General features: G+C 38.4%; 1 protein-coding gene across 1 annotated transcript; it reads right to left on the reverse strand.

The window, feature by feature from the left end:
- Positions 1 to 32,412: 32,412 nt before the first annotated feature.
- On the reverse strand, positions 32,413 to 47,899 carry oprd1a (opioid receptor, delta 1a). The gene is made up of 3 exons (XM_042506626.1): positions 47,649 to 47,899; positions 34,492 to 34,847; positions 32,413 to 32,942 (listed from the first exon to the last, which is right to left on the reverse strand). Exons 1-3 carry the CDS (start codon positions 47,897 to 47,899, stop codon positions 32,413 to 32,415), a joined length of 1,137 nt encoding a protein of 378 aa, XP_042362560.1.
- Positions 47,900 to 72,089: the final 24,190 nt, after the last annotated feature.

The raw sequence follows: 72,089 nt of genomic DNA on the forward strand, positions 1-72,089 counted from the left end.
ACATCTATTGAGGTAGGCTTTTGGACAATGATAAATGAGTGCAATGCAAGCTTCTACCAGTAGATGCCAATGTAGAGCGAACAGGTTTTGAAACATTTCAAAACGTTTCAAAGCAATGGTTTAAAAGTACTGAAACGTGTGGAATTTGCCATCTCTACCTTTCAAAGCAACGGTTTAAAAAAAAAAAAAAAAAGAAACATTCCAATTATCTATATATCTATACAGATGTCTGTATATAGTTAGATATATATATATATATGTGTGTATATATATATACAAAACCAATTTACTTTGTCACTCACTTGTTAACGCCTCCGCAACCAAGAAAAGACTACCTTACCCAGGCCGAGATGGCCCCCTTTTAAACTCTTAGCCCCTCCCCCTGGGCGTGTCATACACGTTGTAAGCGCGCGAACGCTCTATTTAATTGCGGAAACATTTCGGCTCTGTTTTGCCAGTTGACCCCAGACATAGAGGAGGACAGGTGAGCTTACAGCATCTGTCAGGTGGCCACCTGTATGGGGATGCGTGTGTGTGTAAATGTTTGCCTACAGATGGAGCAGAACAACAGAGTGTGCACCCTCGGTCGTGCTACTTAAACAGGTAAGGGGAAAAGAGATTGTTGTGGGTTTGTTAATTGCTGGGTGAGCACGGAGGGGAACACAGAATGTGTGGCGTGTGTGTGCGCGCGCTGCAGGCAGCCACAGGCGCAGCGGCGATATGTGTGTGTGGGTGTATGATTGCACTTCCCGCTGTCAGTGAGGGAGCTGCTCCATCACACTTCCAAATGTTGAAAAAAGTCATCATGTTGAAGCAGTTTATAGTATAGCATGCTAAAAATAAACGGTCCCAAAAGTCAATATTGTCAGTGTTTTTAGCTATATGTAAAAAAAAAAAAGCCATATTATAGCATGTGTAAAAAAAATCTAAAATTTCAATGCTCTAAATGTTGAAAAAAGTCATTGCATAGCATGTTGAGGCAGTTTATAGTATGGCATGAGAAAAAAAAAAAACAGTCCCAAATGTCAATATTTTGAGCATATTAAGCAAAAATATGGTATGTTGTAAAACAGCATGTCTTTATGTACAGTCTGTGCTCTCTACAAGTTATAATATGTTGTTTACAGTTTTTTTTAGATGCTAAATAATCTTGTTTCGGGCCTTTTTGTCAACATTGTATACTATGACATGTCTCTACATGCTATGAAATGCCATTTTCAGCATGTCAAAATTTGACGTTTTTCAACATACTGTACAGTGTTGTTTTGGGCCATTATTTTGACATGCTAAATCATGACATTTTGGGCCTTTATTTCAACATTGCTTACTATCATGTGTCTCTACAAGCTATAATATGTAGTTTTCAGCCATGTTTTGAGTGATACACTACACTCTGACGTATTTGATGATTTTTGAACGATATACTATACTATGATGACTTGATGATTTTTGGACGGCATACTTTGATGTTTTTGATGATTTTTGAGCGAAAACTATCACTTATTTGGCAATTTTTGTTTTTTTCAAAGATATATTTTGGGGGATTTTTTAATGCTTTTATTTGATAGGACAGCCATAGTGAAAGGAGGAGAGAGAGAAGGAATGACATGCAGCAAAAGGTCGAAGCTGGGCTCAAACCCGCGGTTGCTGTGGCGAGGACACAGCCTCTGTACTTGGGGTGCCTGCTCTACCAACTGAGCCACCAGGCGCCCCATATTTGGTAATTTTTACATACTACACTATTACATTGTTGGTGATTCCTGAGCGACATACCATATTGTGAAGTTTTTGATGGTTTTTGGACTACACACTACTATTATGTTTTTGAGTATTTTTTTATCCAGTTTAATGGATGACATAATTAAACAATTATTTGATATTTTGGATAACATACTACTCAATGACTATTTTTATTTTATATATATTTTTGAACCATCCTATGCTATGACTATCTTTTGGTATTTTGGACGAGATAATATACCATGATGTTTTAATGCCATTTTGGATGACATACTAAACTTTGTCTATTCTTTGATATTTTGCACGACATGTTATATTATTATATTTTAAACCATTTTAATGACATACAGTACTGTAAGTTTTCCTTTGATATTTTAGCCATATTATCCTTAACTTTCTTACGATGACATACTATACTATGACTATTCTCTTAATTTTTTGGGGGCAAAACATACTGTATGCAGTATGACTTCTTTTTGAGTTTTTGCACAACTGCACAATATCCTATGATATGTAGATTAGCCTGTTTTTTTTTTTTTGTTTTTTTTTTAATGCTCTGGAGTCCGCTCCCTCACTTACCTGAAAAGCAAATCATGTCATGTCAAGACTGCAGCCTGCTATTGCCCCCAGTCTGACCACCTTCACCTGCCCAGTTTAATATACAAAACAAATTCATACAATGTATGGGATAAGATTTCTTTGATCTTCAAGAGGTTCCTGTCCTAAAAAAACATTAGAGACACCTGATTCAAGAGCTATTGCAAAGCATAAGGCAATGGTAATCACATCAGACACTGACTAGGGCTATGGTCACACATGAACAATTACAGGCTAGAAACCATCACTTGCTGAGGTGCTATTTGTGCTGAATGTGGACAGTCCCTGATTTAACTCACTCAAATGAGTCTCATTTGTCAATGTACAGCAAAATGTAATGTCATTAGTACATTTGAAATGTTCTTATTGTCCATACCTGTCTCTTGAATCACTGCCAGACAGGCAGCATCTCTCAAAGCTCACCTCAGATGAACTCCATGTGCTGCTAAGATCCTGCTTTCCTTTGCCACCAGAAATGAATTTTGCCTAAAAAAATGCATTCTGCGCCCTTGTCATGTGAGATCTTTACTAATGTCTTTTCCCAAGGCACAACCACACAGTAATCATGATCCTTAATCAGCATCGTGATATGTCGCACCTGTCAGAGGGATGGATTACTGTAGAGGTGGTGCTGATTTTAACAAATCTGTGGACACAATTTTAGAAAAACAAGCATTTTGTGTGCATAGAAAAAAGGTCTTTTATTTCAACTCGTGACAATAGGACAAGTGTCGTTTTTATTTTGTTAAGTGTTTGAGGCAACATATTTGTGTGATAGAGATAATCTTGATTCGACATGACACTGTCGTTAAACATAACATATTCAGTGTTTTATTAAAAGTCAAACTATAATATTTTTTTACATTACACTGAAATTAAATTTAACTCAGAGCAACTATATTCTTCATGTACCCTGAATGTGTGCTTTACTCCTTCTTTCCTATTAGTCTCCAGCTTAAATGTGAGCACAGAGTGTTTTATGTAAAACTGTGGCAAGTAAAAAAAAAGAAAAATTCAGACCATTTAAGAGCACTCAGGCATTAAGAGAAAGAGGCTTGCAGATTTACCAATTACCTTTTCGAAAATGAGTTTCCAAGAAAAATGTCCACGCCTTTCTACATAGTGATTAATGTAATTTTATTCAACTCCTAAATACGATAGTCCTAAATGCAGTGCATTTATAATATTTTTGTGTAACTCTGTGCAGAAGCTTAGAAGGTGCTTCTTTATCAATGGCTTCAGTTCTAGTATATCTTCTTTAATTTTAGTGACCAATTAGATAAATCCAGAGTCCCAGTTTCTAAGTATGTGTGCTCAGGTCTTACATTGTTTGTCATATCTACAGTTAACAGCACTGCTATTTGGATTTAAAGGGAAACACCCACTTTTTAAAATTCATACGTGTTATTTCTACGCTGTCCAACATATCTGCAACATATTCGTGAGCGAGAATAACTCTCACCCAAATCCAATAAGTAGGGTGCTAAAACTCAGTTTGTGATATCCCAGTCATAAAGCCTGAAGCTGCTCCATAGACCATGAATTTGGAAAAAGGTCACTGATGACAGTAGAAGCACCCAGGGGAATGTCATGAGTATATGGGTACATTTTTCACCACCCTCTGGACTGAAGAAGGGCTGACCATGATATATAGCCAAGGGAATCTGAGACAAATTTTATTCAGATTTCTGACCTGATATCATAAATAATATGAAGTGATGAGGTGTAAATGGGATCCCAGATGCAAAGCTCGGGACTAAGTTCATGTCATGTGGTATGGATGGTAGAGATGGGAAGAACACCAACCAAACTCTATACCCTTGACCCATATCTGCGGCAGCGATATCAATGGCCAGAGGCATTATGTTTTGCCCGTACGTCAATACAGTTGGCATGAATGCAATATCTTAAGAATGCCTTGAGGGATTTTTTTTTTTTTCAAACTTGGCACATAAGTGCACTGGGACTCAGTGATGTATTGATTAGAATTTGGTGGTCAAAGGTCACTGTGACCTTGTATCCATCTCATTCTCAAGAAGAGTATATAACAATTAAGAATTGAAATATAGCAGGGATTTCCTTTAGATTGGTCATGAACATTAACTTTGAGTAAAGGATGAAGTGGTTAGAATTTGGTGATCAAAGGTCAAGGTCACTGTGATCTCAGAAATCATGTTTTTGGCCATTAAGAATGAATAGGTTAATTAGGACAACATTTTACACAAATGTCTGATACACTGAAGTCATGATATTTTATAGCCCAGAGTTCACTGTGGCATCAACATTTTCTGCACAAACACTTTTCTCTGGCTGTAACTCCGTGTCATAACTTATTAAGAGAGTAGAAGACATTTGGTTGAATACTGACTTTGTGACACTAATCTTGGGTGTCCAACTTGAAGCTGTGCTACATGTAAAGATCTTCTGTGCTGCTGGGTTGAAGATGTGAGTGAAGCATCGACATTTTAGAATATACAGTGTCTTTGTGGCAACATTTGGAGCATTGTTGACTATCATGGCTAGAGTCTGGACAGACTTGGAAGTTCATTCAGTCTTCATGTTGATGGATCACTGAGAGCAGGCTCTCATTTACAATAATGTTGAGAAATACATCACAAAAAAATACAAGTAAAAATACAGCTTTGTCCCTCCTGGTTAATGTTTAATTAGCACAGGTAATATAATACAAGCACTACAATAAAGACTTGTTAAATGTAAGTTTTCTTTGAGGCTCTTCACCTGAAAATTCTTCATTTACTGAAATCATTTCAGCCTCAGTATCAGCTGCCCTGATTATTCTCTTCCATTCCCAAAAAATATGACTGAATGGATCCCTTCAAAGAGACACACATTTCACAAAAAGGCTCCATGAAATGCATACTGCAATTTGTATTACTATGTGTCTCTTTACAGTTGTTCTTTTTTTCTTATTTTCCAGCTACTTTTCGCCCTCAGCAATCAAAAACAGCGTATAACGACATCAAGGATTTCACTCCTTGCCAGCTCAATGGGAGCTTGCAGATGAGAAAGAAAGATATTTAATATTGCAGGCACGGAACATGTGAGCAAATCATTAATTTTAACTCTTTAATCTGTGTCACACACAAAAATACAGCTTCACTATCTATTATGTAACAACCAGAAAGCATGAAAAAGATCAAAATACAAGAAATATACGAGCAGCCTGTGCAAAGCTAGAAACAAAAGAACAAAGTCAGTGATAACTGCTCATATAAACACGGTATTGCTCACACTAAGGTTTTTTTGGAAGCTTAAACAGATAGCTTGGGTTTTTTAAAATGGGCTGTATGAGATAATTATTTCAGTGTGTTACATACAGTAGATAGAGGTTGTTGCACTCTCTGTTTGAAGAAAAAAAATGAGACTATCACCTGTTAAACCCATCATTACATTACTTTGGATTATGGCAAAAAGTGTTGTAGCCACTCAAAAAAACTCTTAAAGAAATCAGTTTAAGTAGATGTATATTTAGGCTTTTTTCAGAGGAACTCTATATTTCCGTCTGCTGTCTCTTTCCTTTGAGGCTCCTTTATTGTGAAACATGTCTTGTGTATTCTTTTTATTAAAAAAAACCTTCCTAACCATATTTTTGAATGTCCCTTTTTTTTTAATGTCCCTTGCAACTACTTATATACATTTAAAGCTGGTAAAAGAACATTTCAGAAACTAGAATAAACAATTTGGAGCTTGCAGTTTTATGTCTCTATGAACAAGTTGAGTTGCAGTTACAGTTTATATCGAAGTCTGTCCAGACTCATGTGTTGCCTTTGACAGATGATAATGCTTCAAATGTTGCTGCAAAGAAGCTACATATTCTAAAACATGGATGTCTGACACACATCTTCAGTCTGGCAGCACAGAAGACATATACAATCAGCAAAATTTCGAGGTGGACACCCGAGATTTGTGTCACAAATTCACTATCTAGCCAAATGTCTCCTCCACTGTCCCAGAGTTCTGATGTTAAGCAATAAAGAACAGTGTTTTGTGGAATATTTTGATGTCATAGCGAAGTTGACATTTGACCTTTTGAATTTGAAATGTCAGCACTTCAGTCTTTTATCCTGTTAGACATTTGTGTGAAATGCTGTCATAATTAGTGGATGAATTATTGAGCTGTGTCAAAAATAATGTTTTGTGAGGTCACAGTGACCTTTAGCCATCAAATTCTTATCAGTTCATTGTTGAGTCAGAGTGGATGTTTGTTCTAAATTTGATTTTAAATTCCTTCAGGGCCTCCTTTAACTATTGCTTTCACAAGAATGAGATGGATGCAAGGTTACTATGACCTGTGACCATTACAATATAATCAGTTCATCGTTGAGTCCAAGTGGATGTTTGTGTGAGATGTTGTGTTCATAAGAAATGACCAGATGCAAGATTAGAGTGACCTTGACCATTGACCACTAAAATCCAATCGGTGCATTTGTTATTGAGTCCAAGTGGATGTTTGTGCCAAAATTTTTAGAAATTACCTCAGTGCCCTCTCGTAAAATCAGATTCACAAGAATGGGACGAATAGACAAATCTGAAAAATATAATACCTGTGGCCACAGCTGTCGCAAGCACGAAGGCATCAAATCCAAAAGCTCACGTTAACTGTGGGTCTTGTGGGGTACTGAGCTAATATGTAATATGCATTCAAAGAAGTTAAAGCACATTTCAGAAAAAAATAAGGTTTTGCCCCTGGAGTTGTCTTGTTTGACAGATGCATAAAATAAGAACAATTACAGGCAAATGTGAATGTAAAAAGCTCTTGCACATAGTCTCTTGCTCATTGCTACAATAATACAAGTATGATGTGTACATGAGCAACATGGTACTATGCAGCTTTAAAGCTCAACTTTTGGCGGGACACTGATGACAACAGCATGCAAGCAGATAAAAGAGCACAGGGGGGACTTTAGACAGCTTTCTTAGAGTCTGAGGGGGGAGTGCATGGTAGTGGAGTGATTGATCATCAGCCAGGATGGCACTCGGCTGTGAGGAGACAAGTTGTAACACCAGTCTTGTCCCTGACTGCATCAGTCTGCCGCCTCTCAACTCCCACTAAAGTCACACTGCTTCAAAACAGTCCATCTCTCTCAATTCTCCAGTCACACACTTCAGACATAAGCAGATGAGGAGGGATTCCCTGTGGAAATTAATGCTCCATTTATGAGTAATTGAATAGGAGTTATGTGTTATTCAGAGTTGCTACTGGGATGTCATGTCTGGCATCTGTTTTCTCATATTTTATTTCTTCAAGAGCAAATAAAGGGAGACTGTGAGTAGATCTAAAATGTTGGGGGCAGAGCTGCCTAAGTCATAAGTCATAAACACAATTTAACACTTCAGACATAGTAATTCAAGTTGAAGTAGTTATCCATGTATTTCTTTGTGCTTTACTTTTTTCCGTACCTCTTGCTATAAGGTAACATTGCCAAACTTTTGAGGCCTAGTCCATGTTCAGCATGTGGACTGTGTCCTAGGATGGCATTTGGATTTATCTAACATAGGGCAGCACCCAGTTTCAACAAGTTATATTGTGAGTGAGCGCATTGTATTTCATTTTTTACAATTTATCGAACATGCCTGAATAAAAATGACTAATCAGATAAGATGTTGATCTGTGAGGGTGAAAATTAAAGCAAGCTTTTCATTGTCAGTCTTCTTCTGTTTAGTTGTCTTTGCTGTGTACACTGTTGTTGGCAGCGCACCGTGTGCACGAGCTTTGATTTACATGTGTTAGAGACTCTTGGCTCTGATTGGTTGTTTTCATTTAGGTGTGCTGGATTCTTGTGGATGCCATTGGGAGCACTAAGAGGAAGGTGCCAGAGATGCCTGTTTTTTTTTTTGTTTGTTTTTTTTTCATATACTAATTGTCTCATTGTACTGCTGTCAGGATAAAGTGAGAGACCAGCAAATATGACAAAAAGTATTTTAACTGAACCTTTAATGGCTTAATTACATCCATAAGAATAGCAACACATAAGATAGAAATATCATTAATAGCAGCAACACTCAACCAGGCTGGCACACATCAGTATGTGCATGTATAAATAAAGTATGGGACAATGAGTGTAGATGAATAAATCCATACATACTGATTGATGTACGGTGCTGCTAGGCAAATTAGCAGCTCTAATGAGACCCTCTGTCATACCTGAGTGACAATAACACAGTCAAGGGTAAAAGCTTAACCTCTCATTACTCAGTTACTCACCTTTGTTAATGAGATGGGAACGTGACATCCATCTGCATTTGTTGCTAGACGAGACACATGTTTTCATCAGAGACTATAGGCTGTTAGCAATGATCGGGGCTGCTGTCACTTGCATTATCTTTATGAGATCATTCAAGCTTGCTCTGCTTTTGAAGTCTGCCTTTAAGAACATTACTCCCCCTGCCTTGCCATTATTAATGTATCCTGAGCTGAAAATGGCTATAATTATCTTGGCTGCACTAGACCTTGCTACAAATTCAGAACACAGGTACAGACAGTTGACTGTGCCAAGAATCACAGTGTGTTTGGTGCTTTATTTCAATGAACCCCGGTGCAGCTACAAATTTGCCAATTATCTACGTGACCTGTTTATATTAGCAAAAACTAAATCATGTTTGAATCTTCTTTCTGTATTTTATCATCAACCAACCAAGCCTTATAATTTTTTTTACACCATTGTATGCACTATATGCTGCTCCCCACAATACTGTATTCACTCATATGCCACTACACCTGTCAGCAATAACCATGGCTGTATTATCCCGCTGGGATACCTTGGGGCCAAAATAGGCTGTTGGGCCCCTATTAAAAAGCTATAGTTTCCCCCCATGTCATGCAGTGTGCACAGTATTTCTATGCTGAAATATTGCATGACCCACAGGGTTTTCTACGTGGTAAGGTCTTGTAAGGTCTAGTAATATTCTGTATTATTATTGCCAACAAATTAAAGACCAAAACCAACAGCGAAGCCAACAAGCATTATCTATGTATCAAAGCCCGATATATCTTATTACTCTGTGCCATAGAGCTTAATTGTTCCCCAAAACCTGTTTAAAAAAACAATATTTTCCTTTGAAGAATCATCCATTCATTCACCGATGTGTTTTTAATAGGTTCTGGACAAAAATGGAGCTCCATGGCACAGAAGAAAAAGACATATCAGGCTTTGATATTTACACAATACTTGGTTCACTGTTAGTTTTGGTCTTTTCATTGGCAATGAGCCATGCTATTGCACTGGGTGACATTTTTTCAAAGGCAAGTACTGAGAGATAGACTAGCACATTGCTGGCTTTGTCTTTTCATTGGATTTATTGAAAATAAAAGAACATGGAACAATGGAGATCCTTATCCAGCCTAATCCATATTCACTAGCAAGGTTAAAATTAATTTGACTACCACATTTTAAGCACCACACAGTGAGGCTTTGGGGGACCCTTGGGGCAGTTGCCTGCCTGACTGGCAATCAAGCCAAAGTACAGTTGCAGAAATCCTAATTTTTTGCTCACTAAATAGCTAACAATCGAGTGTGTCTTATGTAGAGATTAGGGAATGAGTCATTGAGGGAAAATAAAATTGCCTCTACAAATTATGCCAAAAACATGATTTGTGAGGTCACAATGACTATGACCTTTGACCCTCAACCATCAAATTTGAATCAATTCATTTTTGAGTCCAAGAGAATGTTTCTGCCAAATTTGAAGTAACTCCTTCAAGGCCTTCTTGAGATATTGCGTTCACATGAATTAGACAAATGAAAGTTTACAGTGACCTTGACCCTTGACCACCAAATTCTAATCAATTTACCTCTGAGTCCAAATGTACATTTGTGCCCAATTTAAACAAACTCCCTTAAAGTGTTCTTTAAAAATTGCATTCACAAGAATGAGACAGATACAAGTTCACAAAGTCCTGTTGGACTATGACCACCTAAATCCATTCATGTTTTGGACTCCAAGTGAAGATTTGTGCCAAATTTGAAAAAAATTCCCTTAAAGTGTTCTTGAGATATTGCCGTCACAAGACAGAGGCAGTTTAATATAAGGACTCTCTTCAATACAGGGTCTCAGGATCAGGTAATAAGACAGGATCCGCTTAATGGCTTTCATCATGTTAGTTGATATTGTGCTTTAACAGTGCATATTCCCATACTCCCAAACAGAATTACAATTAATTAAACTACTGCAAACCAAGTATCGCACTGTGAGGCTTTGTGGGACCCATGGGGCAGCTGCCTGCTTGGTTTGCAGTCCAGCCAAGGTAATAACACAAAATGATGATGATTCATAAGTGTCAGAAATCCTAATTTATTGCTCACTAAATAGCCAACTATTGAGTGTTTATTATGGAGAGAAGAGGGAGCGAGTTATTGAGGGAGTAGAAATTGCCCCTACAACTCTGTATACTATCACAGACACAAACAAAACAATTAAAGTCATATTACATTGATTACTCCTGTGTGTGTTAAGTAAACAACCTAAACCAAACCATCACCTTGGCTGCAAAATTTAGTGTCATTGAATATTTAAAAAAATCAGCAGGGTATTCATTAACACTGATGCTATGAATATGCACAGCCACAGCTTGGTTAATTTAAATCCACTGCTGCTAATTAAGACCACTTTATCCCACATAAGGAAAAGCTGCTGTGTATATGAGAGGAATTAGAATCTTTGACTACTGATGGCATTGTATCAGCAATGTTTTGATGACTTGGCCTGTAAAAAGATTTTGTGTATTTTTCTTCTCATTAAAAACCGTCATTAAAATCTTAGTGTTACACAACTTGGATGTTAATTCTCTAAATGCTGCATTAATTATCATAAACTCAACAGATTTGAGATTTCAGAGGTGCTTTTAAAGTGAAATGTATCAGTGAGTATGAAAATTAATTCCCTGCATTGTCAGTCAGGGTAAAGGAGCTCAAACTGTGTTAAGTGGTTATTTGACTGGCAAGATCCTACTACTGCATTGTGGATCAGACTTAAGAGATTTTGCCTGGGGCATATGAAAAAAAGGTATTACAGTAATCCACACAAGATCATAAAAAATGAATTCATGACCATGGCCATATCCATGGAGGATAAAAATTCCTTTTGGTATTTTACATTTCAAACAGATATATTAATTTGATTGCACAATTATTGGCACAGGAAGAGATGAAAAGGTTGAATTAGCTAATTATATATAAATGAATTATTGTTACAATGAATTCATTTATCATCAAAGTGCATTATCCAAGCCCACTTGGAAGAAGAAGAGGTTGGCATTGCTTGTGTCTACAAACCACAACTATGTTACATTTACAGGTTTCATCTATATTGTATCAGTGTTTCCAAAGTGATGTGGTATATAAGCTGACTTTGTCATTTGGAAGTGGAGGGGAGGGTGGATTGTGTGATGCCTGCTCAGCTGCAAACAACCAAATTGGTTGTGTTTTAGTGCAGCATTGCTGTGTTTCAGCATTTAGTCACCTAATGTGGGTGTTTTGCAGTGGGTCTCCTTAGTTTCAGGATAAGAATCATGGTTGGGTGTCATCACATTATGTACTTAAAGTAAAAATATGACGTGACATGACGTACATTTACGATGCGGCTGTGGCTAAGGTGGTAAAGCAGATTGTTCTGTAATTGGAAAGTTGGCGGTTCGTTCCCAAGCTCCTCCAGTCAACATGTCAAACTATCCTTTGGCAAGATACTGTGTTCCACCTGTTCCATCTGTGTGTGTATGGATATTTGAAGAAAACAAAAAAAAACCTGAGTAGCAGTTGGCACCTTGTACTGTAGCCTTGGCCACTGATGTGTATATATGTGTATATGTATATGTGAATGGGTGAATGTGATTCATAGTGTGAGAGCCCTTTGAGTAGCCAAATGACCAGAAAAGCGCTATAGAAGTTCAGGCCCAGGTATGCAACATATCCTCATAGAATGGTTTATATGCTGTCCCTCAAAAATGTACACACAACAGTTTATATGTTATCCTACGAATTAGTACCACATGAATGTAGTTACATACTTAATGTAAACTTACATCAGTGAAGCAATTACAGTAGGGTTTGGGTTTTCACTTGGGTTTGGGCACCAAGTAAAGTTACTGTTGTTAGTGCGAATGGTTCTGATCACCTGCCACCTGGGGAATGTCCCTGGAGAAAGTCTGTATTTTTGTGACCCGTCCACCACCCCAACCTCCCTACTCACAGACCACTCAGGACAGCTTCCTTGTTTATTCCCAAAAGTGTATTGATTACATTATCGCAGCCTTCCAAAATACGTTGGTTATGCATGAAATACTAGGTTCATAATAATGTGGTATACGTATAAATTTTGGTGCATTACTTTTCGTAAAAAACATACAAACCACTTATGAGAACCGCCTGACAAATGTAACAGTGATGACTATTGCTTTCACACAGAACAGAAACAGCAGTCTCCTGGGTGAAAGTCTGGTGTTTGTTTCACCTATACATCATCCTCCCCTTCACCCATACATGTATTCTTTCTACTGTATCACCTGACTTACTTCTTTGCTCATGTCATATAAGCCAGGACAGCCTGCAGTGCATTAGTCATCAAAAGTGTCTGTCTCATAAATTAAAGTGCATTGCTTTTTGAAGGTATAATAAGTACAAAGAGTGAATGAGAACAAGCCTGAATTATAATACAGGATCAGATGCATAGACATGAGGAAACAAACAATAGCAACTAAGAAAAACTAATGGAACACGAGTGAAGTATCATCAGGTCTTTTTGGTTTAATGTAACAAAGACGTACAGGAGCCGTCTACCTGTAGGCTAGCAAAGAAAATGAAAAACAAGCATCATCCTGATTTAGTTGGAAAGTGTCTCCTGGCATGACATATTCTACCCTGTTATGCATCAGCAACTACAATGACATTTCCAGTGCTGCCTGTGGAGAACTTGTAGAGATGAAGTTTACTCTGCTGACTTTCCAACACCAAGCTGAAAATTGATTTAAAAAAATAGAGCCTTTACCTCGGCCTTTCCCTTGCTAAAGTTATTGGTGATTGAAAAACAAGCAATTGTCCATTATGGTCTACAGGAGCATAGAACAATGAGAAGAGCCACACCTGGCAGTTAGAGTTAGGAAGGTGGTGTCATATTTAAACCTCTCATTGCTAACATTGCTGGAAAATCGAGAATGTTTGGTCCAATCTCAATTAGTTATAAGGCAAGCAATTACGCCACCTTGACCTCCCTCCCAATGACAAAGTCAGCTCATATACCTTGTCTCCTTGAAAACGTTCATTATATGTATGAAACCTGATAATTTAATGTATCAGTGCTTTGCAGAAACATTCAGTGGTGACATGCTCTATATGTGACAGTGCTTTTACTGGAGGGGAAAAGCATTAAGCTTCTTTTCATGGTTGTACTTCATACACATGAAGTCAATGAGAAAATAAGTATAACCTGAAGACCATAACCATTAAGCAGAAGATAGTAAGTCAAGCCATCATGCAATGCAGAGCTTTTTCTGAATTTTATGTCTGTATTTTAAAAGGAGGAACTAATCTAACCTCAAGTTAGAGTTGATTAATTGAGATTCCTTTTTTTGGCCTTTTCAGCACAAATGTCACTGCATATGCAAGGTGCAAGCTGCTGGCTGCTGTCCATGTTTGCTCTGGTTCATAAGACACAGTTCTTGAAGGGTTGTCCTCAAATTGAACTCCAGTTTTAATGGACCACCATTTCAGTGTTGTCAAGTGTATTCAATCCATCAAATTTATATTCCTTCTGGATATCAAAAACTAGAAAAATATGTGCAAGTTGGTGAAAACAGTCTTTATGTGTCGAGTCTTTGCAGCTTTCAGCTCAAAAGGTCACATGGTTCCAAACACTGGTCTCCTCAAGAAAGTCCTGGTGGTGAGTCTCGTGTCTTGTGACCCATTCACCGCCTCAACCTGGCTGCTTACGGGGACCACTTACATCCTCACCGTCATTAGCGTTGGTTAAGTTTCAGCCTCCCTAATATGTGGGTTGTACATGAATAACTGGCTCGTGATTACATAAGATATGTTCGAATTTTGGGGCATTAATTTTAATAAACTTACAAAAATGGTCAATGAGAACATCCATTTAAGAGTGTCTTAGGTTCTTCAAACAGAAGAAAAGCGGTTTATTTTCCAATGAAGTATTTTGCACATATCATGAATCTGTCATCTGCGTCTGTCATCTCACACTTTATGACTGTCTTTTTAAAATGATGGAAAAAGAAGTTTATTTTTCATTATTTTTATCAAGAATTTCATAAGTTTAAGAAGTCATATTTTTTCAATTATTCCAGATGGGTCTTGTGCAGAAGAAGAGATGAAGTTTGACACTTTCTTCTTCTTAGTGAATGAAAAAAAAATGTCTTCTGAGGAGGCGTCACTAATTCCAACTGGGAGGCGGATTAACTAACAGCAGTAAAGGGTAAAGCCCTCTTGAAGAGGAATGTGAAATGGAAAAAGCAGTCTCCCAGTGCACCTGCACACATAATTGGCAATCGCAGGAGCAGGTAATGATTACTACTGTAATACAGATGCACCAATCAGGTTAGAGCGGACTCCCAGTACTTTTTCAATCAGTCAGGAAATCAATGACCTTCTTACAGAGTGGAATGATACATTCTACCCAGACTCTGTGCTAACAATACATCATGTAAATGTCCACAGGGAGCACACAGGGAGTAAACTTTAGTGTACTGCAGCAATAAATCATGGCTGCATATAAAAAATCTCCATGTGTAAATCGACACAGCGACTACATATCGTGTGTGTGTGTGTGTGTGTGTGTGTGTTTGACGACTGAGGAGCTTTACCACCCTCTGACAGTAGATTTGAAGGAAATGTCTTTCACTCTTACAGCAGCTGTCAGTGCCAGATGAAATGCCGCTGTGTAACATGTAACACTGACTGCTACAAATGGATTTATGCCTATTATGGTATGTGTGTGTGTGTGTGTGTTTGTGTGTGCAAAAGAGACACGCCTTACATAAACAGTTCAAAAGGGTTTATGTGCATTTACTTTGATCAAGCAGTTTAATGGATTTTCAGTCAGTCAATGGCAACTACTTAAAATTACAATCCCTGATTTTTTACTAGTAGTAGCTTAACCCTCCCACTTCTAACACATCTTAACAGAGTTCACAGTCTGGTTTAAAACATTTTCACTTTAAAGTCTAAGCAAAGTTTCCTCTCCCCATAAAACATTCATAAATTCAATTTTTATTAATGTTCTGTATGCTACATTCAGAGCATTAATACAGCAGCAAACCTGTATTTAAAGCTATATAAGGTATATAAAGATGTAGTGGAGTAATGACGTCCTGAGCAGAGAATAAAGTCACATTACCTCTGTGTGTTGTAATTCCAGCTTCTCTGTAGTTTGTTTTGGTAAATCATGATGTGTCTATCTAAATAGCTACCTAATCACTTCCACTTTGCACTGCACTCATATGTTGGATTAACGCTAATATTGGGACAGCATCGCGGGAGTGTGACACCCACCCACAGATTCCCCTTTAAGTGCTGTCAGCAATGCTGGTGTTGTTTGAAGTTATTTAGCTGCTAGCTGCCACCTCCATGTTGAGAACCATGCGCAGACAATGCTTTGAATTTTGCATAGAGTGCCTTTAAATGTTTGAATCGTGCATTCTTCACATCCATGTTTACTAGCTAGTAATCTTCATCACTGCCTTTGTTGATGGCTTGGTGTGTTTCTTGATATGTTACCTGTAGATCACTGGAATGCAGAAAAACCTTTACCTAAAATGTATATCACGTCACCTATGTGCATGCAACCTCTATCAAACCTAAAAAATAAATATACAGATGTGAGTACACAATATTTGTGACAACTGACATCCCTAAGTCGATACCTGAGTTCGCTTGATGAGGGGTGAAAATCTTGGGATGGCACACCAAAACCAAAAACCATAACTGAACTTTGGGAATTGGATGATGCTGTTGAAGTATATTGGCTAGACGTGGTCCATATTGTTTTCATATTTTATTGTTTATATTACCAATTATATATGTGCATAGATCATTGATAATGCCTATAAAGTTCACACCATTAACAACAACCGTGTTTTAATGTGTTTATATGTATTAGGCAATTCATTTCAAATAGGCTGGTTGTTCTTTTCCTTTAAAAGACAAGTATATAGGCTTATTCGATTGTAAGAAATAAAACATTCATGAGGAACAAGCCTTTACAAGCTTTCAGGGAGACATCTGGGCACCCAAAGTACCCATTTTCTTTCAGATAGTGTATCTGTAGATGGTAAATAAATAGACCCTTTTGAAAATTGCCATGCCAGTTGTTTCTTCACCAAAATCTTGCCTAACTTTGGAGCGTTATTTATATACTTGACAGTATATGCTGACACGTCGGTGCAAATGGATGCCTAACAAGACATCCCTACCTTCATGCTAGCTTGAAAACTGAGCATGCCACAGCCTCCCAAATACAATAATGGTGGCCTCTAATTATTTTCATCACACACAGGGGACCAGCAATTGTATGAGGTAGGCCTTGGCCCCCACAGGCCTCCCCTTGGGGTGATTATTCAATCTTTTCTTAACATTCTCCCATTGATGGAGCCACAGTCCTTGTTTGTGCAAAATGACATTCCAAGGTAACTGGAAGATATTTACTTCATTTGTCATGTATGATGAACTTCAAAGTTCAAAAATAAACTTTTTGCACCGAATGAAATCTAACAGATCATTAGGAAGGAATCTTTTAATAGTGCCATAATTTAATAAAGGTTAAGGTTAATGGAGGCTTTTTTAACAGAGCGTGTGGCTATAAAATCAAAGTTTTAAATGTGACTGATAAATACACCTTTTCCTCCTTTTCTTTAACCTTCTTCAGCATTTTTTCTTATGGACATGCAGCTGTGGTGACCTCCCCTCGCCGACTCCCACCCACTCATCTGCAGCATCACAAATGGACAATGGCATTTGAGACTTAATGCAGCTTGTCTCTTGACATTCCAATTTCATTTTGCGTCTAATGATTTAAATTGTGATATGAATGTTGAGTTGGCATCAGACACTCTGACTCATTAAGAAGAATGTTCTAATCATTATGGTGAATATTTGAACTGTTAGATGAGGCAAGTCAGGCCCCATGATGGATGAGTCAACCGGGTTCACAGAGGACTTCTTTCATACTCTCTGGTCTCTGAGATAAGCTGCCTGCAGACACACTAAATGGGTTTATTTCTAAACCATCCTTTAGCTGATTGTTGTCAGTTGTAAGTGTATGAATAAGAGCTCATGGTTTGTGATCGTGTGGCCCTATAGTCACTGTGGATGGCTGACCGGAGATTAAAGTCTCCCCAGGGGGTAGAACATACAATATAGTGTCGAGCATTACTTTATCTTACACAGACAAGAGGCGCTCTGTATTTTTTCATGTTCTCTATACGATAACTTCAGACAATATCCACAGAGAGCTGAGTATTATGCAAAGAGAATTTTTCCCCTCACTTTGTATCTCTCTGTGAAATGTGACTGAATAGAAATAGCGATAAAAAACAATTTAACCTGCTTAGGGGAGCCCCCAGGGTAAAAATGTGTTTTTGGCCTCATTCGATCACCATTTAAATGGTATCTTCATTATTTCCCCAGAAACCCATCATTCTGTTTTGGAATAATGGAGAAACTGTCTTAAAACTAGATTTGAAAAAGGGCTCCTGTACAAGAACCAGAGAATACAAATGTGGCATCCTTGTTGTGCAGTCTTCCTATATGCAACATCGGGGGCCACCCAAAGTGGGGGGCTCGAAACGTTTTTGTTTTTTTTTTTACTTAAAATTATCTTGAGGAAGTATATATGGAAAGCATTAGTGTAAGAGACAGTGAAAAGGCATCTGGGGCGCAGCACAAAAAAAGTACCAAAGAAGGCAAAATTTGCACATATACCGTATTCTTTTATTGCATGCTTTGTTTCAATTACATAAATTATGATTAAATAATTATGTGAGGCAAGTTGTATATTTATGTTGATTTCTCATTTGTGCTTGTTCTTGTTCATAATAAATACAATAAATCTAAAAGATATTAAGGCCCTCTACGCAGGTGAAGCCTTGGGTTCTGAATGCACCAGGTTTAGCACTAGGCATGTGTAACTAGGATGGGACTTTTCTTAACTACTCCATTATATAAGATGAAGTTTCTTGCCACAGTTTTTCTTAACTGTGTTCTTTTGCTGCAAGCCACCATAGTCCAGATGAAAGATCTGAGCCAATAAAAAACTGCTTTGGAGATTTTTTTCTTTAACCTTGGGTTGGCTTTTTAGACATACACTCCATAATTGTAACAGTTTATTGCAGTTGTAAACTGGACCCGAGAGCAAGACCACAAGACAAGGAGAGAGGGGTAAAAAGGAGTTTATTGGAGAGTATTGCAGGTGGATGAAGCTGGCAGACTTAAATGAGGCTGAGGCTAGTGGAGAGAGGCTGAAGGTGAAGTAGTTGATGAGTGGCTGAGGCTGGAAAACCATGTGGGCTACAGCACTGCAGGTTTGTAGAGTGAGCCAAGGAAGCAGTGTGGCTGACAGCACAGGTGGTGAGAGGCTGGGCAGCGTGATGCTAGGATTCTAAAGCTTGGAAGAATGACGCACTGAAAACGGAGAAGACAGCAAATTGTCATACATTTGTTTAGTGAAAATAACACTGGAGATGGGCCACCAGCGCCACTATGAAGAATGGAAACAATCTGGCAGCATGGAAGAGAGAGAGACCAGGGTTTTTAAGCTGCAGTTGATGAGTGTGGAATGAGCAACAGGTGTGCATGCAGAGCTCCAGCAACAGGAAGCCACACCCAGCCTCTGAAAGCACATAGAAACACAGAAAACACAGCAAAAAATCCAGGAAAATATGAAAAAAAAAACCCCAAACAAAATCCATACCACCACACATACCTGGCTTATTGGTGAAAGTGTTTGTGGCCATACTGAAAGGAACACTTGCAGAAAACCATCAGGGCTAAAAAAAAAAAGGTATTGGCAACAATGTGCAATATTTTTACCTATACTTAATTTACAGATACAATATTCTCCTAAAGGACACATTTAACCATCATTCAATTATATGGGAAGTTATGCAAGTTCCTTGCTGTAAAGATGTAAATAGAACATTATCTATCAACATATCAGTTGGGCCTGCATATAAAGTGAATCATTTACACAGTCATTTTAATGCATTTTATAATACAAAGGTTAACATAGAATTTCCATTTTCCTCTTCAATACTCTTATACTAAGATATGACCCATTATCCATGTATGACAGGCATACTTATTAAGCTTCTTCATCCATCCTTAATGTTTTAAAATCTTATGTCATATAAAAGTCATATGAACTTGAATTATGCCTGAATGTCATTAATATTTGTGACTAAATTACAAAGGATTTTTTGAGTCACAAGTACTATATTTTTCTGAATCTTATAACATTATTGTGCAGTCAACAGCTGCTTTAACGTCTTTCAGTCAGGTTTTAGACCACATCACAGCACTGAGACAGCTCTGGTCAAAGTATTTAATGACATTCGCTTAAACACAGATCATGGCAGATCTTCAGTTTTAGTGTTATTGGACCTCAGTGCTGCATTCAACACAGTCGACCATGATATATTACTTGATCGACTAGAAAATTGGGTGGGACTATCTGGCACAGTTCTTGATTGGTGTGCATCCTACTTAAAGGGCAGGGATTATTTTGTGTCAATAGGCAATTTTTGATCTAGGATTAAAGGTCTGATGTCGCAGCAGGACCTTGAAAAACTTGTCCATGCATTTATCTTTAGTCGAGTTGACTACTGTAACAGTATTTTCTCTGGTCTGTCTAAAAAGTCAATCAGACAATTGCAGCTGATCCAGAACGCTGCTGCTCGAGTCCTTACTAAGACCAAGAGAGCGGACCACATCACTCCAGTTCTGAGGTCTCTACACTGGCTCCCTGTCTCTCAGAGAATAGACTTTAAAATTCTCTTGCTAGCATATAAAGCACTGAATGGTTTAGGCCCAAAATACATGCTCTGTGTTCCAAAAGTCAGAACTAAACATGGAGAATCAGCATTCAGTTTCTATGCTCCGTATATCTGGAACAAACTACCAGAAAATATCAGGTCTGCTGAGAGTCTGAGTTCTTTTAAGTCAAGGTTAAAGATTCACCTGTTCACTGCTGCCTTTGACTAAAAGGCTTTTTACTTTTTGAATTTTATATTTTACTTTGAAACTCTGCACTGCAACTCTTATTTTAATATATGTGTTTTTATATTTTTGGGTTTTATCTGTTGTTTTCCTACTTGCTGTTTTTAATCACCTTTTACATGCTTCTTTTATAATGTTTTAAATGTGTTTCCTTTCCCCTGTTGTTGTATTTCAGTGTTCTGTGTGAAGCACCTTGAATTGCCTTGTTGCTGAAATGTGCTATACAAATAAACTTGCCTTGCCTTGCCTTGCCTTATTTCCCCATGTCACTGACTAACTATTTGATGAGATAATTAGGCCACCTCAGGTGTGGAGCTAAAATGCTGCAAAGTGCTGAGATTTTGTCTCTTTCATTGGAAAGGTGGACAGGCTACAGTTGGCTGACTGGCAGGCAGGCCGTTGGTGAGCTTCTCCTTTGTCTAAGTATTCACAGGTCCACTCATGCGGTCTGTGAAAGCCGCTTCTATCAGCATAGACAGCCACACGCAGGCCAGTGTAAAGCCCTGTATGAGTCTGATAAGGTGGCCAGCTGAATGTAAGCTGCAGAGTAAGCCGCGTCATTATATCCACATGCAGTCTACTGTAAACGATGAGACCTATCTGCTTTTGATTTCAATCCCTCACAGAGGGTGGCTCTGTGGATTAAAGCAATCTTCAGCCAGACAGTCATGTTCTGCTGGCCGAGGCTGGCGGCCGACGTGGACTGGCAGGACTTTCTGTAGTCATGACAACCTTGGTTAAGCCCAAGACAAGGACACAAGGACAATTATGTTTAGCAATTATAAAGTTTAGATAGATAGGTATTAGCACTAGACAACATTTTCTTGGAATCCAGTATAGACATGAGATGAAAATAGACATTTTTCTTAGAACATAGCTGATAAATCCCAAAATATGTTGCACTTTGCCAGTAAGGCAAATGAGAGAAATGATAAATGAGAGATTGCTTTGAGTTAGAGAAGCTAGTGGAACAGTAGTTTGCCTTAATGTGATATCAGGAATTTCTAGGCTAGTTTAAAGGCAGTATCCATCAACACAACAAATTGGTTACAGTGACAAACTGCTGTCAGGTCAAGACCCTGAAGGAGAGGATGAGCATGTGAATGAGCTTCCCTGAGATAGCTTCTGACGGTTTGTGCAGATATTCTTTGAGTGTGCGAACAGATTGTTAAATCAGCTGCCCAGGTGGCAGGACCTTGCAGGGGAAGATGTTTGGTCTTCAGCTCCTGAGATCGTGTGGCAACATGTGGTCTGAGGTCGTGAGGCTGGTTGGATTTACTGCCAAATTCAAGGAAATGACATCGGAGGTGGCTTATGGTAGTGAACTGAACATTCAGGTTATGAGCACCAGCTATGATGGACATTCCAGCAGTCAGCATGTCAATCACATACTCTATCAGAACTTTGCACATTTGTAGTATTGTGTTGTGTGATTAAACTGTACATTTTATAGCTGCCTTTTATCGCAACCAATGAAATGTGAAAAATGGGAGCAAAAACAAAAAAGTTGCTTTAACTTCTTGTTCAGTATGTAAAAATGTAAACGTCTAGCATTAGCATGCTAAAGGAACTCAACAAACATTAAATGGGGCTGAGAATGCTAACAGGCAGGCTGGATAGCTGACGAGCTAGTTAGCTTAAAACTCAGATTTGTGCAAAACATGCTTGTGAATGTGGAAATTAGTCAGTTTAAACAATAGGTGTTTTGGTTATTTTTCTATTCCACTGACAACAAAACACTGTATGTCCTTAACTTGTAATTAGTTAGCAGTTATAATGAAGTAGCAGGCCCAATGCTTAAGGTCCCTTTAAGGCTTGAGCTCTGAACACTCACAGATTTTATTGACCTTCCTTGGTAAGTGCTTGAGTATAAGAGGCTTCAAGGGCTCAAAATGGTATAAATGTCTTCCAGGCCTTTGCCTTACAAAAGCGAGACATCATTATCAAATATTTGCATGTTATTGTTGCAACAGCATCTTTAAGCAAAAATGTAAAATTATAGTTGTAAAAATAAACAAGGTGTCTAATGTAGCCTGCATTCTTCTGATTTCATGTGTTTTTACTGTTATGTACCATCTTAAATCCTTGTCATTGCAGTTTCTGTGTAAACTTAGGCATACTAGCGCATCCAATATGCCAGGCTGCACATATGTACTGATCCTTCATGTTTACCTGTGTTTTTGCACTTCTAGGCATCCCCTGTGTTTTAACGTCAAAATGCCATGAACTGTGGGTTTACCCTCCGGCAAAGTATGCAGAAATGAAGATTTATTTAAAGTTTGAATAAAGGGATCAAAATTGTAGGAGGACAGCCCTCATGTACTTGATGATTTTACAGTAGGTCAACCCTAATCCCTCACTAACGGGGCCCAAGTGTCCTGGTAACCCTTATTGCTTTGACTATTTTAAATTTAGTTAGAACTGGAAGCTTAAAATTTTTCAACGTCTTCATTCCCATCTCCTCCTTTGTGATTGGCTCACAGTTGTTAGCAATCAAATAAAATTTAATGCCTCATTGGACTCATCCCAGTACTGAAGAGTAAGTAACCTTCATATGCCAAGTATAATGAGTTTCTTATGAAAATAAATCATACAGATGGAACAGTGGAGCGACTGCACAGGGATTTAAGCCTTTTCTCTTCTTCTGGCACAAGTATGAAAACTCACGAAATCCGCCAGACTCCAACACATTTAACACCCAAGTTGGTACCCAAACTGGACGTCTACGTAACAAATGTTCCAAGTTTAATAAATATAGATTTGTTTTGTTTCAATTATATGGTGTTGACAAGTAGTGATTGGTGTGCTGCCTGATGTGGCTCTGTAGAGGGTTCAAGTGTTCAGTCAACTCTGTGGTCTGGAAAAAAAACCAAAAAGGCTTACACGGAATAAAAGTTTAAAGTAACAGTTTAAATATATGTCTGAAGCCTAACCCTGGAATTCATTGTTGGGGAGTTAGTTTAGATGCAGGATGAGGTCTGATAAGTGTGCCAGTAACCTTGGAAGTGAAGGTAAGATTAATGGGCTGTGTCAGTGGTTGTGGTAAACAGTACACTAAAGAGGACGATAACATTAACATCAACCTCTACCAACCTTGGTGTATGTCCACCAACTCTAGCAACTCTTCATACTTTTATCTCTGCAAATTTCCTTGATATCCTTACTTTTTGCTACTCTTTTTTGTGTTGTATATGTGACTCAACATCCAGTTATATCATATTTAAGGTACAGTTAAAGGCTGTATGTATTTAATGTGATGTAGTAGCTGAGAGGAGAGAACTGCCTCTGACACAGCCTGTATCCCTTTGTATGAATTCTACTGTGTTCTCATTCCCTACACATACATTGGGCATACATAATTCATTAACTTATCCCACTCTCTAATCCGAATACCCCTCTTTTTCCTAAGACTGCTATTTTTCGTCTCTATACTGCCATTCCTTGGAATTTTTTACACAGTGGAAAGAGCCTAATAACAACCACACTGCCTGTTACCAATCATTTGTTTATGAGTTCTGGTCTACAGTATTGTCACTGAAGATCAGAGAGGTGAATACCTGAAGCTAATGTCTCTGAAAGGCATTAAGACTCAAGGACCCTCTCTTCACCCACTTCCATTAGCTTGTTGTCTACCTTCTTTCAACAATAATGTCCGTGTGCTGTCTCACAGTTATTTGGCTCAGCTCGAGCTGCTTAAAGCTAGATTTATGCTTTCAGAGTCCACATGTTCGTGAGGGTCTGATTGATATAAATGTAGTCATTTGCGCCTATCCATCAGGGACCATGCAGACCATGGATATAGATGATCGCAGAGGAATGGCCCGCCTTACTATCCCTCTGATTGGCCTACCCTGACATTCTTACCCTAACTCTAAATCAATCCCACTGCTCTTATCAAAACCTATTCTTCAACCAATGAGGTCAATAAGTACAAGCCAATAATTGCAGTCATTTCTTTGCCATAACTTCAGATTTACAAATTTGCCTTTAAAAATTGGCTTCAAAGCCTGGAGCACTTCCTGGGGGCCTTGCCGGAACCCTGTGCAGATGTCCGTTGCAACCCAAAATTTGTGACCATGCAGACTGCGCATTGTGGGCATGGATGCTGTGTATGCTTCACTTACAAAATTAATCACTTGATCAGTTGTTCATTTGGTGACATATGCACCTCTAGCTGTTTTGCTAAAAAGAAGATAACAATTGTTGGATGATTGCTGTCATATAAGCAAGGTTATGCAAAGAGATCCACTGTTCCTTACATTTATATAGTTTGTCATTCAATGGGGAACACCTACATCAAGAATTCCAATATGATTTTTTCCATAGCCTAGGGAATTTCGATCAATATTTGTGAACATGAGCTACTCACTCTCAAAGCAGAAACCAGAGAAGTCTCAAAGTAGTGATGCCATCAAGAATAACGTCTTTCTCCATTGTCTATGTAGCAGGTCCAGACTTTCTACCCCATGACATTACAAATTTGAGTTTTATTGAGCTCTCTAGTTTTTGAATTTGGAAGACTGTTTATGTTGACAAATTGTTTTTGGCTGTCTTAAGCCATAGAAAAAAAAATATATAAAAATCTTGAAAATAGACGTAGGTCGCCTTTGAAGAAATACAATGACAGCTTAAATGAGGTGTAGATTGGGTTATGTGCATGACTGGAGCACCAGACAGGGCCATCTATTGTGAAAGGAACTCAATGCATGCTCAGGTGACCCTCACAATCCTGCAACTATCCACTAACATCATTGCAGATCCTTGTTGAAGGGCTGTATGGGAGAAAAACCGTTCAATACCCAATTATTTGGAGAATCTGTGCTTCTTATCAACATTGAACTGAACAGATGGAAAGAAAGATTTGTGTATTTTGCTCTTTAGTGGAGTCTGCCTAGATAGTAACAATTACACTGAGAGTGGTATAAAAAGCAAAGAAAATCAAGAAAGTACATGTTTAAAGCCACATGTTGTGCTTCAATTATCACCACAAACACCCTCTCTCAGGGAAATTTTATTAATATACTGCTTGTTTTGTCAAGTATGTGTTTTGGAGAAACTGCTGCTTGGTGGCAACATTTTTTTCAAGTTAAATAAATGCTTTGGTTTTGGCAAGGCGTAAGGAGGCAGTCAGGGTGGATGGAGGGCATTCAAAGCACTTTGGCACCAGAGTCCAGCATATGGTTAGGTTTAAATAATAATAATCTTAAATACTCTTGTATTTGCTTTTGCAAATGAGAAGTATGTAATTCTAAGGAAAGAGGATTGTTCATCAGGATCTTGGGAGTTATCATGACAGCAGCAGCACCACAATGTTCTGCACATTGTAATACATTGAACTCTCCCTCGGTTCTGAAAGTGGCTGGCCCTTGGTTAATCTTCAGGGAGGCTTCTCTGCTGTTGTGGATAAAGCAATCAGGATAATTGATAAGTGGACGCTAGGAAGGAAACCTCTATAATTAAACTGAAACTTGTCAGCTGTTTCACCGGAGCATTCTGTGGCCATGGTGCTACCAGTCTCCATGGCGACTGCAAGATGCCTTTCTATATTTTGCAGAGAAGATGCAGAGTTGGATTTTTAATTTTCTGATAGCGCTGGATAGCACACTCTGGGACTCTAAGCAGCCTTGGGCCATCTCTTGTGTGCTTATCGTAGCACCCATAAAATTGCACTTTGCAGTCCAATGTCATGAAGGACTATTTTAAGCACCCAGTGCTATTCATATTGAATCTTGGTAATGGAAGATGGATTGTTCCATTATGAGCCCAATATTTTTTAAACAAACATTATGCTATTGAATTTCCTTGAACACAAAAACATACGCTTTTTAAGAAAAAGAGCTAATGCAATTTTCTGTCAGCTTCATTTTGTTTTCTTTATTTTTGCCAACAATTTTAGCTTGGCTTGAAACACAGCTGCTGCATTAGAAAGATTATATACAACAGATTCACCAGAAGATAAAAAATATATGTTTACACTGCAAAGGAACCCTTTTGAGTGAAGAATGATTGGCACAATTGTCTTTCACACTGTAGTGCTGTGACAGGTTACACAACAAAGTGGCATCTTACATAAATGCAGTTATTTATATTCACACAGGCTTTTTAGTATTTGATTTACAGTGTTACAGTGTTTTATATCAAGTAGAAAAATGGTGAAGTAGTTAACAATTATGGTCAAGGCAAATTACAGGTACAAAAATAAGAGATGAACAATGGAAGAAATTAAGGGAGCAATCAATGATTTGAACTCATTAGCAACATTGATTAACAATCGATTGGAACTCGGTTCTGTATACATGACGGCAGCCTCTCTGCTGCCTCACCTCACTTATCAGGCTCCCCCACACTTCACAACCATCTCTTTATATCGCAGATACCATAGAAACTATTTCATATAGTGTTATTTCACCAAACAAGCTCCAGTTAATGAACACAACATGACAAATCTGCTAGACAGTAAAATACTGCTACTGCCAGAAATCACATCAGAAAATAACTGACAAAAATGTAATTTTCATGATCTGAACCTGTGAAAATCTTTGACATCTTGAAACACAACTTGTAAATAACTAAAATGTCCAGACCTAAAAGATACATTGCGGTATTTATTCTTTTTAGAGCCCCAAATAAGCCACCAGAAAGTTGCGCATTGGAATTTATCGATGCATAAAATATCTGGTTCTAGACTCTTGGTGACACTGTGACCACAGGGTTCTTACAGGAATATTGGGTGAACTGCTTTAGCAGGTGAGCAAACCACTATGCTAGCGCATTCAATCACATTAGCCCTGTAGCATCTCTACTTTCTCTCTACTGCTCTCTTTGCTTGTTCCATTGTTCACCATTTTGCATTTGATTCACTATTATTAAAGAAAAATAAAGTTCTCTGGCCTAGCAAGCTTACTATAGTGGTCTGGTAGCAAACTCTTTAGCTTGTTAGCTTAGCTTGGTGGCTAAAGGGAACATAATTTCACAGTTTATTTGAAAACGGTATGTGTACAGTTGACTCCAGTCTCATAACTGCCAGCAAAACCATTAATTTTGTGGAACAGTTTTTAATCAGACAAAGGATTAAATAAATCAAAGTGAATGGCACAACACAGCTAATAACCTATGATAGCTTCCTCCATTTTTGGATTCAATACTATTCAGTGGGCAACAAAAGCACTTCAGTCAAGGTTAGAGAAAGATTGTGGTCTCTCTTGAACCTAAACCAAGTAGTCAAGGCTACTGCAAACAGTACAACATACAACACATTCTCATACCAATTCATTAAATATTGTTACAGTGGGTCTACATCAAAATATGACAAGCCAGGTACCCTCGTGTGTCACTTTTGGACGGCATGTCAATACACGCTTTTTACATTGTGTCTTTTCAAAATACACTCCTATTTTGACAGGAAATGTTCAGTTTCTGACAATTACAAACACTTCATTTTACTAACTTTCTTCAAGGCAACAAATCATTGTGGTATAGCTTAAAATTAGTAAGGTCGTTACGGACATAATACCACATCTTGTGGCATGTATCATGAGATGTATGTCATGAGCGTAGTATGTAGTATGCATACTAGTACACTACACTGTTATTGAATTAACCCCACAGACTTTTGGTTTCACATAGGAAACAGACAGTGTGCTCCCGGATGAAAGCCTTAAGTTTGTTTGACCCATATACCTCTACTCCCACCCAACCCATATGGACTTTTGAGCACTATGGTAGTCATCAGCAGCAGCATTATAAACAGCTCAGTTCTTATTGTACTGCTATGAAGGGGGCCTCTGTGAGTCCCTGTCTGACGTTAACATCCACTAACAGAACAGCGGTATTTCACAAGTTTGAAGTGAGAACATTTGAAACATAATCAGTTTTGTTTTTCTTTTTTAAACCACGCCTTGGTTGTTGTAGGATGTATTATAATGCAGGAGTGGTTGTGGGAAAATAAATTAACCATGCTGTCAGTTTTGCAGATATGTTCAGCAAGAACTTTGTTGCTTGGCACATTTGTTACAAACTTTTTCTCATTATGGCTAACAAATAGGAATATAATTGGGATGGCACCATGTTTCTCTCACAATGTATTTGCTTTTGTAAATAATTACATTTTATTTACACACAGGGTTGACTGCTAAAAAGGGGTGCTGCTTCTGACTGTCTTTCTCACTGGGGGTTACTTTTCAGTTTTTCATCCCTTATGAAATGTTTTTTTAAATGTTGCATTCCGGTTAAAGGACCAATAATAACCTGCAAACACTTGATGTGTTGAGGACTCGGTCTCATACTGCATTCACATGGAATCAGAGAAATGGTAGACAGCAAACCCAAATCACCAAAATATCATTTTATAGAACCAGATCAAGTTGGTAAAATTAGCTGAGGCTGGCAGGGAATACTGGGAAAGGTAACAGGAGATGATATTGCCATTTAAAGTTAAAATATTCTAGCCTTTTGCCCTTTTCCGTGACAGAATTTCCAATCTGATATTACGTAGTTATCTCTCACAAAGTGAAAATGGGCGATCTAGACAATATCTAGAAGAATTACATGAAATAATGAACACAAAATCTACTAATCTTATTTAATATATTTTATTCCATTCTTAATAAACATACAGCATCACCATAACAACATATTAAGATGCATGTTTTTTTTGTTTTTCTCGTACAGTCCAGAAGCTGTGTTGCATCTGCGGTCTGCCTGAATCCATGTGAACGAAGCACTAATAGTATGCACTCTACCACTCTACCAGATGAGCTACCAGGTTGACCCCAAATGTACTTATTTAACCGAAAACATCTTTTTTCTAAACCTAAGTAAATTGTTTTTGTTAGGTTGCCTTAACCTAACTGTGACCGTTTCAAAACATTAACCCCATGTTACAATGCGTCGCGCTGCTGAGGGGCGTGACAATTCATCGGAAATTGATGAGTACAGGTTGGAGGGGCTGCTGGGAAAAACATGTTATAGGGGGTTATTTTGGAAATATTACAGCTTGTTACCGTTTGTTCTTCCATGTATATGATATGGAAGGTCAGAGGACAATGCTTCTTTGTAAAGCTTGTAGGCTTCATTACTCTCAGGGCCATATTGATTGACCAACATTGATCGCAAATGCTTGTATACCTCCACTACTTATTTATTGTCACTTTGTGAAGTGAGGTGTTAAAATATTACTGATAATTTCCTCTAGATTTAACCACACAGAGAAAATTACAGCATAGCAACATACTAAATGTCATTTACTGTATCCAACAAATGAAATCATTTGAATCTTAAAGGATGACAAACTATCATTAATGAGACCATCTTTGCTTATACAATGAGATGAAAAATGACACAAGGAATTATTTCTTAATTAACCATCCCCATGTGATAATCAGGTGGAAATCATGCACACACACCCCATCACTTTGATCACAGTCAGTTAATCTTTCAATTTGATAGAAGCAATTTCTTTTTTAATGTGTCAAAATATAATGACTTGTACACCCATTTCATTTTTTTTGGAAAACTAATTCTATACATTTCTGACATTGTGCTTTTAACTTGAATTAACAAAAGTAATGGTGGATGAGAGACATCCTGCACACCCAACAGATATAGCACTTGGTCAAAGCAAAGCAGGTATATACCGTATAGTTGAAATCACAACTGTTGTTGTAAGAGAATATGTAGGAATGCATGACACCGCACAAATGTCAATCTTCTTCTTTACCAAATAGTCAATATTTATTGTCTTTCTCCCAGGCTCTGTGGGTACCTTAACAGTCAACCCACAGTCAAATTGCTGAATCCGTAAACAGAGCAGAAAACCATTTCCGATATAATTTCCTCCCTTTTCATTTGAGCCCCATGAGTCGAGAGCATCGTGGTGAAATATTAAGATTCAAAAGTTGTAAAGAAAGCATACAGAATTACAGGCACACCTCGAAGTCAATTTAACTGTGGCTTTAAAATGCAAAAGCTGTATATTATCTACAAATTCACATTTATTGACTTTTTTCTTTTAATCTTTTCACTCAAGTTGTATTTCTTTTGCCCAATATCACATATGCCTCAAGGGGACTCTACCCTCATCTTCTTTGATATAAATATTCAGTTCGGATGTGTTTTATATGATCCATGTTTACCATATTAACATCAGAATTTCAACATTAATGAAAAACTATGGTATATTTGGACATGGTTGCATGTCAGCATGTATTTAGCCTTCAAAATAAATCCACATGGGAGCAAATTCTGATAAACTCTGCATTATTTCCTTTGGCATACCTTATTTGGTATACAAAGTTGAAATGATCATTAACCTCTAGGTATCCAATGACTGACGTCTCCAATTTGATCAGTGTAAAGATCTCTTGGGAGTAAATGAATTACACAGAATACATTGCCACTCAATACATTTTAAATGTGCAACATATATTCCATGTGGCGGATGACAGGCTTAATGTTCATTTAAAATGCAGATCAATAATCTCCTTGAAGCAGCTTGTTTGTTGACATCAGGGTGGGCGTCTTTATCTACACTGTGATGAAGTGGCTGTCAGTCCCAGTTTCGGGGTGTTCATTGACTTTACATTTGTTTTAAACATTGAACCAGAGGAGGGTCGCGGCTGTCAACATTGTTCTTCGATGGCAGGTTTGCCTTTCTTTCGTTATTCTGCTTAGAGGCTGTCTGCAGGGTTGACGCCACTCATGAAAGTCAAGTAGGTCAGCAGAAGACATCAATAGAATCCAAGCTTCAGTGGTCAGTGAGTGATGCCATTCTGGATTTTTCCATTTGAGCACAAAACCCTGCAAACTACTGCAGGCTTGATTATGATTTCATGTCTTTTATGATGTTTGTAAATGCATAGGACATTAAGATCCCAATTTTTTTTCTTCCAACACACTTGATGGTGGCAGAGCCGAAAGAGAAAAAACAAAGAACACAAATCTACTTTTCTGTATATATATATATATATATATATATATATATAAAAAACCACAATACCAAACAAAATTCCCCTACTCCTCCATGTAGAGAGCGATCGACCTTGTTGTGCAACAAACTATGCTATAATTCATCATTTAGCTGTCAGTGGGTATCAGTTGTGTAGTTCTGCTCTGTAAGGCTCATTTGTTTTGTGATGATGTTAAAGATACAAATGAAAAGCTTTTCTCCCTCAATATAGTCCTTTGTCGCCATACTCTCTTTTGTTTCTTTGAATGTATAGACAAGTGTTCCTTGGAGAAATTCAGTTTTAATCAAAAATCCCATTGTTTAAAACTCCTGTCTTTTGTTGCTCATTATTCACCCAGTCAGTCCTTCAATTTTGTTACAATGCATTCTTTTGGGTGGTGTCTGAATGTTGCGTTCTTTGCTTGAAGGATATAAACTTGAAGGTGTTTCTTTGTCCTTTTTGCGTCATCAAAAAGTCCTGTACTCCTAGCACTGTGATCCCTTTGGGGCAAACACATCATGAGCTAGGGATAATGATCTGTTTCATAATCTTGCTTAAACTTTTGGATATATTCTTTGGGCTATCATGCCATCCTCTGTCACTGCCTTTGTAGGTGTCAAATTTGAGAGAAGAAAAAAAAATCCACTTTGTTATTAGAACTTTAATAGAAAAGTAAGATCAGAGTGAAACTTTATTTTTCATCATCTTTAGATATTCCTTTCAATGTCCAGTCAATCAAATTTTAAAAGAATAAGTGGCAAGACACAGATTGTTGAGACTTTTCTAATTAAGATCTCTCAAAACTCTGTTGTGGAGATCTGGGTGACCTCAGACTGCAGATCTTGTTGGATCCTCCTGGAGCGAGAGCTGTGGGGGACCCAGTCCATGCCTAGTCATGCCGGCTTCTTCCCCGCTTCTGTTGGAGCACAGACAGACACTGGCTCCCTGGTGGTGTTGCGGCCTCTGGTCAGACTGTGCTGCTCCACACGGGTCCGACAGGGAAGGCAGAAATCCCTAAAGCACCTCTTGAAATTTTCATCTAAAAATGCGTAGAGGACAGGGTTGAGGCTGCTGTTGGTGTAGCCCAAGGCTATGCAAAGGTGCCAGCTGGCTATCACGAAGGGGTTCCTGGTGTCAATCTCCACCATGGTCTTCACAATGATGAAGATGTGGATAGGGGTCCAACAGATGATGAAGGCCGCAACAACCACCAGGACCATGCGGGTGATGCGGCGCATGTTGCGGTCTTTCTCCTTGGAGCCTGAGAGCAGACGAACGCTCCTCAAACGCAGGATCATCAGGCCGTAACATATAGTGATGACCATCACAGGAACCACGAAAGCAAAGATGAAGACACAGATCTTTGTCACAGTGTCCCAATACCAGTCAGGGTCAGGGAACTTCAGTGTGCACATGGTTTTACCTGGAGAAAATCAGAAAGGATTTATTAATAGGCTTGGGCAGTATCTATTTTTTCAGAATTTCATGCTTTCCAGACATTTCAGTCTGGTATAAGGTATATGATGGTAATTTGTATAAAGTACCTATGTGTGTGTGCATGTTTGACATGTTTTAGCCTACAATGCTGTTTTTTTCTAATATGTAATTAGCCTAATTAGAAAAGTCTTGCCGAGTTTAAATGGCCCATTGAATAATGAATAGAAAGAAAATATGTGCCCTTCTTTTATTGATTCTTGCTGAAAGAATGTAGCCTACACATACTGGTAGAGGTATAAGAAATCAGTGGGCTGAATGGAAATGATGTGCAACTGAGCACACTTAGCTGGGTAATCTTTGTCATCAGGAGTAAACCCAAAATACTCCATGTATTGCATTTTTCTTTTCACTAGTCCTGTAACGTTATCCCCACCACTCACGGTCGTCATCTTTCTCAGCTGCCTGTTCTACCGGTAGAGACCAGAGGTGGGAAAAATGTCATTGCTTGGTAAGTCACATGTCTCATGTCTTTGCACTTAACTCCCAAGTCAAGTTCCAAGCAAGGATAGGCCAGTCCCATGTCAAGTTCCAAATCAAGACTGACATGAGCTTCAAGTCCCAGTTGGAAATTAATCCGTGTGCAATTTTAGACCCAAACGTTTTGGAAACATTTTTTTCTGTTTTTTCTTGACCACCATATAAATTTTTTGCAAAGGTTTCTTTGGTACCTTATTTTCACAAATGTTGCTCAGTAACATGACGTTAGGTCTTGATGGTTCTTTCCTATAAATTGATTGGATGCAGTCAGATTGGTCCAAAAAAATTTATTCAGTGTCAACTTGCTATGAATTAATAGTCTTAATGTTAGCTGATTCAGGAATTGAACTGATCCAGTGGACATTGGCACTAAATGTTGGAATTGAACGTAAATCACATGTTGTAGATTTGCATAATATGAAATTTTATTCACGCCATTGATTCTTCTTCAAAGACTGTTTGCTTCTTCAAAGTCTATTTTGAGATGAGCTGAGAGTTGATCCAAAGGACATTGATAAATTTAACATATCTAGGTTCATCAAACTTCATGTAGATACACAAAAGGGATTTGGGGACTGGGCAAGTAGGAAAGACAGTAGATTTCTGCCAAAAAGAAACCATCATTGAAAATTAATGAAAATCAAATATAATCCTTGGTTGTGAGGGTAAAAGTTTCAAAGGCTTTTCTACTCACTGTTGGAATCCACAGTGGATCATAGGAGGGACAGAATTTATAATCACTATTATCTGTGCTTTTCCTTCATGTGTCATGAAAGCGCTGATGAGGGTCTAAAGGACCAGAGTCTTGGCCTAATAAATGCTAATTATGCTGATCAAAGCTTGTTGAAGGTCTTTTCTACTGTGAATTGGGTCTGTCTTCCAGCATTTTGGCAAAGATTCTGTTGGGTAAGCTGTACATCAAACTTTTTATGGCTAGCCTAATTCTGAAAAACCAGTTAACTCTGATGACTTAAAACAGAGATAAAACTCTATCTCACCATTATCTGTAACTTTGGTCACAGCCATGATCATAATGGGCACCCCAATCGCAGACGACAGGACCCAGATGAGCACGTTGATCATCTTAGCCTTGACTGGCGTCCGAAACCCCAGGGCCCTGACTGGGTGGCACACGGCGATGTAACGGTCCACGCTCATCATGGTAAGGGTGAAGATGCTTGTGAACATGTTGTAGTAGTCGATGGCAATAATGAGCTTGCACAGGACTTCCCCAAACGGCCAGGTGTTCATGAGGTACTTGGCGCTCTGAAAGGGCAGCGTGCTGGTAGCCAAGGCGTCGGCAAGAGCCAAGTTGAAGATGTAGATGTTTGTGGCCGTCTTCATCTTGGTATATCTGGTTGTGATCACAGAACAGAAAAAAAGTGTTTTCAATGAGCAGCAGCTGTAATAAAGCAAGTCGGGAGTGGAAGGCTCTGTTGTGGGATCTGGGGATTTGAGAGTGATATTCACTGTGTAGCGTGTTTTTATGGCTTACATGAGCTAAGTCCCTCATGCTATAGAAGTGCTGTGTAGAGCTGTGAACATCTAATGCTAATTCTCTACAGTTTAGATTTTCTTTCTAAATGAGTGATTTGAGATAATGGCTCCAATTGGCTTATTGGCCTCTGATAAAGTAGTGTGGAAAGCACCAGAGGGTTGTGCAGAGAAGTTGCTACTGTAATTGCATTGAGGTTCATATATATTGTATGTGCTGTATCATTGCTTTTAACATGGGACTGTGGATATCTTCTTTGAGGGTATGAGATGAGGATATGTTTTCTCATGTACTAGAAGAAAAAAAATAATATTCATCAGCACTGGACTCATTTTACTTGGTGCAGTTTTGGCTTATTAAGGTCAGAAGACCTCCTGTGGGACATAAGGCTTATTTTAACAAAGCCTTCCCTCATCAGAAACCCTGCAACATGTATTCACACTGTATACAAAGCTCAGCGGATTTAGTCTCCTACAAGATTGCAGTATTTTTTTAAATCATTGCATCCAAATACAATCAACCTCATATGCATAGCGAGCCAGCCCAAAGCACAGAGGGCAAGCATTAGGGACTAGAAAAGATTTACTGTCTACTGCACACTATACAGTAATGCTGCATACATACATTATGATGATACTAACTGAACATTCTATTTTGTATTTTTGAATGATTAAGAGTTGGCCAAATGATAAGAATGGTAGATTTCATAATTCTTTATGTATTTGACATTTAATGGATAAAAAGAAAATTAGAAATATTATTCATGTAAGTGGCGTGCTTATTTTTGTTGTGTCCCATTGGATGACAGCTAGGCCTAATGTCTAATAGGGTATGTGTATTGATTTTTTTATTTTTTATTTTTTTGTCTTTTGTGGCTATTCTTCATGCAGCCTGCACAGACAGTGACCTCGGGGTCTTTGTGGTGGTAGCGATTGGAAAGGGCTGATTATTTGCAGCAAGGTGCTCCATTTACTGAATGCACAAGATCGATTATTGAATCCTTAGAAGCACTTGTATTCATTTGTGATTATATTTGTAAAGTGTATGATCCCTTTTCAGCATTAGCACTCAATTACATGTCATGCTTTTATGACGATACATTTGTTACCCATAATTGCTATTTTCCAAGCTACTGAAGCTTTCATACTTAACAGAGACGGGCCTTTGTAGTCTCCGAGTGGCAGGGCATGAGGGTTTCGAGCAGCAGTGTCTTTTAATGGTGCTGGTTAGCTGCAGGCTAATAGCCAATCATCAAGCTTTGACGTCTTGCAGCCTGCTTTTGTCATGCGGAAGTGGGCGTAGTCTGATCTAAAGTGGGTTGGGAAAAGATAGATGTATAGAAGTTAATTGGCCAACAAGGGACTGCATTGTGGAGGGATCTGGAGAAATAGGCTGGAGTTTGCCTCTTATACCAAGTTATTCTCAAGAACAGCCGATAAATGTTGCAATGAGCTCTTTCTGCCACTTCCCTCTGTGACCCTTTAACGCTCTGCCGTGTTTTTGTCTTTCTGTATTCTTGTGCTAGCTCTGTCTGCCGAGTTCATAGATGAAGTTAAGCTGGAAATCAGGTCATCAAGAGTTAAATTGCTGACACTTTTGGAAGTTGGTCCTCTGACGACATAATAGTGACTGAGCTCTGCGGGCGGAAATTGTATTTGATATAGTAAATCAGTTTGATGTGAAGGCTGGCAGAAAACACAATTACAATGACTGCCGTTGAAGAGTCCCATCGGCTCTTCATTATTTACAGTTCTGTCAGCTCCAACATCAGTCTCTGCAGATGTCATCACTGCTGTCTGTGTCTCTTCTGCTCTGCTGAGGGAGTATCTGCTTGGTAATAATTTATCTAATGAGCTGTACATTATAGAAATAACATTTACAATTTTCATTTAAGTGTGGAGAACAGGCCCTTTGATGACAGCAGGAGGAGCACAGGTGTGATTGATTACCTGAATAATGACTACATTCAATTCAAGTGCTTCACTTTCAGGGAGTTTCTTTTGAGCACAATGGATCAAAGACATGGCTTACTTGAATGAAACTAAAGCCCCATTTGAAATGGATTTCTTTCTCCTGGGGACCTTTTTTTCTACAAGAAGAGCCCTTTTAATTCTTCCAAAAAGCACTCTGTGAAATTTAACTGTAGTGTGGAAATGGAATATGCTATGTCAAAAATGTTTTTGCTAATCTGACAATAAAACAAAAGGTCTATTTAGAAGAGGATATGGCAAGACCAGTATAAGAGCTTAAAAATATCCTGTTGTAATGTCAGCTACAGGTAGGTAAGTTGTGTTTTGAGGAATTTCAGAATTACATTTTGGTAAAATGCCACCATCACCAGTGTGCTTAATGAGCTATTACCAGTTCTTTTTTTGCAATGTACCTATGGTGACAACTCTGGCTGGGTCATTCTGGTGATGAACTAAATAATTCAATGTTTCTCAGGCAATCAGATCTCTCAAAGGTCTCTCAATCAAAACAATTAGAAAAGACAGTGATGAAGACAAAGTAGCATGGGATCATGGGAGTTCATGTAATCACAGACGAGGAAAAACTGTTAAAATTTTACCAATAAACCGACATGGACAGTCCCATAAAGAGCCTATTTTTGAGTCAGTTTGCTACCCACATACAAATGTTATCTTGGTATACAACTCAACAAACCCTAGGTATAGTCGATTTTAGACATTTTAATACGGAAATGTAACATATTATATCTGTGAGTCATATTTAATGTTATTAGTCACACCTGCTTATGACGAGTTAAAATGTCCGTCCATGTATAATGTAGGTGCAGGGTTATTCATTTATTGTCAGTTTGCAACACTCCCACATGGACCCTAGACTATGTAAAATGAATCCAGTCTTAGTTCTTTTTTTTCATCCAGACAAAAGTCAGCAGCAGATGGCTCGTTTTGAACATTCCCTTGTAAACCTGATCATTCTAATCCAAAGTTCCACTTACAGCACAGGAGAGCAATGAGCTTTTTTGTCATTACATAAGGGCCGTCTGCCAAGCAAACACAATATTAATGCCATGCTTTGCTTAGAGAAGAGATAGGCGTTGATGGTAAAATGACATCAATCATAGATAGAAAGGGGAAAATCACCAGGCAGAGTTTCAGATCAGAGCCATTTCATGATACTAACTTAAAACTCTATTATAGTCAACAACAGTTAACTGCTCTCTGTTTACTTTTGCATCTCGGTCTGTTTGAAGCCTTTGATTAAGCAACCAAAGCCTGGCTTTTGACATGGGGGGAGGATTATGGGTTTATCATCAGACTCACTTGTTAATTGAACTGTGATGCCAAAGAAATCTCTATCCCTCAGATAATCCAAACGGACAAGATAGGCCCACGCACATTGAATACTCCATTGTGGCAAAACTAAACTTGCTCCCTCCCTTCAGTAAACAAGCATCCAGGTGAATGACCTTCGATTTTACGCCACCCAATTTATGACCATGTGGAGATTAGACATAAAATTGCTTGAAAGGGGCATAAAAAATGTAAGTCTACAGCATATTACTGCAGAGTCTGTTTGTACAAATAAAGTACTATGAATCAGTGGCAACAATAATTGAAAATGGAAAAAGGTAGGTGTAGCTTTCTTGGCCCCGAGATGTTATGTCACATACATGCTGACACATGGGAACTTGGTTGGATTATAGGATACCAAAGAACTGGTGGAACATAAATCAGGCAGAAGGGGAAGCTCTTCATGCAATTAACACAGGAGCATGACAAAACATGACAAGAATTTCAATACGCACCAAGGGTGGTTATGTATAGAAACACAGAAAACGTAACTTCCCATTTCCATGTTTTGTTATTGCAATCACATACACGTGCTTGTCCTGAGGTTATGTTATCATCAGTTGCTCAGCATATTATTCAGGCAGACGTGAAAGGTTTTTTTAATACCCATCATTTGCTGCATGGAAAGGCAGTCAAAGTTGTCACTGGAATTCTTTTTTTTTAGTGTGACAGGAAAGCACATACACCACATAGAGTGTTACACATATGTACAGAGCTCTAAAACTGACAAAACATAGCATCAGACACACCACAAATATGACTATTTACATCAGTAAATGGACCAATTGATAAAATAATTGAAACCTGTAAAGACAGAAATATTTATACTTGCCCTAAGCTTGAGTTGATTGATAAAATAAATCAAATTTTTGATTAAAATTGTTATTATTATTGTTGTTAAATTATTGTACTCCTCTACTTAGCCTCAACCATTGATCTCTATTTGTTTTTGCCAACAAAAAGGTTGAGTGGCATTATGCGCTCTTAGTAGGCTAATGAGAGATGATATAACTTGAGGTGCAGCGATTGGTAAGCTACACAGTACCATGCCATTGTTACAATGACCTTAATTTCTGTATCATCATTATTCTGACAAATGTCCTATCAGACCAAACGTCAATTTCTTCAACATCTGGTTATCCCTCGATTGTTTTGAAATCCTGTTTCTCCACAAAAAAAAGTGATTTTCAGTTTATCCAATGTGATTGAGCCACCAATTACATTTTTTTTAACCTACCCACCCCTGCTTTTCCAGTAAATAATGTGCCACAAAGTGTAGATGTTTTAAGTCCAAACATGGTCTTTTCCAACTCATTTGTGTTTTTTTGTGCCCAAACCTTAAGTCTCCAAAAGCTCTGTTATAACATATCCATAGTTTTAAAGAAATGTCAACTTTTTTTAGACTTGTCAACTTTTTTTTGTTTCTTGGCAATTGTGTTGTCTAACAACAGGGATTGGGTATTTTCATAGAAACAAGAATTCGGAGCAATGGACAGTCCCCAGCTTGGCTATCTATCGTCATGCCCAAAGTAAGGCAGCATTTTCCAGCTTTTGACAGATAAAACTAGCAAAGTTAAGTGCACACCTGGCTAGCAAACACTATACAGTTCATTTTCAGTCAGGACACTGTTGACCACATAATTCAAATCAGGCCTCTTACAGATATTAGGTTTTCTGAGCATGCAGTTGGATGGTTTGCACATTTTCTCATAGACCGAAGCCAGGCTGAAAGTCCTCAGGAAGGTATCACAAGGGTTGGTTCTGGTCCCCTTTATTATTTGCAATTCCGTGAATTGTATTAGGCAGAATATACCAAATGGTCTTTTATTACTATGCTGACAACACTGTCCTTGATTGCTTTGCACCCACTCCTGCTAAGACTTTTGAGTATTTTCAGTATGCATTTGATAGTCCAAGGACAGCTTTTTTAGCTGCAACTTTACTGAATTCGGAATTTTTTTTTAACTATGTAAAGGCCAGTAACATCAGAATTGTCCTAGAAAATTGTTATTTTACAAGTATACACTACAGCAGTAAATAGGTGTTTACTTTTGCCTGAATTTTCTGCTGTAGTTTTATGAATTAAGTAAGTTTGGCAAGTAGCTAGATTAAAACTCTGATACCTTGCATGTTTAGTCACCACTATTTTCTGTCAAACTAGCGAGCCACACAGTTTTTTTATTTGCTCCACTGATATTACAAACGAAAAAACCCAGAATAACTGACTGCTCTGGATAAATACTACCATCCTAATATCATAAAAGCATTCCAAAATTGTTTAGTTTGTAAAATAGAGTAAAAAAAATTAAGACGTGTGCCAGGGTGGGAAAAAATAGGACAACCAAAACGGAACATTAGTGTGAGATAAATGAGTGCTTTTTGTTTTGTTTTGTTTTGGTTTTTTTTAGAAAAAGTTGGAATTTTTTTATCAGCTTTATACAGTACATTTTGAGTATTTCAATAAATAATAACTTGATGTATTCCAACTCGTCTGATTCCCCTTTCACTGCCTTTTGTCACTTTGGGAGTTGGATACAGATCAGCACTTAGTCCTAGAGAATTAGCATATGCACTTCAGTCAATCTTGATCCCCTATCTCCAGATGGAGTTAAACTCTCTGGTGTGACTACATCAATCCTTTCTTTGTCAGGCTTGACTCCCATGTATTTCCAGGGCTGAGGGCCATACACACACAAACACACACACTGATATAAATGCTGCTGGGTGAGACGGAAGACGAGCGGTGTGACATAGTGGCCAAGGTGACAGAGCCCAGGACATAAACAGATTCACACTCACACACACACACACACACACACACACACACACACACACACTCCTACTGGCAAAGTGATATTTGCAGCCAAATTTCCACTCCCAGCATCTCTAAACAAAAAAAGCCTCTTCCTGCTGCTGTGTTGACTCTTGCTGTAGCCGTAGCTGTTGTCTTTACTCAAACATTACGGTAATAGAATACCAATATACAGTATGAGAGTGCTATTCAAGATCTGCTTTCTGTGTAAAAATGAAGAATAAAACCCTTCGAGAATCAGCTCAGTCAGGAATCCACGCTCACACAAACTAATCCAGCCTTCCACTCGCTGCACATTGAACTGATTTCAAATGGAGGCCACTTGATAATAAATTGCATGCAGCTTGAGCCCAGCTCTTATCTAGCAGGTGTGGCAGCTGGACTAGGAGCATGAGGAGGTAGGAGGAGGGGATGGATGGCAGATAAGAGGAGCCTAGTGCTGCTGACCTATCCTTGATGGACCATTTCCAGAGGTGTCAGTATCAGCCTCTCCATCAGTAGTCAGACCAAAGGCTCTTAGAAGCCACAGGAGCCCAATGCCCAATTCAATCTGACAGGAGCATCCATGCAAACTCTGCACTAAATGGAGTTTGTATGCATTGTCTGTCTCTATCCAGGAAACCAAATGGAGGGAAATATCTCAAATTCATGATGGTTGCTTTATTTATAAGCTGGCGGATATAGCATGCAAAACACATCATAGAAAGATGCTTTTAATTGGCTTTGGTTATAATTACTGCTGAAACAATTGGCAGAAAATCAATCAGCAAAAATGTTAGCAACCCACTGATCAATTATTTAAAATTATATTCTTTTCTTCTAAATTGAATATTTTGGGTATTAGCGGGACATTTTCCACTTTTTTGACATTCTGGAGATGACTTATTGCAACCACAGTTGCATAGTTATTTAAATCACTAGTTGCAGCTAAAAGCTTTCCTTTTTACAATGCCTACTCTACCAACTAATGACAGCTGACCTATTTTTAAACTGGATTTTGTATCATTTTAAATATATTATAAATATATATTAAATATATTTTTTTATCTTTGAACCCCTTGTCTGCACTTTTGCTATTTTACTGGGGATTCTTTAAAAAAAATCAAATCATTTTGTAATTTATTACCTTTTATGCCTTATCTCTTTACTTTTTTATTGTAAATCTGTATGCTCTATTATGTTTTATATTTTATTGCTCTGTAAAGCACTTTGAATTTCCCTGTAGTATGAAATGTGCTGAAGAAATAAAGCTGCCTTGTAATCTTTAGTATTGTTTTATCTTATGAAACTAGACCATTATTCTCTGACATTTCAGAAAACAGCAAAAACTTTTTATTTTATTTATTTGTTTTTACATAAGAAAGGCAACAGTTCAGGTACTGTTGACTGTCCTCATTCAGTCTTTTTAAAATGATTAGATGCAGTGAATTCTCTCAGCCCACACTAATTGCTATGAACTGATTGGCAAGTTGCTCTTCTCCTGTTGTCCCAACAGAGCAGCCTGTTTCTTGCCCTCAGTGGTTGATACATGTGTTTTTTCTCAGAAACAGAACTGTAACGCAGACCTTTGGGGCCAGAATGCACCCATCACAGTTTAATGAATCTGCTGTTTTTGGTTTTTTGTTAAGTGAGTTTGGCAGGAAATTTTGCTGATTCTAGTTTGTTTTATCATCCAGCTTTTTATTCTGATTCTTGGCCATTTTAGTCTTTACATTTGCTCCCTAACATATCAATTGGACCAAAAGTCTGTGACCACATTTAAATGCATACTAATATAACACTTTTATTCTAAACAAGACATTATTCTGAATTTTATACAATCATGGAAATAGAATATTTGGTTTGAAAATTCTTAACTAAGCCTTTTTCTACGTACAAGCATTTTTTGATTAAGACATTAGGTGCATACAAGGTATCACAGCATTATTTGGGTTTTAGGGAGCATTTTTGGACATGTATACAGCATATTTGTTATCAGCTCTGTTGCCAACAGGTGAGGTTAAGGTAGATAACCAAAGAAAGACATCCATTTCTGTCCAGAGGGAGAAACACACCTACTTTTAAACATTCTGAAATACTTGAATATCATGTCAGATTTCTGAAGGACCTGGATATCAAGCTTTTGGATATGCCAAAATATTGCAATACCAATCTTTTCAAGAAGGTGGTTGAAAGAATGAAAGAGAGATGCAATCTTCATACAGTCCAATAAGTCAACTAGCAATAGGGATCTTTGAAAAGAATGCATTTAATAGAAGATGTAAAATGGCCAAAAACAAAAAAAGGGGGCTCCAGGTATTCCACTTTTCTATATTTTTACATGATATATTATATTAATTGCAGTATGCACAGCTGTATGTAAACAGGAATATTACTGGACTATTCATTTCCATTAGCTATGTAAACAGCTTAGCTAACTGGTCAGTGCTGATTATGTCTACATAATACTTTTTAGGTATCCTCCTGCATCTGATGGTGATACTGAGGGGTAGCATGTCAGTTTTCGTCTGTTAAATGCATTGCATCTTATCAAAATACACTTCCATTTTCACGGTAAATGTACAGTTTTAGCTCATAAAGTCTTGTACAAAATACATTTTTAACATCAGTAAAACACCTTGTATTTATGTTTATTTCCTTATGCAACAAAAGCACACGGTTAGGTTTAGGGAAACAAATGGTTTGGCTCAACATTCATGTGGGAGGATAACAGCAGTCCCCTGGCTGAAAGTCTAATGTTTGTTGGACCGATTCACCACTCCTCCTGCCCTATAGGGACTTTTTCAGCTCCTTATATTACGTTGTTACTGGCAGTGTTTCAACCTAATGCTGTCCAGTGGCATATCACATAGCCGTGATGAGCTCCGTCATTAAATTATGCCGCCAGAGCGCGTATCAGATGGCCGTGCAAAGTGCCATCTACCTGAGTATCACAACACAAAAGGTTCTGTCTGGCCGCATTACAAACTGACTGGTGGCATATCATACTGCCGCCAAAGGTGGCGCCTGCTGTCGGTATCTTACGTCAAAATCACAGACAAAGCGGCAGTATTTGATGACTTCCAGATGAAAATGGGCTGAAACTTATGCTGCCCAGCCTTGATCATACAGGTGCCGTCCAGCCCACCAGCAGAGTATCATAACACCTATAAATGTGGCTTTTGGCATTGGTGTCTGACACCGAATTTGCTGACCAAGTGGTAGTATTTGATAACTTAAGAATGAAATTGGGCTGGTAACTCTGGGACCTGGATCATTAAAACATACCTGCTTGTCACCATCTGTAACCACAGAGGTCACCAAAAATCAAACAGCACTGAAATTTTAAGAATTAAAACTTTAAGTGTGAGGTTGTCTCTTCATTTGCCTCAGACATCATCATTTTTGTTTCCACGAGGATAGCAAAGAATAAACCCAACGTTTTAATTCAGGGTATTGTTATACAAACAGGTCCAAATAAATCAGAGAACCTTCTCAAAACTCCAGGAAATACAAGCGATCACTACACGGTCAGTGTTTATGTAGCTCTTCTTTTCTTCTATCCTTACAACACTATATCTGTGTCTACGTTTGAGTGTCTCCTCAAAGTTTGATCCCTTTAGAGTTTACAGATGTTCCACGGGAGATAATATATTCTGTCCGGGATGGTTAATGCGCTCAGCTTCCCTCTGCTTCTGTCTCTAGGGGGGTCTTGCATCAGTGATGAGACTTTTTCCACACAAATGCCAGACGAATTGCTGCACAGAATTTGATTCACTGCTGTTGGAGCTCTCATCCATCTCCTCTTTGTCTCCCTCTTACCTCCCTCCCTCAGCCTTTTTTATTTATCTTGTGCCTTGTTTTGCCCTTTTATTCTCACTCCAACTCCTGAAAGGAAATAATAGACAGAGTTTGAAATATTTATGTTTTTCTTTTTTCTTGGCTCAATATCCAAAGATTGCAGAAAATGCCTTGTTTGTGGGTTCTTCTCTATTCTACTCCATATTTGTCTCAGCCCTTTGTCAGCTTCTCTCTTTCACCGTATGTTAAAGTATTAACATTTAGACCGTTTTTATGTTTTACTATATACTCATGTCATGTTTGGGGACTAAAAAACAACAACTCGCCAGAATGACTGCCTGTGTTATCCCTCTCTGCTGCGAGTGAGGCATCTGAAATTAATTTTACCTGCTTGTTTAATTTGCCGGCCTAGCTGCGGTAATTAAAGCTTCAGGTGATATGGGGGTGGGGGCACGTGCGGGGAATGTTTGAGATTAGTAGGTAATTAACATGGCGAGCGAGGACAAGCAAAGCTGTGGCAAGAGCTGTTTGATTCCTGACATGCACACAGGTTAGAGCAGGGAGAGAACTGACAGTGTGCTTTATATCTAGTGACGAAGTGGGCGGAGGTTTTGTTATAATGCTTTCAGAGCTGGAGGGGAGAGCTATTATGACCTTACATTGATGATTAGAATGCAAACATACATTAATAAACAAAACCAGTTCATTTTATGCAAAGCCCAAGTCTGCCACTGTAAAATACTTCAGTTTCTATCATTTAATGTTAAATACTGATCATTACAGCGTAAATAAATGATGGGTTTACACTCCTTTTAAACGCCAACAAGGAGGCAAACACAACATACACTTTAATTTAGAGAGCAGATAGCATGTCTCTTAGAATTGCAACCAAACCAGTATATAACTGCTGCTCCACACGTGTCAGCTCATGTTTAAGCAGCCGTCCCTGCCTGTAGCTGAGTCAGACTGAAACGAGAATCTGCATCTGCAATGAGAGCTTTCAACTGCAACTGACCCTTTTTGGCATAAAACTTTCACATGTTGTTACTCCATGTAGAAATAATGCAAGAATGTTTAGCTTTATGCAGAGAAACCTTGTCTGAGGGAGCGTGGTTCACACACAATCAGAAATGCATGCAGTCACATAGCCCTCTCTTATTAACTCACACCTATTGAGACTATTGTATGCAAATAGAAGATGGTTTAATGGGGGAATAAATGTTGATCTAACTGGAGCATTTAGAATAAAAATTGAATCCTACAAAGATCTTTCTTTTAATGTTTTTTTAATTTGAACAGGTTTCTGCACGAAAAAATAAACTCCTGTTTATTAACACCCTTTTGAGGAAAAGGTTGCAGTAAATTCCAGGCATCACACCTTTCTATTTCATTGAAATCATAATTTTGAGTGTGTTCAGTAGACTCGTAAAAGAGGTAGTAAAAAGCAAGAAAAAAGCAGACTTTGCAAGGCAAAATGCACCCAAAATGTGTTCAAATTGTAACAGAACCTACTAAATACTCTATTTCAAATACAGGGGCATTATAAAGGTCTCATGAGCACAAAATGGCACAATGCCTGCACATGGGCGGTGGTGTGGGTTGCGATACAACATTGTTTGTGTGTATGTGTTGGGGGGAGGGGGGCTTTCTGGTTATTTTTATGCACTAATTTCTGCCATTTTTGTTCGTTTTTTTTTTTTTTTTTTGGTTTTATTGGGTGGGGGCTATGCACATGTTCTAAATACTGAGAGGGGTCTTGTCCCCCCACCACAGCGTACACTTATGGTATTTAGTGCTTTCATGAAAGGGTTCAAACAGTAAAACCCAAAAGCAGTCTTACTGCAAATACAATTACCGGGGCACAATTAGGTCTTATGAGGGTTTCTATTTGGGCCACATGTAAGATGTTGGTTGTGGGTGCGGATGGGGGTTCCTCAATTTTGGTAAATTTTTATGCACATATGTGCTTTTTTGCCTAAATTCATGATGTAAATGTCTTGAAGTTTGTCACAATAAAAGTATTGCTGCTTCCATGGTTTTTTTTTGTTGTTGTTGGGGATGAGGCGGGGACACTACACATTGCACATGTTCTCAAAATATTAAGGATTTGATCTCCTGTGATCTCCCTGTAGTACTTTTACCAATGTCTCATGAATGCAATGACACTATGAGTACATGTAGGCAAGGGGGTAAGGTATAAGCCAAAATTAGAATTTGTAAGGCAAAATGCATCCAAATTGTGTTTTGATTTGAAATAAATTTGAAAGAATAGTACTAAAACTCAATCAATACTCCACTCTATGAGTGCATGTGGGCAATGATGTATGTTCGATTTAACATTTAGGGGGGTTGAGAGGGGGCATATATGAAATGGTGGTGGGATGTGGGGGTTCCTGCAATCCTGCGAATTTTTCTGCATCGATTTATGCTGTTATTGTCTTTAATTTTGTCAAAATAAAAGTCCTCTGCTGCTTCCATGTGTTTGCTTTCATGAAATGAGTAAAGCAAGCTAAAAAGAAAATAAAGATTCAGACGTTGTGAGCCAAAATATGCTGAAAATGTGTTAAATTTGAGATCATAACTGCAACTTACTTCATACTTTTATACAAACATGGGACACTATACGGTCTCATATCACCATGAGTGTAGTTTGTGATTTTTACATTATATTTGAGCTCTCACCAAGTCTTTCAAACAAATATCACTCACATAGGAAAACGACTGTAATAATAAAAACTAACTCTTTACCTGACCACCCCGTACATGACGAGAATATTGCCCAGAAGTCCCACTACGCAGATGACGGAGTAGAGCGCCGTGATGGATATGGCTATGATTATCCCCGCGGCGCTCCTCACCGGACCCTGCTGCTCGGTGTAGTTCTGCAGCCTGTCGCCCATCAAGCCGCTCTCCTCGTCCGGGAAGGTCACGTTGAAGGGGATAACGGAGTAAAGGTCGGACAGGGAGAGCTGAGCCCCGGGGACCGTGTACGGCTCCATGCTGCGGCCGCTGTGGCGCTGTCCACTCTGCCCGTGGTGCTGAAAACTTGCTCACACAATTATCTGAGGGAACTCGATCGTTTGAAACGGGGAAAAGCGGGTCCGACTAAAGGCAATAAAAGAGAGGAAGTTTCCGAAAACGCAAAAGTAGAAGCAGAAAGGCTCTGCGTAAAAGAACTGTTTCTCTGTTTTCTGTCCAGATAGAAGAGGAGAAGATGGCCCCTTAGCTGCGGTCAGCTCTGTGTGCGCGCTCTCACTGTGTGTACACCTCTTATACTCTCCAAGATCCCCTCCTCACAGCCCGGGCGCTCTTGTATGTGCGTCAACGTCAAGACTGCGTATTTATACTGTCACTGGCGTCAGAGGGTGATGTGTCTGGCAGACCTGAGAGACTTGATTTCATCTTTGTTCTTTAAAACTAATACCAAAGATGTAAAAATAATCTCAGTTCTGGAAAAAAACAAAACACTACAGCAGAAAAAAACATAATTTGATCTTCAGGTTTGGCTATGAACACCCGCTGTAGCAACATTTTAAGGCAGTGGATGAAAGGACTGTGCGCATACAAGTCAGATTGCTGTGTCTGCTTACAAGCTGTGAAAATAATCAACCCAGCTGACAAACAAACACACAAACAAGGTCCAAAATCAATAATGTTCCCATTGAAGTAATTAAGGGATGTGCCTGACAGAGGAAAAAAAAGAAAGTTTTACAATGTTTTGATTGCCATGGGATTAAAAGGCAGATTAAGTAGTCCCTCATTACAGGCAAAAATCAGAAAATCAATGCCGCTTTGAAAATGTCACAACGAATAAATAAGATACTGATGAAGAATTTTATAGTTTATAAAACAAAATAAATACAGTTTTCTATTATACAGTCTGAGTTCCATCAGACAATTGGCTTCATCTAGTTGTTACGGAATTACAGACTTTCAAATTTCTTTTTTTTCTCCCCCTGAGCACTTGAGAGTATAATAACAGCCCCTTAAAAATATTATATTTTCTAGGCTTCAGTGGTTTAATCCATCATCGTGTTTTACAGATAACAGAAGACACTTCTGACACAACCTTACCCAACAGTCATGCTGTCTGTGGTCAGAGCTTCAACATACTTTATTCTCTCAACCAACGAGAGCAACAAAACAGTGCTTTTTCAGCAGAGTGTTAATTGAACAGGTTGACTTTAACCTGCAATGTGATGTCAAAGAAATACATGAAATGACCAAGATCTCTTACCGCTGCATTATGTTGTGAGCCTGGGTTTAGGCACCACAACTACTGGATGAGATTTTGAAAAAGATTGTGTTTTGTGGCAAAGATTTGTTGTAAAGTGATGTAAGTATGACATGCAATAAGACTACATGAGGGAAAGAAGTACATAAACTTAAAGCCAATATTGACTTTTAGTTTCACATGAACACACACATTGGGGAAGTCCTGGTTTTGCTTGACCATCTACCTCCCTAACCTCCTCCCTGTGCTGAATGTTTTGCTGTGTGTGCTACCTTTGGGGTTGTAACATCCTAACTGACTTTTCATTGGCTGTATTTTTGTGGCACAGGCACACATTGCGTGCCACCACCACGTGATGTGGTGTTAAGAGGTCATGTTATTATACCTATTTTGGTCAGACCAGGTTGTAAACCTGCTACCTAGAAATAAGATGGGGATATTACATTTTCTAAGTTGATATGGTGAAGACTTTAGCAAACTTTTTTTGTCTGCTGTTTGGCGCTGAGCAGGTAATGTAGAGAGAGTTTTAGTGCCTTATTGCTGAAAGCAGCTGCCTGCTGAAATTGAAAACTAGCACTGAACTATAATGTGATGAGGGTCAACAAAAACAGTAAAAGTGTTGGCCAGACAGCCAAACAATGAGCTGAAACTTGTTGGTCAATAGAGCTGAGGGGAGCAGATTCAGCAGCTCATTTTCTGCAGGCTCATCACTGTGAGCAACCCCTTTCGAATTGCCACATTGTTTTCATATTGTCAGTTGGTGTTTTGTCATCATAAATATATTAATCATAGCTACTCTGAACCTGCATGACAAAGAGGTGATTCCAGTAGCAGTAGCATGGTGACTAGTTCACAAGGCTTTTAACTGAACAACTGTAGCTTGGAGCCAATAGCCAGGCCGGAAACATACTATCGCTAATCAGTGCCAATAACTCTGAGTTCCGTCCTTTTTTTTGGCACTGTTTTGTTTAATGCCCCCTGGCATTTTGTTCCCAAGATTGTACATCATTTCATTCAGTAAAGATTTATTGCAGAGAGGAGTAAAGCTCTTTAAGCAAGCTAACTGTCTGCAAACTCATTCACATGGTTGCTAACAGGGCAGTAAGTTCACACATCAGAAAACCTTTTTCCTTTGTGGAATAGTTTACAGTCGAACAGAGGAAGGTTAAATAAAGCTGGATGATGCCACAGGGCTAATAAGCTACAATAGCTAGCATTGTTTTTTAGGGCAGGGACTCCCAATATATATTAAATTGAGCCGTGCTTGAGATTATTCTCTGAATATTTTCAGGTCTTCGGTGGTTTGCACTTCAAAACACGGACCAATACCAAGCATAAAAAGACAACACCGGTGAAAGACTTGCTACTAGAGACAAAGGCAACCTGGCACTGAGGGAAGAAAACACCCTGCTGATATACACAAGGGGAGAGTAAGATAACCAGACACAGGTGTGGCAATCACACACAGGTGAAACACATGAGGACAGGGCAGGCAAACACACAGTAGGAAAACTTGACAGGACAGAGATTAACTCAATAAGTTAAAACAAGAAAAAGAGTACATGAAGAAATGAACAGATACATGACACAGAAGCCTGACAACAAGGATTCATGTGTAACACTTTTATCATTAATGTTGTGTACTAATAGAAAAGGCTAATTTATCTTCACAGGTAATATGCTGCATTCGTGTTTTTGGACTTTTTTTTTCAAGTAATAATCCCCTCCCCCCACCCCCCCACTGAGGATCCCCCTACGGTTACAAACCCCTGTTGAAGACCCGGGCTTTAAGGTCAGCACCATCAAGACTGCTTACTTGTAGTCAATGATGCAGATTCACCTTAATCAAAGAAAACGTGATATGAAAAATGTGTGCAGATCTAAATTGCCTGTGCAGGGGAATCCACAGGTTGTTGTGATTCCTTTGAAATTGGCTTAAAATTCAGAAAATGAACTTTGAACACCAGTGAAACATTACTTATTTACTTCTTCTAGACTCATTATTGGGTATCACCATATGACATGTTTCTCTTTGAGTCATTCAATTCACAAAACCATTTGAAAATGATTTAACCCCTTGAAATCTGGAACAAAATCGATGGATGGATCAAAAAACAATATATTGACTTATTTATTTTTATTTACAAATTTTCCAGCAATGTTCTTATACATTTCACTAATTTCTTGCTTATTTTGCATCATTCCTTCTTTTGTTGCTTATTGCCTTCTTCCCATGTTTTGGAAGGAAATCAAGACAAGTTGCTCAGGTTTCAAATGGTTAAATTAAGGCCAATAAAAAAATGTAAAGTATTGTACAATATGACACAGACTTGGATGTTTATCATGTGGTACAATACTTTCCATTTTCCATCTTCTACACATTTTAGTCTCTTAGAAACCACATCAAGTTAAAAAGAGCCTTTATGTGCCGGTCTGTGCGTTAGCACCAGTATATCATGACACCCAGCGAATATTAACACCTCCCAACTCCTGCACTGTCCGCCTGTTGGATTGATCAAGGTGAGCCTTAAGTTCAGGCAAACAGCAATCACAGGGTTGTCTCGTGGGCGGCCAAAGGCCAATCAATCCTGGAAGCTTTTCCACTTGCTCATCAGCGCTTATCTGATGGCTCTGATGTGCCTCCTGGGAAATGAAATGTTTAGCAGATATACCTGTGTTTTAACTCACAAAGATCATTAAGGCACTTCAGCTCCATCACTCACCTTAACCTATCTCATTTCTGCCCCCACACCTCATCCGTTTTGATCTTCCTTACATTCGACCTCTCCCTTTGACCACAACAGCTCATGGCTTCCCAGAACAATAGAGCATGTATCTGAGTGTTATGTGCATCACTTACTCATCCACTCCTGACTCCTTTTCCTGCCATCACAGCATAATTGAACTAGCAGGCCTCTTTGGCATTTAATTAGCGTCAAGTTTTTCTCTCTGTAGTACACTTTTCATTTGTTTTATGCATGCTGCAGTTCCCAGAGTGCAGCCCCCTCCCGGAGATACCGCCTCTGTTCTTAATTACCTCAAGGAGAAAAATTTCGTACGAACACTGATTAATAATGTTGTGCATTTTACCTTCTCCAGACACCTGCATTTCTGCTTTTGTTATGTCAGACAACCTGGTCTCCGCCCCAGGCATGCAATGGAGGAGACACCGAGGTACAGGAAGTATTCTCACTTCCACTGTTAGTGATGACCGAAAAGTGACTGAACAGTCATTAGCTCAACTCCCCCAGGCTGTGTGATCAAACTGTGTGGAAAAAATGAAAATTGGAGGGAGGAGAAACCCAATTTACTCCATGTGCATCTGACCTGTTGATGGACTAAAACCTCAATTTGCTGTTTGCTAAAGGTCTCAGCGGACCGACCAACCTTTGGATTTTGGTGAAAGTGGTGTTTTTTTTAGCCTCTCCATGGCCAAAAAGCAAAAGTGTAAAAGTCGGAATTAATGGATTACACTTTGTTTTTATCTGCTCTAACCTAATTAATGTCTGATTCATAGTTGCATTATGAGAATTTATACTTGTGCATTGATGTGCCTGCATCGCTCTGCAGTTACACATCCCAAACACTAGTTGGCAGTAGAGTTTTTTTAGGCCACTGTGATAAGTTTCTGTGAATTGCTGGGAGATTTGATTGTTTCAAAACACACATAAAACATGGGTCAGTAGTAACAATATGAAACACAAGAACAACATTTGGCTCTGTTATAACTAACAAGGGTCACAGACAACTGTCTTCTGTTTGTCACTTTTTCTTCACTGATACAACATGCTAATGTTATTAACATAATGCTGCATTCACATGGAATCTGGCAGAGTGCTAACCAGATGCCATGTTAGTGAACAAGAGCAGGGGGGTAATATTAGGCGAGGCCGGCAGAGAAAACCGGCAACGGCAACAGTAGACAGCATTGCTATCCAAACTCTTTTTTTTTTCTTTTAACTTTTTGCCATCCTTCAGAATAGAATTTTCAACCAGATATTGTGCTATCCCACATTCCCAGATTGCCCCCTTTTGTCCCAGAAGTTTTAAGATTGTTTGGTTTCAAGCTGCCTGTCCCCAAATTCTGACAAATATCTTTGGTGGTCCTCCTCTCTTACATTGGGATATTTTTGCATGTAAAAGTGTCCTGGCCCTTACCACAATTATGATATTATAATAATAATGAATATTTTAATTTAAAAAACAGCCTAATATACTTGTTTTCAGCACTTTCACAGACGTTTCTCATGTTCTGTGCCACTGATTATTAACTAACCCAATTTCAAAACATAAATGCACCACATGTCTGAATTCAGCACTAATTCGTCTGTATATTTGTCTATTAATCAATGTGTCATTGTGAAGGTTGTTGCTATGATGCTTGCAGCTCTGTCTGACAGAACCTGTCAGTAACAGTTAGCTGTCATGCATTGTGATGAGGAGGATTTCGACCTTTTCTGAGGAGCTCCAGGAGCCTTACTCCTTTCTTAGTAAAGTAATTGGGGTTATCCATACATAGAAAACAATATGCAGACAACTGCTGTCAGAACAAAGTGCAGTTTTCGAAACAGAGCTTGATTAGTAGCATCCATACAGTAGCATCATACTCTTCTCCAAAGTGAATCCTTTCTCTGTATTATTGCCCACAATGGTAGACAGCTACACAACACCCATTAACAAAATGTTGTGTTAAAATGGTGTTTAAGGTGCTCTCAGTAAGTGTGCCAGGCACTGAAATAATTGTACCCTATCCTGATTAAAATGCCTATAAGGGCATACATATGTCTGTAAATAAAAATGTGGTACACCTTCAGGTCTTGGTTTGGGGATTCAAAAATATGATCATCCTACTTTTGCTGCAACAATTAGTATGTCCAGCTAGCTACTTTACAACTTAGTCTACAATATGAACCAGCCCGTTTTTAACTTTTAGCATGTTTATGACATGCTACGGGCTTTCAACTAACTCTTAGAAGAATAGAATATATTTATATGCCACCATTGTTGCATTTTATTGTAAACTGTATGTGCTGTGCAAGAATGGAAAGTTTGAATAAAAATTGCTCCACTACCAGGTCACAGGTTGAGATTGGACTATAGTTTCCTGCTTAACTTCTGCATCAATATGTGCAGCATGAGATGCTGGAAAAGAGACATAAATAAATTACTAAGGTTAAAATGAATGCAGTACATCACTCCAATGTTAAAGTTCAGTGTAGCACAGTTTCTTTGTTGCCCCTAAAGGAAGGGGTCGTCCCATTACCCATTACCCTATACCCTACAGCAAAAGACAGGACAAAACATTTCAACTTTTGAATGCCACAGCAGTTAACCCCTGTGGCATGTAGTTATTCTCTGTCCCCACATCGTTATCTTGTTTAGCTTAGGCCAAAATTGATGAAGCAACTGAGGAATGGTCATAGTTTCTGAATTTGTCAGAGTGAGAGGTATGTGCCAGAAACCCAAAGCTCACACATAGATTGTGGAAACTATGTTGGAAATGAATATAAGCTACTGTGTGTGCCAAAATTCCTACTATTGAGGGTGTACAATGGTTGCACTGATTAAAGTTTGAAGCTGTGCAAGTTTTGCCATCTTCTTAGAGTAGGCCGCAAGAAGGTGCCACAAAAGAAAAGAAAAAAAAGCATCCAATCTCTGTTATTTAAGATGCAATGAAATGCCAGAGTGTTAGATTTTGTCATTGGCAGTAAAACACAAAAAGGCAAACAATATTTTGACACTGAGCCAGTGAGTCCTCTGTCTAGAAAAAACCAAAGCTGGTTTGGTTGCAGCTGTCAAGAAAGATTTTGGCCCCAGGCACAAGGATGGCAATATGTGCTGGATGGTAAGTTTGTCCATCTGTCTGTTTGTCAAAACACATCTCAATAATTACTGACCACGACACCATGTAATTTGCTCAGAATCCTGGTGATTCTAAACGGGTTATTCCTTATGATTTTCTTTTAGTGCAACCAAACAGTAAAGGCTTTTTTATAGGCTACCAATTGCTGCAATTAACGTTAACATGTTAGAGCCAACCACCTTTTTTCAGCTCTCTGCCTGAAAGTTGTTCTCATTTAAATATGTCCCTGCAGGGACATGACCCTGCAGAAGTGACTTGTCATGGATGACACCCACCTGTCACTCAAAACAGCCACACCCTTAATTTTGCATAACTTTAAGCCTTAATAAAATGTAAAAGGGTGAGTTATTTAAAAATCCATCCCAGCACTATTGTCATGAATGTCAGAATTAGCTTTGGAGACCAAAACTTTTTTTTTTTTGTAGCAGGCTGTAAACATGTTAATTTCTGCTGTAATGCTGGGCATTTTAACATGGGTGTCTACATGGACTGACTCTGTTTTGGAGCCAGCCTCAAGTGGCCATTCGAGGAACTATAGTCTTGTGTACTTTTGCATTGTCTTCATTTTTCAGCCCCAGAGGATGCAGCCTGGATAAAAAAACTGTTTTAGGGCATACTTAATTTGTAGATCTTGCAGCCTCATTCAGAGGGAAGATTGTTAACCATCAAATCTCACACAAAATGCAAGATGGAAGACGACTTGTTAAGGGTTAAGTGTGCTACACAAAGTATTTTGTAGGCTATTAGCAAATATTTGTGGTTTGTGCTTACATATATAAGAATGTGGCTCCATGCAAAAGGAAATTCAACAGACATATATAAAGGTATGTCCAACCAGGATTTGGAAGAATAATGTTGAGGGGGTAGGGGACAAAAGAAAAAGGGGTCTTTTGGAATTTCTGCACCAAGATGCATTGCCTAAAGCTTTTCTAAGGGCATAAACATCATCATCAGCAACATTCATGGGGGATAGGTATAGGGACTGGAAGTTATGTAACAGAAAGGGAAAAATTAAAACAGTCACTTGTAAGGTTTGTTAACACAGCTTAACCTCACAGGACATGGAGCACATAACATAGTCTGAGAAAATGTTGCCTCCTGTAGGTGAAAAAGTACCAATAGCAACTGTTAAATAAACCACGTGACATCATCTAGAGTTACTGTTTGAGGCCACTTCTTCTATTAAACATACTTTACCAAGTTGCCAAAAAGTGTCACTTTCTTAAACAGAGAAAAGTGTAGTGTTTACTGTTGCTACATTTAAAGTTCAAATTAAATTGAGTTTCATTTCATATCCACTTGTCAGATCAGGGGTCAGATATAGTATATATTGCAAGAATATCACAGTCACTCCCTTGAAAGGCTATGTACATTCCATTGCAAACTACACAGAAGATGTTTTTAAAACACATTTTGAATATTTCTCCAGGAGTCACAACCTCATAACCTTTCTTTCAAGGATTATTATTATAAGCATGGCGGCTTTATACTTTATTATGATTCACAATGGCACAGAGAGCAAAAGTGGGGGAGTATGGAACCACTAAGATATTAATACAGATGTTATGTCTGAAATTTCAGCCAACCAGGACAGTCCATAAAAAGAGGATCTTTGGTGAGATGCTTTTGAATTCTGCCAATGGCACTGCTAATCATGTTATTAAAATGATACTTGATTTTCAACCAGGTTTGTGTTAGTGCAGGTAGTATGTGTAAATGAATTGTGGTAAACTTCCCTTCATCTATTGAGTGAAAAGATCTCCCTTTTTGTCCTCTACTTGTTGGCTGGCTCAGGCTGCTGCTAGAATTACAAGCTGTACTTCCATATTTTTCTGTTGCCCACCACCCATACCGCCGCCACAGACACAGTGAGTATAGAATTGGATCTCAAATTCAGACTAAACTCAGATGAAACTGTCAAACTAGGCAGTGCTGATCAAATAAAAAACAAGATTATGTCACTGGATTGCCTGTCTCTTGTCTTAAATGTCTTCAGAGACATGTTTTAGTGTACAGTTTAGCTGTCTTAGTGAAAGCTTGTCAACACTTGTGCAGTATGGCGCTGTGAAAACAGGCTGAAAAAACTGAGGCCAAACAGTAAAATTATCAGCACTAATGAAATATTACCCAATATTCTGTTACTGCATTGCCTATTACTTGCCTCAAGTGTTTTCCGAAAACATATCATGGTGTATAATGCAATTTTTGGCACTTCTGCATTTGCATCATTTTTTAGCATTTGAGACTACCTCTTGGTTTTCTCTGATCATGTTGCACCAATTCCAAAAGTATTAACATCTTTCTACTACACAGAATGTTTTATGAAGAGCTGAAATACTTCCTCAAGTTAAGTCTTTTAAAGTAAAAATTATGAAACTATCATCCTCTGCCACTTGAATTCCCCAAAGTACAAAACTGCCTATATTGCAGCTTTACCCTGCGGCTTCAGGGGGCTCTTTAGTCAACAGAACACATTAAAAACTTCCTTTCAGGCATAATTTTATTGATGAAAAGCCTTTATATTGGTGTGTTGGGATGCTTTTTATTATCTTGTCGTGCTGCCAGGTAGTGAGCACTGAATTTAAGATGAATGATTGGCCATTTACAATTTTGCTGCTGCAAGGCAAGCTGTTGTTCTTTAACAGCTGATGTGTTTGCTGTATAGATCATGTTGATTTAGAATGTGGGCAAACAGAGCGGGCAGCTCCACCAGCAACTGGATGGGAGATTTCGAGCACATCAATTAAATTTCTGCAGCTTTTGACTGTGTTTAACCCCTGTAAATATATCCTTGTTGTGAATATATCCTCACTGTACATGTTTGATAAGGACGAGGTTCTGTATCTCCTCTGGGCGTACTTGTATTACTTTTCTATTCTGCCTGTTGGACTCGGGCCAATGTTGAAACAGGTGATGTAGTGCTTTGTGTCATCTCCAGTGCTGCTCAACTGAAAATTGGGAACTTTCTGAAAGCCTCTTCATCAGTGATGGAACAGATGGAGGGGCAAGGAGGGAAATGTCCAGACACATTAGCTCCAGCCTTGTTTCCCTTCACACTCGATGTTAGCGGAGCTGGATCTGTTACAAGGATGAGTTTCTTCTGTAACATATGGTCAATGCTGCTGGTCTATCATTTTTATGCCAGAATTTTCCAGTTGAGCAATTATGACAAAGGCAATCATGCAGTTTAAGTTATATTACCACTCAGCAATCTCTTCATCTCTGAGTGTAGTGCAAAAATATTTCCGAATGGCATGAAGCTCTCAGTCCGAGGAATCTAAGTTACTGTAGAGAGAAAAGTTCATGTCTGCTGCAGTGTTGGACATGTTCTGCTTCTCCTGGGATCAAGTCAAAAATCTATTTTTATTGGTGTTGCTTGGCTTCTGTCTGGTCTCAGAGAACTTTTTCACAGCACCTTGTGGCCTCTTTTACAACCACATTTCACTCAATTTGTAGGTCTGTGCTATCTCTGTGTCACACATTACATGTCTTTCTTAATGTAAATGGCTTTTCAGAGATTTTATGGTCATTGGAATAACACTGAGGGCATTATGAGTGGCAGAGGAAATCATAACCATCACTTTGCAAGATCGTTAAGCAGCATCTATCTGTGGGCTGCAGCTGACACAATGGTTGCCCTGCTGTTCCCAGTTCTTATGTCAGAGCATTGCTCTGGTTTTGAACTCTTGCTTTGATCGGCTCAGAGGCCTTTGGCATAGCCACTTTATTAATGATGGCAGTGCCATGCCCACATCTGCTCTCCAAATTGTTTGGCATCAAAAATGACGCTGGGAAACCAAAGAGCATTAAATTAGGCCTGTCGTTATTTTTCAGAATGCTCCACAGGGGCCATAAGCTTTAAGTAACTGCCAGAGTAGTGGTGAAGTGGGCCATCTTTGCTTATTGTTGAGCAATCATAGCAAAAGGGTGCTCCTGATTACAACCCTAATTCTAAAGAGGTCATAGACATTATGTAATGTGTAAAAAACAGAATTATATGCACAAACTTTGACCTATAATTAATTGAATACAAATAAAGTACAGGCATCTCAAGCATATATTTCTGAGATCTGCATTAATATATCATAAATATTAATATCTATACTGTTGTCTGGCTAGCTGCAACTATGAGACTACGAGAGATGAGGAGGTGGAATGAAAGTCAAACAAAAAGTGTGCTGTGGTCCGATGAGTCCATATTTAAAGATTTTTCTCTGGAAATCATGCACATTATGTCCTGCAAGCAAAAGAAGAATTGGATCATCCAGACTGTTTCCTGCACAGAGTTAAAAAGCCAGCATCTGTCTTGATATGGGGTGTGTTAGTGCCAGTTGTAACAGTAACTTCAACACATTCTTATCCCAAGTTGTCACATATTGCCATTTTGTGGTGGACTTCTAAGTCTGTCATGTTATGCTCTAGGTATCCTTCTGCAGCTGCATTTGATGTTCTGGGATGCCACTAGCATAATGCCAAAATAGGCAAATGGTGATATTATGCTGCACATGGTTATGTTTGGACAAAAAAAGTATATGGCCACCAATCCTGGTGTATCATGCAGATGTGAAAGGTAGCTTTCAGTGTCGGGACCTCACGCCGAAAGCACTGCAAAAGCAATTAGAACAGATTGGTAAAGGATCCATGAATGCTGAAATGTACATACAGATTATGGAGCAACATATGTTGCCATCCAGCCAACCTCTTTTTCAGAGATGTCTGATTGAAGACAATGAGACACATTCTGCACGTCTTATGGCTGTTTATCTTTGCAGTAATAGAGTGCAGACACTGTCTTCCACTGAAAATGTTTGGTGCATTATGAGGCACAAAATACAACAAAAGAGACCCCAAACATCAAGCAAGAATGGGAAGGAATTTCACTTTCAAACAAAATAATTAGTGTTCATAGTTCCAAAATTTTTACTGAATGTTGTTAAAGGAAAGACAATTTTTGGAATGTGTTCCAGGCAGCAAATTCTTATTTAATGTATATGTATTAAATACAATAAAAGTTTATTAGGTTGAACATAAAATATCTATCTTTTTAAAATAACATAACAATATCTATCTTTGTACACAATTTAATTAAATATATAATGTATGTTCAAAAGGATTTGCAAATCATTGCATTCTGTTTTCATTTTCATTCTACAGTGTCCCGACTTTTCTAGAATTGGAGTTTTACAAGTAATGTAGTAATATGAACAGGGACTGCTAATAGCCTATACAACAGAACCTTCCATTATGCAGATTTGCTACAATATAAACAAATTGACTAAATGCTGAATACACAGAATTGTAAATAGTTTGGTGGATTGAAATTGACGATTTTCAGCAAGGTTCATCCCTCACCAGATTTGTTGTGCAGTGCAGGAGAAAGATTGACATATGAAGATTTATTATTTTCACCCCATGATTCAGTATAAACAGCACCTTGACGAGTAGACAGTAAAACCTGACAGGAAACTAATGGAGTTCAGGAGCTAGGGTTGGTCCCAAAACTGCATGGAAATTGGCAAAGAGAGGTTTTCAGGTTTTTTTTAATTATTTCACTTCAAACTAACTTTATTTTCATTTGGGCCTCCTTCCCTTTATGTACACAGCCTCTAGTTCTAGAACAGCCACAATCAATATTTTTATATTAGCAATTACCTCTATGACTGCTTCAATGTGAAGTGGGTCGCTCATTATAATGAACAGAGAATTATAAGACAACTCTGCAGTTTCTCCCAGCACAACACAACTTTATATTGTCTTGTAGATAATTGTTTTGGTTTTCCAGCTGGCACTTCCTGTTTTGGTTTAGTCAGTGGTCTTTAGCATTTTTTTTAGCAGCGGGAGGCTGTTTTTAGTCTAAAAACTGTGACAAACCCACTGTACATTGACAGACACAGTTAGAGACTAGCTGGTGAACACAGTAGTAGAGCATTTAACAGCTAAACAGACAGATATTTCCCTCAGGAGGTGGTGGAGCCCGGAGGGCTAAAAGGAGGGTGAATGGTGGACATTCAGCTGATGAATGCTAATGCCGCTCCTTGTGTCTGCTGGATGTGTTAATATGCAACTGTTTGCTTCGTTTGCCATATTATCTTAAAAAGGTGATCATGTCTGTGTATTGTGTTTACATAGACATGATCAATATCGTGTTGTCTTGTTCTGGTTTTAAAGGCTGCATTGCCGTGATGTAATTTTCTGAACTTAATCGACTTTTCTAGATGATCTATTATTAGCTTTTACCCACTTAGTCATTAGTCATCCACCTTATTGATGTTTTTATATCAAAAATCTCATTGTGTTAATGTTTTGGGAATAGCACCAATAGTCAACCTTACAATATTTTTGCAATATCGATATATAGGTATATGGTCAAATGTATCATAATATTTTAATTTCTCAAAATGGCTCAGCCCTAATATGAACACATACAGATTCTAGCTTGGCATTGCACCTTTGTTGTGAAGTAAGTGTGCTTGTGTGTTTTTCTATGACGAAAGAGTGATGAGACAAAGAAGGTTGGAAACAGAAGTGAGGTGAAATGAAATACATGAGGCAGCCACTCAACTGCTGAGGCATGCCACTGTCTTGAAAAGAAACAACTGGGAGGACAAAATATAAAATAAATCTGAAACACCCAAGTCCATGCTGTTAAGTGTTATATTTTCAAACTATTGACTTGCTATAGATTGATCGATGGTCTAGAGGGGCTAAAATGGATACAGACACGCTCTGTACTAACAGCTCTAGTACGACCGCGTAGATCATTCCATTCCAATCATCAGTGTCTGGCTCTGTCCATTTCTCACCATGAAACCCTTCAAAGTAGTATTTACCAGGCTGAGAAGAATGGGAAAGTTGATAAAATGATGTTTTTCATCACTTCAAACCTCCATTCATCCTTGTTTCAAAGAGAGAGTGGTTTGGTTCAAGATAGTCCTTGGAACCATCCATTCTGTTATACTGCAGCACATTGGCTTACAGGTTGAACACAATAACCAGTCAAAGGAACAGTGAAATATCTTTTGCTCCTGAGAGTGATGTGATTGTGGGTAGCAGGAGTGCTTTGAGGCGTGTTGGCTGTTCCTGAATACAACAGAAAAACAAAAGTTCACATTTCTATTGTTGATACACAAGTCAACATAATGATTTGATTTATGTGTGGCATTGTATTATTTAGTTGATAGAGGAATAGATAGGGGGAAATACAAAAGCCCAGAGAGAGAAGTCTAGATTTGGGGGATGGTACTTTACTTGGCCAAGTAAGCATCAATGATAAGCAGGCTGCTCGCTTATCAGTTATACAGTCAATTAGGCAGATGCCTTGGTTGGTTTGGTCTATGAGATAGAGCATTATCAACCCCAATAGCTTTTCTTAAAAAGTCATTTCTAAGTGCCCAAAAGCAATTATAGTCTTCAGATATGTTTTGTTCTGCAGTTGCCTTCTTTTGTAGAAGTAACTGAGAATGGAAGAAAAAGAAATAGTACAAGGTGATTGAGAGGATGATAGGGAAGTCCTCTTTGGTCACATCAATTGTCATCTTCACAGTGTTTTTACCTCCTGGAGGCAATCTGATTGCAAACACAGATGCTAGCCAGAGAAAAGTGAATTATTGAAGTCCCCCCATTAGATTATTGATCATTTTAAAAGCACCACCTTTCAACCTCCGGAAGCCAGCTGTTCCTCTCGCTGGAATATAACAAGGCGAAAGCTTGCTTTTGTACTTGATGCATGACTTAAACGGCAAGCTGCTGCTTGTAGATACCTGCTGTGTAGCTTGTGATTTATAGTTTGCTGTCAAATTTCACCCACTGGTCACACCAAAACGAACTAGACAAATGCATTGTACGTGATCAGGCTGGGACATGGTTTAATTATATTCCCCATTGTAACCTAGTTTGTGATATATATTCAGCAAGGTTGCTCTATCCACCCCTCACCATGCTTCTACATAGAGAAGTGAAAACCTTCTCTAACTTGCCTTGTTTCATTACTGAACACAGGGGCGACAACTGTGCAAAAACTGTTACAACTGATGTAGTATGATAGTGAGCTGTCATGTCATCACAATCAGCATTGTAAGTCTCCTAATTTGTAGCATGCAGCCAGTCTTAACAGTTCTTACTGTTTTTACTCGGTATTTTGGTACCGCTGACATGTAGTTATCAGGGTTCCCACTATCATGGAAATCTAAGTCATGGGATTTGAAATTCTTGTATCCAAGGCTGGGAAAAGTAATGGAATTGGTAAAATCTTTGAAAAGTTTGTGAAGGTAATGGCATTTTAATTTGTTCAATGAAATTGTCTATTTTTTAATTGTTACCGTAATCATCCTTGCATAAATTTCCACTTTTGGAGAAAAGTGTAGTCAGCAATTACACATGTTGTACACTGTAAATGGTCATGGAAAAGTTATTATGGGTCTTTGAAAAGTCATGAAAAAGTTTTCATCTGCACAAAAAAGTGGCCGTAACCTAAACCCTACCATTTTTAATTTACTGTTCCATTTTAATGTACTTTTGGCCATGTCAAGGGGCTGTACTTCGACAAATTCCTCCTATATATTTACCCCAATTGTCTGTGCCAACTAAAAACCTTCGACATAGAATTTTGTTTTCAGCCAGCAGCCTGCCACTACCCCCAGTGTGTGCAAGGTGTGAGGGCCTATTCATTGCTACTTGCAGCTTTAATTCAGGCTTTCATTTTGATCTGGATAAAACCTTCATTATGTGCAGTTGAAAACTTTTGTAGGATTGGGATACCTTTGATCCAAAAAATACGGAGTATTCTGATCCAGTGGCAGAATGTCGTGGCAGAATGTGCTCTATGCAGCCGCCTATGTCCTGCGACATAGGCGGCTGCATAGAGCACCATCCAGAGGAGAACACCAATGTTGCTACAAAAGAGAATTTTATAGGCAGTGAAAACTTGCCAAGGGCACGGTATCTGCTTAGTCCAGAACTGTTTTGATCCTATATGGATGGATTAAGTGTGTCTTTCAGGAAAAAAAAAATGTTGTGAAAGTTTAACTTGGTCAAATATATATACATTTATTTTGGACTTGATTTGTTTTACTGTCAATTATATATTGTTTTAACTTTAATTCATCAACTTACTTAAAGTGACACAGTGCTATTTTCTATGTCCTCAAATAAATCTACTTAAAGCGATCTTACATTGGCTATTTTACCCGTTGCTCTTTATATTGCTAATAACCTACATTGTGATATGAAGTCCCATGTATAGCACAGGTTATCCAGATTTGGTCATCTTGCAAAGTTTACATTTGGATCAGGGTCCATGTCGACCATAATTAAAAGTCAGAGGACCATAAGTGTCAGTAAAATTTCATGGCCATCCATCCACTTGGTATTGAAGCATCACAAGTGGTGACCCAGCCGATATTGCCAACCCTAAAACCACACTGTGAGTATTGCCAAAAAGTAAATCAACCATGTGAACAGTGAATGTCTCTCTTTTTTATAGAATGATAAAAATCTCTTCAAGCACTGACTCTTTTGGGGTTTGTTTTTTTTTTTTGTTTGTTTTTTTTCTCAATTCTGCTTACAAAATAAAAAAACAGGGTCGTCTAAGTCTTGGCAATGTTCCTAGCCCTTGGGCTACTGTCTTGGCTTGCCTGGATGCAGTCTGTCTCATCCCTCCTCCTATGGGACAGCAGAGGACATGGAAACCTTTTTGGAACAGACCTCAAGGGCTGCAGGTGGCTGGGCTGACCCAGGACAAATCCAGCCTGTCTAGCTGGCGTCTCTCTGGACCATATATTTGCCTCTTGGCTGCCTGAACCACAGCCCCTCTGAAAGAAACAAAAGGCTGCTTCAACAGTTATTCATTTACCAAAGCAGAAAGATCACAAACTGCTGCAGCATTTTCAGCAGCAATTAGGATCTCTGCAGATAGAACACTTAGTGTTCTGATAAATGCTTGCGATCCAATGTTATGTGAGATTTATTCAAGTAATTTATCTAGTAGAGCCTGCAATATGAGCACCACTCTGTATGTAAGAGAACAACTTCTTTCATTCTCTTCTCTTGTCAGGCTTCATATTATAATTAAACTGTCTGGGTTTGGTGAAAACAAAGTAATTGGTCTCCTGATTCCCTTCCAGGCTCTTAACCAAACTGATCAAAGACATAATTAAAGTTTATCAGACTCTACCAAAACCATTTGCCATCATTGTTTTGCTTAATTGGACCTTTTCCCCCAAATTATACCTCATCTAACAGTCTCAAGGTATAGTGCAGAGGAGTTTTCTGCTTTTTTTGGAATACTCCTCTTTTATTAACTATCGAGTTTGATAAAGCCTCTTCACTGATTTTTAAACTCTGTTTGGACTTACCCAATTGGTCATTCATTTAAAAGGTTTGTCATTTAAATTTCAGTTGGAATGAGGTCAATATACAGTGCCTGAAAAATTAAGAATCTGAATGTTGGACAACTGGACTGGTTTCAGAGCTTTCCAAAACTACTGTGTTGCTGTTTGAGAGGTTCTATGACCAGATTTCGAACATGGCTGCTGTCACAATATATATTTTTTCAGCTGTACCAAGCTTTTAAAGGGGACCTTCATACTCCTCTGAGTTTTCTGTCTTATATAGGCTTATGTCACAGTGAAGGATGGTAATTCCAAGTAGTCAGGTAAACCTCAGCTTTCCTACCATTTAACACTGTGTCTCAAACAGTTTTGGCTACAGTATGACATCATAATGTGCTGGATTTCTTTAAATGGTCATCTGCTCTAGGAATGCTACTGCAAGTGTTTACATTTTGTAGCCTACACTGCTAAATTAAGCTAATTGCTAATGGCAGGGAACAATGTAAACTTGGTTGCCGACATTGCTAAATTCTCCCTGATTGGGTACTGGATTCCTGGTGCAACATGTAAGGTTTAGCAGCTTTAATTGGTGATTTGTCACAAAACTGCCAGAATTCTGAGTTAATGGCCTTCCCCAATATCAAATGCACTGCGAACATACATGTGGCTACATTTCAACGGCAGAGAAATGTAATCTCTTTGTTGCCGATGTTAATTTCTCCACAGTTTGGGATTATATTCCTACTGGAAATGGCCTTCATGTATTCAAAAAGCTTTTATCATTGGTTTTCACAGTTAAAAGTTTTGCTATTCGGACGTCAGGATGTCTTAGACCGAGGATAAATACAGTTGTTTCAACAAAAAGGTAACGTCTTATTTGACTATTAAAGCATTTAAACATATTCTAGCAGAAACCTAAAATACAAGTAGGAACTTGTAATTTGTGGGTGCAGTAGGTTCTATTTAGTATTAATACAGTAGCACTTTCCATGTTTTGGCCAATGCAGTCTTTGTTGAAGGTGCTATGTGATAGAAATAAAATTGCTACAGAACAGCCAGGCCACACTGTCCACATCTTTCAGCCATCTGCGACTCCATATTTTTATGTTCCCTTGCTTTTCACTCATTGTGGCACACCACAAAGAAGATACCACACTAGAAAACTTATTGCACAAACACAGCTGCTCCCCTGAGCTTTTCTGTTGAACCTTCTATATGTGCCTTCATAGGTCATCCATGAAGGCAAGCAATTACAATCATGTCAATAAATCACGTGTCTCTCTTATGAAATAATAAAAAAAAACTGATTAATGGCAAAGAGCTGTTGTGAAACTGACTGATATCTGATTCAAATCCACTGAGAATCCATGGAATTTTTATGCTGCAGTCACATACAGGCAGGACGATAGACAGCCAAGCGGACATCAAACTGGAGAGTAAATTGAGGATAGGATAACAGAAAACTGGATGAGTTAAAATATTTTAATTATTTGCTGTCCTCTGCGACAAAATTTACAACAGGACATCATGTAACATTCTAACACAGGGGTAAAACAACTGAACAAAGCTAATTTTGATCACCTGCATCTATAAAATCAGAGCTTTAAGTCCCAACAATAACTAAACATTAATGTTAACTTTAGGTATACAATAGAATATTGCATAATCCCGAATTTTATAGCTTCTTGCATTGCTAGAATAAGCCTGGAAAATAATGTTCAAAACTTGTAGATGGTGTCATCTGCCTGGTTGACCCTCCAGCCACTGCCACAATAGAAATAGAGCAACCTGCAGATGTAAGTATTCAATACTCAGATCTTGCCACATATGGTAGTTAAAATTATACTGAAACAGAATGCTTCAGCACAGGAGGAGGATGAAACACTGTTTGGTGCCACAGAATGGGATCCAGAGTGGCCTACAGAGGTATGAGTCTTTATATTAGGTATAGCTACTGACAGTTCTGTGCACATTTACTTGTGGGGAATAGAAGTTTGACATGTACACTGAAGTGATGAGAATAAATAATGAAAGGACAAACAACTTGCACATTCTTATCCTTTTTAACAGAACACAGCTGACCAGTATCAGCAGGAGGGTCCATCAACCTCCACAGCACAGCTTGACACAGTGCAATTGTCTGTAAATGCCAGATTAATTCTGCATGAAGAACTGTAGAATTGAAATGTCATCCATATGTTTTCCCACTTACTAGGAAAGGATCTTTACCAGATACATCTAATACAGACTACAGCCAAGACAGAAAAGGAAATGGTGTACTTCGACTGCCCGATCAGGAAGGCAGACCTCAAAATTCTATTACTGAATCGCCAGTTGAGGTAGGTACATTGTCACAGGTGAAATATTCACCCCTTTATGTTACACACTAGCGGATAGAGATAATGGTAGACTCTGGCAACTCCTGTGTACTGTCAAGTAAAATTACTGTTTTTGTCAATGGAGTCTGTTAGCTTTAATGGCTTACCCTTCGGAAATGAAATTGCAAGGTAAAGCAATGACAAGTTCTAAATATAACATACACTTAAACTGATAATGATACTGATGTATTTAGGTAGGTCTTCTTAAAGTGGTTTAAATCTGATCAGTTTGATTTTATGTGCACAATAAAGGGGTTTTCTACTCAAAGGTATTATAAATACACATAGTCATTTAGTCTGTTCCATTCTTAATAAACAGTACATCACCATGGTAACACATTGTCTTGCTTTGTTTGTTTTGCCGTCCTGCCATTCCATCAGACTTGTTTGTTTGTCCTGTGCGGTCCGGTGTTGTCTGTTTGCCATTTCCTGAACCCGTGTGAATGCAGCATCAGACTAAAAAAGATAATACTAATAGAGAGGCACCATGAAGCAGTACTTGACTAACCAAGCACACAATTTTCTGTATGAACCATGTAATAAAATCAAATATTGCCAGAAACCTGACAGAAAGAGATGCCTTGTGGTTTAAACAAGGGTTACAAATGCTTTACCATGCATCTGTCTGCCTTCAGGCTTTGTTTAATGCCAAATACACTAAATATAATTTTCCTTTCTGATGGCCTCTTCTCTTTCAAATTATGTATGTATTATGTATTAATGTTTTCCTGTCCGTACACTTAAAACAAATGACTTTATATGTGGCCCAGGATGTAATTTAAGTGATTAACCACCTTCATCTCTTTATTATTTCAGGAAGAACTATATACACATATATATGTATACATTGTAAAAATGCAGAATATATATATATATATATATATATATATTTATATTTATTTATAAATCATATTTTACTCTATTTCATTTTTCTATGTAGCAAAAAGATATAACTGCATTTTTTGCCCTCCATGTTGTATAATGACAATAAATGAAACTTGAACCTTAAACATAATCTTTATATTGTTCTATATCAATACAGATAGCTGTTTCATTTACTTAAAATTACTCTAAAATTACTTTACTCAATAGCTGTAATACTGTACTGTATATTATATGTGATTCTCTATTAACACTGGTCACAGTAGTATATTACGTTGATATAAATATACAATTTTTAATTGATTTTCGCCTGCATAGTTAAAATGTATTTATTTGCAATAATATTATTTATAGATGTATTTTCTTTTTCATTTGTTTTTATCTTCCTTGGTCTCTTTCTGTATTTGTGTTGCTGCAACAAACAGATTCCCCCTCTTGGAATCAATAAAGCCTGCAGTCACAGAGAAACATTCACTTCCTGCGTGTCCTCTTGAAATAAGAGATAACAGTTATACTGTATCAGTCCAGGAGAGCTGGAGAGCTTCAAAAAGCTGTCGTCCCCTTCTCCTCTAAGGTCAGTTATGGAGGCAGGAGAACAGCCCACTGTAATTTAAAGAGTTAGCCTTAGAATACCTGAGAGTCAGTGTCACAATAATAATTACATTCCTGACTTGAGGGCTGCTGCACGTTAACCTCTACTTGTGAACAAGGTTGGATAAAAGAGCTTTTGATGCAGGTACTCTGATGTTTGGTCCTCCACAGAATAAATCTACAATGACTGGCAAAACTTTTTAGCTGAGTCATCAACAAGGTCAGAGGATGAGGCCACATTTTTCCAAAGTGTCTGCAAACTAAACCTTAAATGACCCCGAGAATAAACTCCGAATGAAATACTCTAAATGCTAAAACCTAACACATCTTTTAAAGGTGATAGAGACTGGGGAGGTGCATAGCATTAAGCAACCTGGAGGAGTGTAGGAGCCAGCATATATGTGGAAAGAGTCCCGAAGGTTTATGAGGACCAATAAGTAGGTAAGAAAAAAGTCAGGGATATGTATAATCGAAAAAGGTCTATGGAATGTGTTTTTACAGGTTTTAGTCTTTGCTTTCTTTTATAACAGTTTACTCACTGAAATCTAGAATGGAGTTCAACAGAACAAAAAAGGCCCAAGAAACCCAGAGTTTCACTTTTTTGGGAAGAAAACTAAGGCAACTGCTAAAATAACAAATCCCTCTGAGCTGGAGGCAAGGTTTCACATGGTTCTATCATTGGACTAATGGTTGGTCACTCGACCTATCGCTGAAATGTTTCAATACCCATTGGATGGATTGCAAAACCTTTTTTTTTTACAAACATTCATGGTCACCAAAGGATGAATCCTAATAACTTTGGTGATTCTCTGACATCATCGCCATAATCAGGTCAAAATTGCCATTTTCTCATATTTTGGTTTCTGACTAAATACCTGCAAAACTGTCTTTACCAAATATAAGCATGCTAACACCATAAACTGTGTTACTTGTGCCAGTGGATGGTTTTTGTTGTGGTTGTCTGTCAGGTCTGATCATTGGTTATGAGATCACCACAGCCTGACATTGGGTTGTGTTTCTCCAAAAGATCATTAAGATTCAGTGTTCAAGATTTATTTATTGTCATTCAGACTCTAAGAGGCATACAGTAGAACAAAATTTAGTTGCATCTGGCTCAAGATGCTATATATATATATATATATATATATATATATATATATATATATATATTCATCAGTGTATATATGTATTGAGTTTCAGAATGGTGAGGTCCAAAGTTGCCACGCCAGCCTAGATAAACTACTCAAATTTCAGCACACTCATTCCAAAGTCGTCACATTTTCGCGTAACATTCCAACAGCAAAAGCAAGCCACTTTTGGCTGATGATGCCGATATCAGAGAGCTGACAGCATATAATATAGGGATGGTTGGGATCAGTTGAGAACTTGATGGAACCCGATGCATGGGCATAATACTCTGTTGGATGACGTCAGTTGACGTACTGCTGGTAACAACATAATATAATGAACATGAAGGTCCCTGTAGGGCAGGCGGGAGGGGCTTTCTTGTGGTATTCTGGTGTTCACTTCCCATCTGAATATGATGTATTTTACTGTACCTAACCATCTGTCTTCTTTGCCTATACCTAACCATCCATGTCTTTGTTGTCTAACCACATGGTTTTGTAGTGTAATTCCACCATGTGCTTCTGTAGACATCCCAGCACTGCTAAGGGCATCCTGGAAGAATATCTGTAATATGTAGGTGCAAAAGTTGCCTTTGGTGAGCGGCAATATGTGATGACTTGGAATGAGAATGTGTTGCACATTCACAAGTTGAGGGAGTGGCGTTTTCGTTGGAACGGCAGATTTGGTGTGAATGTCGCCTTACCAATTTTACGGACCATATTTCATGTGCCCTTACTCTTGCTTTCCCTTCAAAAAGTACAATTGAAGCAGTCTATCTACACCCCCATCCTCAGCAATTGCTGTGATGAGACAAGTCATAACTGAGAGAAATGAACCACAACTATGTTCTGTGAATGAGAGGCAAGTTGTTAAAAAATCCCCTGAGGCAAAACATTAAAGAAACAGACATGAAAAGAGTTCGGCTCAAGTTTTATTTCTCTCGTATGTGCACTCTTATAAAAGGTCATCCAAGATTCGGGCTTTCTCCTGAGATGGATTGTACCAGCACCCACTCTCTCTGCTTTCACTGTTGACTCTCACACATACTCATGATAATAAAGAGGGTGTTATGGCTTTAATGCCTCTTGCAGTATTCATGGCATTCCTGTTTCAGTTTCCATCAGTCCTAACAATGATCAAATTGAGGTTACTTTAAAAGTGAGATTGAATGCATAACTCCAAATATTGAAGGCATAACTATAGCTATAGCTTGCTGTGCATAGCATTTAGTCATATGTCATGTAATTTCCCCTTAGGACAAACTTAATATTTGATAGCTAGCACTTGCACTGAGTTTGATTGGTTTGAACGTGATCATCTGCTCCCTCTCAGTGTTCTGATCTGCATGGTGACTGCTCATTTTTCCACTTGTCCTGGTAAGATCTCAGGGAGTGTTAAAGCATCATGTACTTTACTATGTGTGGGTCTATCTCCCTGTAATGAGAGCCCACCCCTGTCTTTGATTGTTCACCCCTCTGGGCTGGTGCACAGTTAGGTTTGTATTGATATTATCGCTCACACACTCTGCTAATGAGACTCCCTCATGGCTTCAGTGGTCCTCCTTACACCACTACCTTTATGAGTTTACCTGCTTTATACTCATCATGTCTGCTACACAAATTGCTCATTAGTTTGCTTTCCTTTCACAGCTTCTCTTGCTGAAGATGGCAAACTTGAATCTTTAATATTTTGCTCTCCATTTTGGACATATAGTTGTCAAAAAAACTGAAAAAACTCATTCAGCCATGGAGTTAGAGTCTAGACTTTTTGTGCAAATGTTCCAAT

The sequence above is a fragment of the Plectropomus leopardus genome, chromosome 18 (genome assembly GCF_008729295.1).
Source record: "Plectropomus leopardus isolate mb chromosome 18, YSFRI_Pleo_2.0, whole genome shotgun sequence".
Lineage (NCBI taxonomy): Eukaryota > Metazoa > Chordata > Actinopteri > Perciformes > Serranidae > Plectropomus > Plectropomus leopardus.

Bases quoted from the DNA above. Each gene is read 5' to 3' on its own strand.
- oprd1a (XM_042506626.1), bottom strand. From the start codon at position 47,899: ATGGAGCCGTACACGGTCCCCGGGGCTCAGCTCTCCCTGTCCGACCTT. The intron at 34,848-47,648 runs GTAAAGAGTTAG...GATCACAACCAG, and splicing joins GTCATGTACGGGGTGGTCAG to ATATACCAAGATGAAGACGG. The intron at 32,943-34,491 runs GTGAGATAGAGT...GATTTTCTCCAG, and splicing joins GACCAAAGTTACAGATAATG to GTAAAACCATGTGCACACTG.